Raw genomic sequence first — 62,500 nt, forward strand, 5'->3', positions numbered from 1 at the left:
TGACGGTCTGGAACGTTGTTTCTGCAAAGACAGGGATGTGGGGAGAGCTTTTTGAAAAATTGATGATTTCCTGAATTTCAGAAATTCATTAAAAATATTCCTTAAGAGTTTTTCAAATATTTTCAACAGATCCCTGTTCAGGGTGATGTCGACTATTATGATGGTGAATTTCAAGTCATTCTGAGATACTTTTTGTTTTTTTGAAGAAAGTCAGCTCACTGTCAAAGTGCATCAGGGCAAATGGATCATTTCCTGAATTTCAAAAATTCATGTAAATTATTCCTTAAGAGTTTTGCAAATATTTTTTACAGATCCTTGTTCAGGGTGATGCAGACTATTATGATTGTAAATTTCAAGTCATTCTGAGATACTTTTTGTTTTTGAGATTAAAGTCAACTCACTGTCAAAGTGCATCAGGGCTAATGGATAATTTCCTGAAATGTAAAAATTCATTAAAATTATTCCTTAAGAGATATTCAAATATTTTCAACAGATCCTTGTTCAATCCCTCGATTGAAAATACTTGCAAATCTCCTAAGGAATAATTTTCATGAATTTTTGAATTTCAGGAAATGAGACATTTGCTCTGATGCAATTTGACAGTGAGCTGACTTTAAAAAAAAAAAAAAAAAGTATCTCGGAATGACTTGAAATTCACAATCATAATAGTCGGCATCGCCCTGAACAAGGATCTGTCGAAAATATTTGCAAATCTCTTAAGGAAATTTTTTTATGAATTTTTGAATTTCAGGAAATGATTCATTTGCCTTGATGCACTTTGACTGAGCTTTTAGTCTCAAAAACAAAAAGTATCTCGGAATGACTTGAAATTCACCATCATAATAGTCGGCATCGCCCTGAACAAGGATCTGTTGAAAATATTTGAAAAACTCTTAAGGAATAATTTTAACAAATTTTTGAATTTCAGGAAATGATCCATTTTCCCTGATGCACTTTGACTGTGAGCTGAGTTTCTTCTCAAAAATAAAAAGTATCTCGGAATGACTTGAAATTCACCATCATAATAGTCGGCATCACCCTGAACAAGGATCTGTTGAAAATATTTGCAAAACTCTTAAGAAATAATTTTCATGAATTTTTGAAATTCATGAAATGATCCATTTGCCCTGATGCACTTTGACAGTGAGCTGACTTTAGTCTCAAAAATAAAAAGTATCTCGAAATGACTTGAAATTCACCATCATAATAGTCGGCATCACATTGAACAAGGATCTGTTGAAAAAATTTGCAAATCTCTTAAGGAATAATTTTAATGAATTTTTGAAATTCAGGAAATGATCCATTTGCCCAAAAGTGCATCAGGGCAAATGGATAATTTCCTGAATTAACATAACGTAACATAACCTAACTCTTTGTCTCCGTGTGCAGACTCACCTGAAGAACAGGTAATCACAGGATCTTTCCCACTCGCAGTCGTCAAACATCAGCACCCTGAAGTCACAGGATACACACCTCAACTGATCACATGACCTGTACACACACACACACACACACACACATGGAGAAGAATGTCCTGATGCTTCTGAAATCAGTTATAAAATAACTTGTGTACACTGAGACATCTTTAAACACGACGTCCTGGTGAAATCAAAGCTTAGTCAGGTTGTGTTTTCACACCTCTTGGTTGTGGCTGTTCCGACGCCGTTGGTGAGGGAACTCCCGCCGATGAAGACAGGACAGCACCTGACAGCAGAAGACAAACCCAGTGATGTTCAGGAGTTGTTATTGATCCACTGCTGCGTCCATCACTCAGCTCAAATGTATTCATCGGTCGTCTCAGTGTTTGAAACCCTTTGAATTAATGGACGTACCTTCTCCCTCCAGACTGAGACGACGGCTTCTTCTCCACTGGAATCTGTTCCCTCTGAAAACAAGAGTCAGAGGAGCAGGTGTCGACATGTAACTTAACGTAGTAACATAACGTAACCTTGGGTTAGCTGAGAGCTTAGTAACGTAACATAATGTAGTAACTTAACGTAGTAACATAATATAGTAACATAACATAGTAACATAACGTAACGTAACCTTGGGTTAGCTGAGAGCTTAGTAACGTAACGTAATGTAGTAACTTAATGTAGTAACATAACATAGTAACCTAGCGTAGTAAAATAAGGTAGTAACATAAATAAGTAACATAACGTAGTAACATAACGTAGTAACATAACGTAACCTTGGGTTAGCTGAGAGCTGGGTAACGTAACGTAACGTAACGTAAAGTAATATAGTAGCGTAAAGTAGTAACATAAAATAAAAGAGTCGGAGGAGCAGGCGTCGACATTTTGAGGAAGAAATCATAAACAGTAGCATGTTTTAAGATGATTTGCTCATCTGAAATAAACTTTTATTTTCTTAAACCAAACCACTGTGTGTGTCTGTTGTTTACCTTCAGTTGATCCGTGTCCCCGCGCTGATGCTCGTCGTCCAGCAGCTCGTCCAGCAGAGCGTCCATGTCCTCACTGAGGCTGCTTTTCTGGACTGTGGCTTTGGTAACACTGAAACACCAGGTCATACATATATATATATATACATATATCATCATATATCACCATAAACATCAGTCATAAATAACAAAGGACTGTAAACTGTTTGGACAAACATTCATCAACTCAAATCTTACATATGCTGTGTTTTTCAGCTTCTTAAATGTGAATATTTTCACTTTTCGGTCATTTTTCAGCTTCTTAAATGTGAATATTTTCACGTTTCTGTCATTTTTCAGCTTCTTAAATGTGAATATTTTCACGTTTCTGTCATTTTTCAGCTTCTTAAATGTGAATATTTTCACGTTTCTGTCATTTTTCAGCTTCTTAAATGTGAATATTTTCACGTTTCTGGCATTTTTCAGCTTCTTAAATGTGAATATTTTCTGCTTTCTTTGCTCAATAAAACAAAGAAATCGTTCAAATTGAATCATTTTAAGTTTGTGGTCAATAATCAATATTTTATTTTGTATTTTAATATATTTTTCGATTATTAAAGTAATCGTAAGGAGGACATTTACACTTATTTTTGTTTTTAATTTCTATGTTTATTCATTGTATTCGACGACAGCTCTGTAAATAAATAAATAAATAAAGTACTAAACGAATAAATACATTATCATTGAACTACTTTGTTTATAAAACACTTAAATGTCATAAAACTTCATCAATGATGATAAATGCTAATGCTAACGCTGACATTTGCCTGAAGCTAGCTTTGTTTACCTGCGCGTGTGCCTCTTCTGCCCCGCCTCCTCGCGCGTGTCCGCGTGTCCTCGAGCTGACGACGCCACGGAAACATGGCGACAGAACTTTTCTTCCACTTCGTCCAGAAGTTCGTCCAGGTCCAGGTCGTCAGCGTCCATGTTTGTGTCCAGTAGCCTAGCATAGCCTAGCCTAGCCTAGCCTAGCCCACGTACAACACAAGCTAGCCATGAGCAGGAAGGAGCTCGCCTCGCGCACAGCGTTCGCCGTTGCTAAGTGACACGAAGCGACGAAGCGGAAACGGAGCAGCGAGCCCTGCCTTCAGAATAAAAGCGCCGAGTCACATTGTTTTGTGGCTCAACAGCGCCCTCTGTCAGTGACAGTTGGTGAGTGGTGCGATCAACACCGGGGTTGAATTTTAATTTGAAAATCAATTGGAAACGAGACCGGAAGTGTGTCCTCAGCTCGCTCGCTCGCCGAAGCAAACCGGAAAAACTAACGAAAAGATAAAAGTCACGATTTAAACGTGCGGTTTTTTTCATTTTCTTCTACTCGCGTGGATTAAAGAAAGACATTTAGTAAATATATAATAAATAAATAAATATTTTAAAAATGATAAAGGAAACGGGGTCGGCAGGATTCGAACCTGCGCGGGGAGACACCAATGGATTTCTAAAATATTGCCCAAATAAGGGTGGTCAGGACATACTTATAGCCGGCCAATCAGAAGGGGTCAGCGTGTGAAAGTTTTTGCGCACGTTCTCCACCAGATGGCAGCGATGGACTTCAGTACAGCAGCACTCACCTTTTTGACTGTGTTGTTTTTAACCAACAAAGTGAGGTCATTGTTACGAAACCAGGACATTTTGGCCGGTCCTAACTTTGTTTACATTCAAATCACTTCCTCAAGTTCTTCCTTAAGTTGGAGAATTTTAATTTAACTTTAAATATTCATTGTTAAAGGGAGAAGCTGAAAGAATAATAATAATGAAACCTATCAAAAGTTACAAAAAAAAAAAAAAATTGTATTTGTATTTTGTCTTATTGTCTCACACACGACCTTTTGCCACTTCCTGTTTGACCGGAAGATTATTTTGAAAGGGTGTTGTCTCTAAAAATGACTTTATATCTTTATTTTTTTTAAAAATTGTAAATAAAGTAGAATATTATGTGTGTTTGTGAACGTTTGATAAAAAGCTCCCTCTTGTGGCACGTTAAATAAATGTCTGGGACTGTATGTTGGCGAGTGGATTTTATTGATCACTGTTTAGAACAACAACAAACTTTGCACCAAACATATAAATTAAATAACTTTCTGTATTTTTTCGGTGTCACATTCACAAACTTCCAAGGATTTCCAGGACAGTGAGTTTCATCCTGTGACGAGAACTTCACACGGTTATAATTTAACGATAAAAAAACACACGAGATGAACAAATAAACACGACGATCCTGTTAGACAACACTCACAAACACATAGTGTTGTTGTTTTCCTTTGAGTGTTCTGGGATTTTTCAGCTTCTTAAATGTGAATCTTTTCAGTTTTCTTTGCTCAGTAAATCAAAAAAAAAGTTATTTCGAAGAATCATTTTCTTTTTTGAAACCGAAAACTCAGAGTTTCCTTTATCAGAGTAAATCAACTCAGAGTTCAGGGTTAGACTCAGAGTTTGTTGAACCTGCTTTGTGTGAAACAGGCCCCTGATCCACCTGTGTGAAGATCCGTCCTCCGGGTTTTTGTTCCCACATGTTTTCCTCCAGTGGATCAGTCAATAATGAGCATGTTCTCTGATGTTTAGTGTTAGCTACATGCTAACGCTAAAACACTATCTTAGCGTAATGTTCACAATATAAGCTGACAACACAGGGCTGTGTTAGCGTCGTGCTAACAAGAGCCCACAACGTGACATTTTTTTTTAGCTTAATGCTAAAAATACAAGCCAACAACACCGAGGTCGCTAAATGCTAACACTAAAACACTATCTTAGCGTAATGTTCGCAAAAAAAGCAGACAACACAGGTCTGTGTTAGCCTCAAGCTAACAAGAGCCCACAACATTACTTTTGTTTAGCTCAATGCTAAAAACACAAGCCGACAACACTGAGTTAGCTAAATGCTAACACTAAAACACTATCTAAGCGTAATGTTCGCAATAAAAGCAGACAACACATGTCTGTGTTAGCGTCATGCTAAAAACACAAGACGAAAACACAGAGTTAGCTAAATGCTAACACTAAAACACAATCTTAGCGTAATGTTAGCAATAAAAGCAGACAACACAGGTCTGTGTTAGCGTCATGCTAACAAGAGCCCACAACATTACTTTTTTTTAGCTCAATGCTAAAAACACAAGCCGAAAACACTGAGTTCGCTAAATGCTAACAATGAAACACTATCTTAGCATAATGTTCACAATATAAGCTGACAACACATGTCTGTGTTAGCGTCATGCTAAAAACACAAGACGAAAACACAGAGTTCGCTAAATGCTAACGCCAAAACACTATCTTAGCATAATGTTAGCAATATAAGCTGAAAACACGTCTGTGTTAGCTTCGTGCTAACAAGGGCCCGCAACATTACTTTTTTTTTTAGCTTAATGCTAAAAACACAAGCTGACAACACAGAGTTAGCTAAATGCTAATACTAAAACAGTAGCTTAGCTTAATGTTAGCCACATAAGCTGACAAAACATGCCTGTGTTAGCGTCCTGCTAACAACCCTGTGTTAGCGTCATGCTAACAATCATATCACGTGATCGTGAGTCTGATGATGACGAGGAAGAGGAGGACGAGGACGAGGACGGCGTCTTCCATGTTTTCTTTCTTTCTTCGTCTCTTTAAACGATCACATGCTTCTTGGCCGATGGTTTTGGACCCAGAGTGTAGATCAACATCAGATCCTTCTGGTCCAGAGGTTTGAGCGCTGAGTCCTTCACAGAGTCTTTGTGGGTCGTGATCTGGTTTCTGTCTCTGATCAAGTTCCTCAGGCTTCTCTGTGGAGAAGAAACAACGCAGACATTTATTATTGGACAACGTTAGCGACGGACGTGGAAACAAATGAACAAACAAAGACGTTTCCTGTTCCTCTGAAAGTCAGACAACTTTTTCTCACGAGACGATATTATCACGATATAGAAGTCACGAGACGATATTATCACCATATGTCGGGATACCATATTATCACAATATCTGTGACGATAAAATTTCATCATGACAGATAAGTCACGATACGATATGATCGAGATATTAAAGTCACGGTATGTCGGGATATCATCTCATCACGAAATCTGTGATGAGATGATATTATCACGAAATAGAGTCACAATATATCACGATATTTTAGCCGCAATACGATATTATCACGACATGGAAGTCACGAGACGATATTATCATATGTCAGGATATCATCTTATGACGATATGTGATGATAAAATATTATCACAATATCGAAGCCGCAATACGATATTATCAGGATATGTCGAGATACCATATTATAACGATATATCTGATGATAAAATATTATCACAATATAGAAGTCACAAAACGATATTATCACGATATTTTAGCCGCAATACGATATTATCACGATATAGAAGTCACAAGACGATATTATCGCGGTATTTAAGCAGCGATACGATATTATCACGATATTTCACAATATATACATCTCAATAACGATATTATCATGATATTCGCCACATACGATATTTTCACGCTAACGATATGATCGCGATATATATACGTCGCGATATGATATTGTCACTATACAATATCGCGATATCGTGAGTATTTGTGAAATCAGGGCTCCAGCGAAGTATTTGTTTGTGTATAAATACGACTTACGTAGCTGATGAGGAACGTCAACAGTGCGACGATCAACACGACTGTGGCCAAGATGACGGAGGAATGATCCGTGTTTTTATCTGAGGAACAATCTGAACAAGAAGATAAAGTTAGTCACACGATCACAACTTAGCTAAGCTAAGCTAAGCTAAGCAGGTGTTAAGTGCTTTGTTTATTTTTGTTTTCACCTGTCAGAGTGAGGTGGACACGCCCCTCTGTGATTTGCTCTCCCACAGGTGAAGCCAGTTGACAAAGGTAAACGCCGCCGTCGCCGCACGTCACGTTGGGCAGGAAGAGGCTGTGCGTCTCGTCCAGAAGCTCCGCCTCCCGATCCGCCTCGGCGCCGTATCGCGCCACGCCGTCGGGAAGATCTCGTGTCGCGAGGCCCACGACGCCGGGCGACGGAGACTCTGTGACCTGCGGCGTCAGAGCGAGGGGTCAGGGCGACCGCGACGACAACAACAACAACAACAACAACAACAACAACAACGACCACAGCAACACAAAGCTTCAGGCTAACAACATAAGACTATTTTAGCTTAATGCTAACAAAAGGGGCCCACAACATGACTATCTTCGTTTAATGATAACAATATAAGCTGACAACAAATGTCTGTGTTAGCTTCATGCTAACAACACTGTTGTGTTAGCTTCAGGCTAACAAGAGCTAACAAGAGCCCACAACATGAATTTGTTAGCTCAATGCTCACAACACAAGCTGACGACACGGAGTTAGCTAAATGAAAACACTAAAACACTATCTTAGCTTAATTTTAATAATAAAGGCTGACAACACAACACTGTAGTAGCTTCAGGCTAACAACACAAGCTGACAACACCGAGTAAGCTAAACACTAACACTAAAATGCTATCTTAGCTTAATGTTAAAAATATATTCTGACAATAGCGAGTTAGCTAAATGCCAACACTAAAACTATCTTAGCTTAATGTTTACAATATAGGCTGACAACACATGTCTGTGTTAGCTTCATGCTAACAACACTTTGTTAGCTAAATGCTAACACTAAAACACTATCTTAGCTTAATGTTAATAATATAAGTGGACAACACAACACTGTATTAGCTTCAGGCTAACAACACAACACTTTGTTAGCTAAATGCTAACACTAAAACACTATCTTAGCTTAATGAAACAATATAAGTGGACAACACAACACTGTATTAGCTTCAGGCTAACAACACAACACTTTGTTAGCTAAATGCTAACACTAAAACACTATCTTAGCTTAATGTTGACAATAAAAGTTGACAACACAACACTGTATTAGCTTCAGGCCAACAACACAACACTGTATTAGCTTCAGGCTAACAACACAGCACTGTTTTAGCTTTAGGCTAACAACACTGCATTAGCTTCAGGCTAACAAGAGCCCACAACATGAATGTGTTAGGTTTATGCTAACAACACTGTGTTTGCTACACGCTAACACTAAAACACTATCTTAGCTTAATGTTAACAATATAGGCTGACAACACGTCTGTGTTCGCGTCACCCTGTGTTAGCTACATGCTAGCAATCAGGACATGTGATGAAACGCGCGTAGACGTGTAAGAACAGAGAAACAAAGCTAGCTCTGCACTGATTGGCTCTCACCTTGTACCACCTGACCGCTCGGTAACGGACTCCAGGTTTGTGAGCAGCCAAGCAGCGAAGGACGCAGTCTGTCCCCGACACCGTCCTCGTGTCCTCGCGTCTGTCCTGCAGGGCGGCGCTGACGGTGTCCTCGCGTCCGTCCACCGGGGCGGCGCTGACGGTGTCCTCGCGTCCGTCCACCGGGGCGGCGGCGCTGACGGTGTCCTCGCGTCTGTCCACCAGGGCGGCGCTGTCCACGCACAGCAGAGACAAACCTGAGGACGAAACCACGACAAAGTGTTTTTAGACTAAAAAAAATTAAAGAAAATTAAAATGTTTATATTTATGTAAAGTTAACGTAACATACTTGTACTTTTACTCTCTGTGTATCACGTTAAAGTACTTTATACACAACATAATACGTCATCATTATCATAAATATTATTATTATTATTATTATTATTAATTATAGTAAATACTCACTCAGTAAAAGCAGCGCGTGAAAGCAGCTCACGTGACCAGCAGACATGATGAAGATGATGAAGATGATGATGTTTCGATGACCCTGGCGCGCGCTGACTCTGACTGACACACGCGACAATTTGTGTCCACTTTTTAAACCAAGCGCGAGACAAGGGGCGTGGTCTAGGTTGAAGCGTGTGTGTGTGTGTGTGTGTGTGTGTGTGTGTGTGTGAGGGGGCGTGTTTGTTTTTAAAATGAAAGAAGAAGAATAAAAAAAAAAAGTCCCAGCAGGGAAAGTTCTCTCTTCCTCTTTGTGAAATAATAAACTTATTGTTAGGATTTTTTTTATGAATAATTAACGTTAAAGACTTCAAAGCAGCGGCGCCGACTCTTTGTTTACCACATCAAGGGAATTTCACCGCGTCTCGCACCAAACCTCTTTAGAAAAACGGACAATTTAGTGCGTATTTGCGCGTAACTTGACTCTGTGAGCGCGCACAGCTCGCGCTCGTGCGTCTCCGACGATGCTCGGTTATTCGGCGGACTTCGGCGTCACTGACGTGGTCTCAGCGCGAACCTCATCGTCTTTATTTGACAAAAAAAAAGTTAACCGCTTGACAGAAAGTCGGTTTCTGTGAACGCCGAATTAAAGGATTATTGACGCAGATTCGGAAAATGTGTCAAACATCATCCGTGACCGAACACGAGCACGAGGAAGCGACATCTATTTTTAAAGTGACTCATATTCGGGTGGAGTTCTGTGTGAAAACATCTGAAAAACAAAAAAAAAATTCCCCTGAGCGCCACGAGGGATTATTGTGTATTATTAAGGTTAAAATCATCACCTGATGATAATAATCGTGTGTAATTCTGATCTCACAATAATCCGTGATTGAGTTTCACGTGGGGGGGGAAAGTGAAAGTCTCGCGGGAAAGTCCCGTGTTTCCCTCAAACAGCTGTTTTACAGGAAGCAGAAGAGAAACTGATGTGCGCGCGGAAACTCCTGTGACGTCACGTGACATTATCACGGTTTTTCTTTTCAATTCAAAGTGACCTTTCAGGATTTAGGATTAAATCTCTAACCATCTCACTGTGAGGCAAACTCACTCACTCTCCCACACCAAAGCCCATAGAGAAAACCAGTGATTTTCAGCTCACAGTGGACACAGGAGCTGCTGGTCCTCTGCTGCCTCGTGTGGTCACTTTGTGTCACTGAGTTAAGCCAAAATTAAATATTATAAAAGCTGAATTCACTAAAATCAGACATTGTAACTTAGTGATGGAGGCAGCAGTGTTGTTAGCATGAAGCTAACACATAGGTTTTTTAGTGTTAGCATTTAGCTAACTCAGTGTTGCCTTTATTGTTAACATTAAGCTAAGAAAGTGTTTCAGTGTTAGCATTCCTCTGTGTTGTTAGCATTAAGCTAACAAATTCATGTTGTGGGCTCTTGTTAGCCTGAAGCTAACACACTGTTTTTAGCCTAAAACTAAAACAGTGCTGTGCTGTTAGCCTGAAGCTAACACAGTGTTGTGTTGTCAGCCTATATTGTTAACATTAAGCTAAGGTAGTGTTTTACTGTTAGCATATAGCTAACACGGTGTTGTTAGCATGAAGCTAACTCGGATGTGTTTTCAGCCTATATTGTTAACATTAAGCTAAGATAGTTTCAGTGTTTGCATTTAGCTAACGCTGTGTTGTTAGCATTAAGCTAACAAATTCACGTTGTGGGCTCTTGTTAGCCTGAAGCTAAGTGTGCTGTGATGTTAAAATCACTGGTTTACTCTATGAGGTTTGGTATTAAAATACATTTTAATACATTTGTAGTATTTTTAAAAATACACACATATTATCCTGTTATTGTTTAAGTCTTAAATGATGAGGATTTATGTAAAAAAAAAGAAAACATCACACAGTTTATTAGAATAAGAACATGTTTACAACATATTTACACGGTATTCAGTTTTTCTTTTTTGTCATTTGAGCTTTTAGATTCAAAATCAACATCCTCAACCTCCTCTCCAGCAGGTGGCGCTGTGACGGCGCTCAGATGGTGGAAGCGAGCGGCCCTTTCACCAGACCCTGCTCTTTACGCGTCACCGCCGCGTAAATGCCGCAGTCACGCGCCTCGCAGAACCCCGGAACGCCGGCGTTCCCGACGGCGCCGCGCTGACCCGACGCTCCGGGGAAGCCGCGAGGACCGCGGGGGCCGGGAACGCCGTTACTGGGTTCTGCGGCGTGACCCGGTAAACCTGAGGAGAGAGGAAGTAATTAGCATTATACATGATGACGAGAAGGAAATGAACCACTCACTCTCCCACACCAAAGTGGGTTAGGGTCCCACTTTGGTGTGGGAGAGTGAGTGGTTTACACCTGTTTACCTGTGAGGCCTTGTGGTCCATCAGGTCCTGACAGTCCTAGACCTGGATCACCTGAGGAGCCTTTAGGTCCTTTTTCACCTGTTCATTAAAAAAATAAAATAAAAATAAGGGAAACGACGACTGTGTGTGTGTGTGTGTGTGTGTGTGTGTGTGTGTGTGTGTGTGTGTGTGTGTGTGTGTGTGTGTGACCTCTGACCTCTCTCTCCCTCAGCTCCGCTCTGTCCCTGCAGTCCTCGATCGCCCTGAACTCCTCTGGATCCTCTCACTCCAGATTTTCCTGTTTTTCCCTGAAGATGAAGATGATGATGATGATGATGATGAAGATGATGAAGATGATGATGATGATGATGAAGATGATGAAGATGAAGAACAGTCATCATTAGTTCATCAGCTCAGATCATTAACTAATGATTAGTTAACACTAACTCATTATTTACTCATTTTACTCAATCTAAACTCAAACTAATAAAAAACTAAACCTAAACCAAACTAAAACTTAAACTAAACATTAAACTTAAACTAAGACTAAAACTTAAACTAAACCTTAAACTATTCCTTAAACTAAGATTAAAACTTAAACTAACCCTTAAACTAAAACTTAAACTAAACCATAAACTATTCCTTAAACTAAGACTAAAACTTAAACTTAAACTAAACCTTAAACTAAAACTTAAACTAAGGCTAAAACTTAAACTAACCCTTAAACTAAAACTTAAACTAAACCATAAACTATTCCTTAAACTAAGACTAAAACTTAAACTAAAACTTAAACTAAGGCTAAAACTTGAACTAAACCTTAAACTAAAACTCAACTAATCCTTAAACTAAAACTTAAACTAAGGCTAAAAGTAAACTAAAACTTAAACTAATCCTTAAACTTGAACTAAGACAAAAACTAAACTAAACTGAACTAAAACTTAATCTTAAACTAATACTTAAACTAAACCTGAATCTTAAATTAAGGCTAAACCTTAAACTTAACCTGAAACTTAAACAAAAGCTTAACCATTAACTTAAACTAAGACTAAAACTAAACCTAAACCTGAAACTTAAACTGAAGCTAAATCTTAAACTTAAACTTAAACTAAGACGAAAACTAAACTAAACTGAACTCAACCTTAATCTTAATCTAAACCTTAAACTTAAACTAAGACTAAAACAAAACCTGAAACTTAAACTAAAGCTTAACCATTAACTTAAACTAAGATTAAAACTAAACCTTAAACTAAACTAAAAGTAAAAGTAAAACTTTAACTAAACTAAAACAAATAAAAACTAAACTAAACTAAAACTTTAAACTAAAACAAATAAAAATGAAACTAAAACTAAAACTTAAACTAAAACATAAAACTAAACTTAACTTAAACTTTCAAACCCTTTCTAAAAACCAGTAAAAATGAGCTCATTTGCATAAACCACAGTTGTTGTTGTTTACTCACATGTTTCCCCGGTGACCCTGGTTGACCTCTGACCCCTGGTGGTCCGATGAGTGTACTGTTGTTGACAGGACATCCTTGAGAACACTTAGCTCTGATAGATGAGGCGTATTGAGAGATCTGAGCTGAGACGACACCACGACACAACTGAAGAACCTGATCATCACTGAGACCAGAACCCTGAACCAGGACCAGAACCACAGATCAGCTTTGACTCTGACATGAGCGCAACTCACTCTCCCTCACCAAAGTCCAGAGTTCATTTAGACTTAACTCAGTGACACAAAGTGACCACACGAGGCAGCAGAGGACCAGCAGCTCCTGTGTCCCTGTGAGCTAAAATCACTGGTTTTCTCTGTGGACTTTGGTGTGGGAGAGTGAAGAAAAGCAGTAAAACAGATTTGTTGTGTTGTGTGTGTGTTGTTGTGTGTGTTGTGTGTTGTGTGTGTTGTTGTATTGTGTGGTTGTGTGTTGTTGTTGTTGTGTGGTTGTGTGTTAGTGTGCGTTGTTGTTGTGTTGTTGTTGTGCTCTTGTTGTGTTGTGTGTGTTGTTGATGTGTTGTGTTGTTGATGTGTTGTGTGTAGTGTGTTTTGTGTGTTGTGTTATGTTGTTGTGTTGTGTAATGTTGTTGTTGTTGTGTGTGTGTTATGTTGTTGTTGTGTTGTGTGGTTGTGTGTTGTGTTATGTTGTTGTTGTGTTGTTGTGTTATGTTGTTGTTGTGTGTTGTTGTTGTGTGTTGTGTTGTGTTATGTTGTTGTGTTGTAATTGTGATGTTGTGTTATGTTGTGTTGTTGTTGTGTGAGCAGTAAAACAGATCTTTTTAAAGCTGAAGAACACAGACTCACTGAAGAACCTTGGACTCCTTTAGTTCATTGTGTTGTTGTGTTATGTTGTTGTGTGTGTTGTTGTTGTGTTGTTGTGTGAGCAGAACACAGACTCACTGAAGAACCTTGGACTCCTTTGGTTCCGGCTCGTCCTCTAACACCAGCGTCACCAGGTGGACCTAGGTCTCCTCTGGATCCGGGGAGTCCTGGAGGACCCACAGGTCCAGAGACTCCATCAGGACCCAGCGCCCCCTTCAGGCCACGCTGTCAGGAAAACATCAAACATAGAAGAGATTAATGTAAAAATTCAGCCCAGATGAGTACATATACATATACATATACATACATAAATATGTATGTATATGTAAATATATATATACATATACACATATATATACATACATATATATACATACATATACACATATATACACATATATACATACATACACATATACATACATATACACACATGTATATACATACATACACATATACACATATACATACACACACATATACATATACATATATACACATATACACATACACACACACATATACACATATACACACACACTGTGACTTGTTTAAACTCACCTGTCCTTTATCTCCTCGCTCGCCTTCGTTTCCCTGAAACAGAATAAAAACAAAGCGTTCATCACTTCCTGCAGACGTTCAACAAACAACAACAACAACAAGGTTAAACTTTACCTGTTGACCTTTGACCCCTTTAATCCCTCTCCTGCCTGACGACCCCTGCAGCAGGAAAACAATCAAAGTTCATATTTGTAGACTTTGAGTCGTAGATGATTAGTTTTTCTTCTTCAAATAAAACCTCACCTGATCTCCAGCTGCTCCTGACTCTCCTTTAGATCCCTGTTAGAAAAACAAGTCAATAACAACAACAACAACAACAACAACATTTATTCTTATTAACCAAAGATTTTACACTTTTTAAAACCTAAATAGTTTCTGAAGTTTTGAAAGTTTCACACTTAACTGTAAAAATAGACTTTTTGAAATAGAACCATTGCTTTATAGTGTGTGTGGAAACCCTGTAGGACACATGAGGACACATGAGGACACATGAGGACACTGTGAGGACACATGAGGACACTGAGGACACTGTGAGGACACATGAGGACACTGAGGACACATGAGGACACTGTGAGGACATGTGAGGACATGTGAGGACACGTGAGGACACATCAGGACACATGAGGACACTGTGAGGACACTGAGGACACATGAGGACACATGAGGACACATGAGGACACTGAGAACACATGAGGACACTGTGAGGACATGTGAGGACATGTGAGGACACATGAGGACACTGAGGACACGTGAGGACATGTGAGGACATGTGAGGACACATCAGGACACTGTGAGGACACATGAGGACACATGAGGACACTGTGAGGACACATGAGGACACATGAGGACACTGTGGACACTGTGAGGACACATGAGGACATGTGAGGACACTGTGAGGACACACGAGGACACAGTGAGGACATGAGGACATTGTGAGGACACATGAGGACACTGTGAGGACACATGAGGACATGTGAGGACACTGTGAGGACATGAGGACACTGTGAGGACACACAAGGACACATGAGGACACTGTGAGGAAAAATGAGGACACTGTGAGGACACACACACACACACACACACACACACACACACACACACACACACACACACACACACACACACACACACACACACACACGGGACTGTCCCTTGATTCTTCCTCTTTTTAATGTCACATTAAAGTCAGAACAAACCCGGAAGTGAGAAGTGGTTTCTTTGTTGTGTGTTGTTGTGTCGTTATGTTGTGTGTTCTTGTGTATTGTTGTGTTGTTGTGTATTGTTGTGTTGTTGTGTATTGTTGTGTTGTTGTTGTTGTGTATTGTTGTGTTGTTGTGTTGTTGTTGTGTATTGTTGTGTTGTTGTTGTGGTGTGTTGTTGTTGTGTGCTGTTATGTTATGTTGTTGTGGTGTGTTGTTGTTGTTGTGGTGTGTTGTTGTTGTTGTTGTGCTGTTGTTATGTTATGTTGTGGTGTGCTGTTGTTGTATTGTTATGTTATGTTGTTGTTGTGGTGTGTTGTTGTGCTGTTGTTTTGTTATGTTGTGGTATTGTTGTTGTGTGTTGTTGTTATGTTATGTTGATGTTGTTGTTGTTGTTGTGCTGTTGTGTGTTATGTTATGTTGTTGTTGTGGTGCTGTTGTTGTGTGTTGTTATGTTATGTTGTTGTTGCTGTGTTGTGTTGTTGTGTGTTGTTATGTTATGTTGTTGTTGTGGTGTGTGGTTGTTGTTGTACTGTTATGTTATGTTGATGTTGTTGTGGTGTGTTGTTGTTGTTGTTGTTGTTGTGTACACACCAGCTGGCCCTGCAGACCCTTTGGTCCAGGTTTTCCTGGTACTCCTGCGTCTCCTTGTTCTCCTGCTCCTCCCTGTTTGAGACAGACAGACATTTTTATTCCTGGTTTTGTTCTTCTTTTATGTAAATTTGTTTTTAAACAAACATTTTAATTTGCAGAGTCAGAGTGATGTCAATAAGTGCCATGCTAACGTTAGCCTCTTAGCCCGTTAGCCTGATAACAATCCACCATTGTCATTTTCCAGTGAAGACATGAGTTTGAGTTTGTACATGTTGTTTGGTCTCGACCCCACGACTACATATGTGAACAGTGCCGTTTCCTGCCACAGGGGGTGCTATCCTTGGTGGACTCGGCCTGGTTCAGGGTGATTAATATCATTCATTCATGTGTCAGTGCTGTATTGTCCTGACGCTCACTCACCACAGCGCCCCCTCTGCCTCGTGGACCTCTGACGCCACCGTCGCCTTTGTTCCCCTGAAACAAAAGAAGAAGACATTTTGTCAGGTCACAACAAAACCAGGACCTGGACCTGGACCAGGACTCTGACATAGAGTTTAGCTTCCTGTGCTGTTAGCATGTTTTGATGTTAGCATGTTTCTACGTTATCATGTTTCTAAGTTAGCATGTTTCTATGTTAGCATGTTTCTATCTATCCATGTTTTTATGTTAGCATGTTTCTACGTTATCATGTTTCTAAGTTAGCATGTTTCTATGTTAGCATGTTTCTATCTATCCATGTTTTTGTTAGCCTGTTTCTTTGTTAGCATGTTTCCTTGTTAGCATGTTTCTGTGTTACCATGTTTCTATGTTAGCATGCTTCTATATATCCATGTTTCAATGTTATCATGTTTCTATGTTAGCATGTATCAACGTTAGGATGTTTCTATGTTATCATGTTTCTACGTTATCATGTTTCTACGTATCCATGTTTCTACGTATCCATGTTTCTATGTTAACATGTTTCTATGCTAGCATGTTTCTACGTTACCATGATTCTATGTTAGCATGTTTCTATGTTAGCATGCTTCTATATATCCATGTTTCAACGTTACCATGTTTCTATGTTAGCATGTCTCTATGTTAACATGTTTCTATGCTAGCATGTTTCTACGTTACCATGTTTCCTTGTTAGCATGTTTCTATGTTAGCATGTTGCTATGTTACCTTAGCACCAAATGGTCCAGGCTCTCCCATGAGGCCCGGGACTCCAATCAGACCCTGAGGAGAAAATCACAGAGTGAATAAAACTGATTGTTTTGTAGATTTAATGTTTAATTATTGTTATTATTATAATAATAACAATAATAAATGTGAACTCATCTGAACTCACGTCTTCTCCAGGATCACCGTCACTTCCTCGCGCTCCGTCCACTCCCCTCCCTCCCTGAGAGAAATCAGGATTAAAAACACATCAGTCCCTCTGGGGCCCCCCAGTGGCCGCCCAGGTCATTTCAGGTTGAATCATTATTTATACGTTAATCTCATCACGTTACAGCAGCGCGAGTAGAACTTTAATTCTCTCAGGCTCCTCCCACCTCATTTGCCAGTGTGTGTATTTGAATAAAGAGGCGGAGTCACCGGGACCAGGACTGGGCGTGGCCTGAATGATGAATCATGTGACCCCGAGTGAGTGTCCGTACCTTTGGTCCACTGGGTCCGACGCCCCCTAGCTGTCCGCGGTAACCCTGCAGACGGAAAACGGGATTATTAGATACACGGGAATATAAATAATCTCTGTAATCTGAGTCTGTCATATCCTGATATATTCTTAATTTGGCTGGATTACAGAATTAAATCAGATTATTAGAGTTTATGTAATCCCATTATATTAGTGTACATAATCAGATTATTAGAGTTTATTTTATCCAATTATATTAGTGTACATAATCAGATTATTAGAGTTTATTTAATCCCATTATAAACGTGTATATAATCAGATTATTAGAGTTGATGTAATCCCATTATAAACGTGTATATAATCAGATTATTAGAGTTTATGTAATCCCATTATATTAGTGGTGATAATCAGATTATTAGAGTTCATGTAATCCGATTATATTAGTGTACATAATCAGATTATTAGAATTGAATTAATCCAGTTATATACGTGTATATAATCGGATTATTAGAGTTTATGTAATCCCATTATATTAGTGGTGATAATCAGATTATTTCAGTGGAGATATTCAGATTAGACTCAGATTACAGATTACAGATCCTCACAGTGTAGCCTTTGTCGCCGACGTCTCCTGGAAACCCTGGAGCTCCGATCTGACCCTGGACACAAAGAATACTAATATATAATAATAATAATAATAATAAGAGTATTATTGATACAGTTTAACTTTGATGTAAATGAAGTTAAACTTGTGTTTCCTTCCTGCAGAACAAACAACAACAACAACAACTATTGACAGTCTGATGTTTTACCTTCTGTCCGTCTCGTCCCTGTGGACCATGTTTACCTTCATCACCACGAGAACCCTGAGACACACACACACACACACACACACACACACACACACACACACACAATAGAATGTATATATATCATATATCATATATATTTATAACATTTAAAAACATATAGATTAACATTGAACTTTTCTTCTTTACCTCGATACCTTTACCTCCCTTTGGTCCTGGAGGTCCAGCGTCACCACGACGACCCTGGAATAACACACACACACACAAGAATATCAACATAAAGTCAAAGTTATATGACACACACACACACACACACACACACACACACACACACACACACACACACACACACACACACAGGTGTTTCCTTACAGTGTCACCTTGAGCTCCACCCCCTCCTCGAGGTCCCTCCATGCCGCCATCACCCTGTGGACAGAGAAGAGACTCAGTCACATGACTTCCTCCATGACCTCATCTTAATGTGTGTGTGTGTGTGTGTGTGTGTGTGTGTGTGTGTGTGTGTGTGTGTGTGTGTGTGTGTGTGTGTGTGTGTGTACCTTCAGACCCAGCTCTCCGCGCTCACCTGGATCACCTGGAAGTCCTGTTTCTCCCTGTTGTTCACAAAACAAAATCTACGTCAGTTTAAGTCTACGACGTCTTTAAGAACACGATCACGTCTTTGTCTTTAACTGTTAGATAGACGTTTGTAAACCACTCACTCTGCCACACCAAAGTCCACAGAGAAAACCAGTGATTTTAGCTCACAGGGACACAGGAGTGACTTTGGTGTGGGAGAGTGAGTGACTTTGGTGTGAGAGAGTGAGTGACTGTGGTGTGGGAGAGTGAGTGACTTTGGTGTGGGAGAGTGAGTGACTTTGGTGTGGGAGAGTGAGTGACTTTGGTGTGAGGGAGTGAGTGACTTTGGTGTGAGGGAGTGAGTGACTTTGGTGTGGGAGAGTGAGTGAGTGACTTTGGTGTGGGAGAGTGAGTGACTTTGGTGTGGGAGAGTGAGTGACTTTGGTGTGGGAGAGTGAGTGACTTTGGTGTGGGAGAGTGAGTGACTTTGGTGTGGGAGAGTGAATGACTTTGGTGTGGGAGAGTGAGTGACTTTGGTGTGAGAGAGTGAGTGACTATGGTGTGGGAGAGTGAGTGACTTTGGTGTGGGAGAGTGAGTGACTTTGGTGTGGGAGAGTGAGTGACTTTGGTGTGGGAGAGTGAGTGACTTTGGTGTGAGAGAGTGAGTGACTTTGGTGTGGGAGAGTGAGTGACTTTGGTGTGGGAGAGTGAGTGACTTTGGTGTGAGAGAGTGAGTGACTTTGGTGTGGGAGAGTGAGTGACTTTGGTGTGGGAGAGTGAGTGACTTTGGTGTGGGAGAGTGAGTGACTTTGGTGTGAGAGAGTGAGTGACTTTGGTGTGGGAGAGTGAGTGACTTTGGTGTGAGAGAGTGAGTGACTTTGGTGTGGGAGAGTGAGTGACTATGGTGTGGGAGAGTGAGTGACTTTGGTGTGGGAGAGTGAGTGACTTTGGTGTGGGAGAGTGAGTGACTTTGGTGTGGGAGAGTGAGTGACTTTGGTGTGAGAGAGTGAGTGACTTTGGTGTGGGAGAGTGAGTGACTTTGGTGTGGGAGAGTGAGTGACTTTGGTGTGAGAGAGTGAGTGACTTTGGTGTGAGAGAGTGAGTGACTTTGGTGTGAGAGAGTGAGTGACTTTGGTGTGAGTGACTTTGGTGGGGGAGAGTGAGTGAGTGACTTTGGTGTGTGAGAGTGAGTGAGTATAACGTCACCATCGCTCCAGAGAAACCTGAAGCTCCATCGTCTCCATCAGGCCCAGCGTCGCCCTGAGGGACAAGAGGTCAAAGGTGAAGGTGTTTTAGTAGAGCTGATGATGCTGATGATGATGATGATGATGCTGATGATGATGATGATGTTTCCTCACCACTGCTCCAGTGTCTCCTCCTCTTCCCTGAACTCCTTTGGTTCCTTTATAACCCTGAACAATAACAAAAGACTCAAACACTGAACATGAAACTCAGTTTTGTGACGATGATGAAGTAAAAACACTCAGACTCACGTCTCTGCCTTGACTTCCTGGTTGACCGGCTTTACCCTGCAGACCTGTGGATCCCTGACAGGAAGAGGAGCAAACGCTGTTTAACAAAATAAAGCCACATAAAAACAACAGAGCTGTGCTTTTATATTTCATTTTATTATTTTCTTCCTAACCACAAACCTTTGGTCCAGCGAAACCAGCGAATCCCGGTTCTCCAGGTTCACAGTCGCACTCTGTAGGCCCCGCCTCCCCAAGCGCCGCGTCACCGCCAGACTCCTCCTCCTCCTCCGAGGACGAATCCGTGATCGGAAACTTCATTTAACACAAAGTAAAAAGTTATACAACAACACAACAAACTGATTTGTGTGAATTGAACCTTTAAAACTTAGTGAGAGACAGAGAGAGAGAGAGAGTGACTCTTTTAGCTGGTCGCCCAAGCCCCTCCCCCTCCCTGTTTGCCCCTTCCCCTTCCAAACACCTGTTTCTAACAGACATAGCATAGTATGACGTTTTTGTCAAATTTAGGACCAAACATTTTTTTAAACCAAAAGAAAGATTTTCAAAAAAAGTTGTCAAATTTTACACGAAATAGTATAATAAGACGTTTTTGTCAAATTTTGGACCAAAAAAAGTTTTCAAAAAATGTTGGACCAAAAAATTATTTTTTAAAAAATTGTCAAATTTTGGACCAAATTTTTTTTTATCAAAAAATGTTGTCAAATTTTGGACCAAAAGATCATTTTCTTAAAATTTTTCAAATTTTGGACGACATAGTATAATAAGACGTTTTTGTCAAATTTTGGACCTAAAAAGGATGTTTTTTTTAAATTGTCAAATTTTACACGAAATAGTATAATAAGACGTTTTTGTCAAATTTTGGACCAAAAATCTTTTTCAAAAAATTTTGGACCAAAAATTTTTTTTTTTTGAATTGTCAAATTTTGGACCAAATTATTATTTTTTAAAATGTTGTCAAATTTTGGACCAAAAAATGATTTTCTTAAAAAGTGTCCAATTTTGGACGACATAGTATAGCAAGTTGTTTTTGTCAAATTTTGGACCAAAAAACACATTTTAAAGAAAAATTGTCAAATTTTGGACGACAGTTGTCGTATTTGAAGAACAGTCGATGACACAGAGTAAATGTGTGGAACTTCCACATTCACATTTTTGTGAGAAACGTGTGCGAATTGACAGAGAATTGAGAGATTTAACATCTATTTTATTAAAAAAAGGCACAATACACACTCATTCTCTCTGAAACTCTGAAAATGTCCAAATAAAATACAAAACTTAAACTGCTATTGTTTGAAAACCGTAATATGTATCAACACTTTGATTTAGGTGAGAAAAGTCTTGAGTCTCGTGATTCGTTTAAAGTTTGAACCACGCCTCTACGATAAAGTTTGACGACATGGTGACGCTCCAAAGTGGGCGGGGTTTGGGTCATTTTATCCATTTGGTGTGTATGTGTGAATCCCCCCCGATGGTGGTCTCACCTGCATGACCTCCGTGTCCTCCTTGGCGTAGTGGGACTCTGCGATGGTGGCGTAAGGGACGGCGTCCTCTGTGATCATGGTGACCCGTGTGGGGGCGAGCGGGTCATAGTCGGGTCGCTGACCCCCGTCATGGCGGCGCGGCGTCTCTGGAGGACGTGGAGACGCACGGTTATGACGACACAGTTTGGACGGAAACGTCGTACAGGTGGTGAAAGGAGAGCGAGGATCGCTGATCTCACCTGGTCGACGAGGAGAGGCCATGATGACGTCGTCGTAGGGGTCGACGATGACGACGACGGAGCCTTCAATGGTTTGGTCCTCACCTGCATCACAGGTGTTTGAAAATGAAGACGTTACCACCTCCTATGAGTCTACGATATCTACGTCACACGTCCACGTCTAAACCGCTCACTCTCCCACACCAAAGCCCATAGAGAAAACCAGTGATTTTAGCTCACAGGGACAAAGGAGCTGCTGGTCCTCTGCTGCCTCGTGTGGTCACTTTGTGTCACTGAGTTAAGTCTAAAGTAAATATTTTAAAAGCTGAATTCACTCAAATCAGTCATTGTAAGTTAGTGATGGAGGCAGCAGTGGATCAACAACTTTGGTGTGGGAGAGTGAGTGACTTTGGTGTGGGAGAGTGGGTGACTTTGGTGTGGGAGAGTGAGTGACTTTGGTGTGAAAGAGTGAGTGACTTTGGTGTGGGAGAGTGAGTGACTTTGGTGTGGGAGAGTGGGTGACTTTGGTGTGGGAGAGTGAGTGACTTTGGTGTGGGAGAGTGAGTGACTTTGCTGTGGGAGAGTGAGTGACTTTGGTGTGGGAGAGTGAGTGACTTTGGTGTGAGAGAGTGAGTGGACTTTGGTGTGAGAGAGTGAGTGACTTTGGTGTGGGAGAGTGAGTGACTTTGGTGTGGGAGAGTGAGTGACTTTGGTGTGAGAGAGTGAGTGACTTTGGTGTGGGACAGTGAGTGACTTTGGTGTGGGACAGTGAGTGACTTTGGTGTGGGACAGTGAGTGACTTTGGTGTGGGACAGTGAGTGACTTTGGTGTGAGGAGAGTGAGTGACTTTGGTGTGGGAGAGTGAGTGACTTTGGTGTGGGAGAGTGATTGACTTTGGTGTGGGAGAGTGAGTGACTTTGGTGTGAGAGAGTGAGTGACTTTGGTGTGAGAGAGTGAGTGGACTTTGGTGTGGGAGAGTGTGTGACTTTGGTGTGGGAGAGTGAGTGACTTTGGTGTGGGAGAGTGAGTGACTTTGGTGTGGGAGAGTGAGTGACTTTGGTGTGAGAGAGTGAGTGGACTTTGGTGTGGGAGAGTGAGTGACTTTGGTGTGAGAGAGTGAGTTACTTTGGTGTGTGAGAGTGAGTGACTTTGGTGAAATTGAAGCTGTGTGAGTGAAGCTGTCTCAGGCTGTAAAGTAGGTCATTTATATGCTAACATGCTAATATGGCGTTAAAAAAAACAAAGCTGAATGATAGTAGCTATACGTTGTTGGGCATGGATGCTAACATTAGCAGCTAGCATCAGAGGTGACCCAGCAGAGTGAGTGGTTTACAGACGTCTGTTAAACTGACGATGATGAAGATGATGTTACGTGTTAACAGGAATGTGAAGGTTACATTGTTTCTCATCAGTGAAAAACAGACTCTGACCTGAGTGGTTTCCAGAATATTCGTCTTGGCAGAAACAGAAGACGACGCACAGCAGCAACACCACAAACCGCGTCTGTGTGACAAAACACAACGTTATTAAGAACTTTATTAAGAACGTTAGTGTCGGGCTTTGGTGTGGGAGAGTGAGTGGTTTACAAACTTAATACAAACAGTGAAGATAAAGACGTGAACGTGTTCTTAAAGACATCGTAGACTTAAACTGACTTGTTCCTTCTGGCAGCCATTTTTTGGGATTAATATTAAGATAAAATATATTTAAAGGTAAAATAATAAGATAAAATATATTTAAAGGTAAAATAATAAGATAAAATAAAGTTATAAATAAAATATTAAGTTAAAGGTAAAATCTTAAGGTAAAATAAAGTTATAAATAAAATATTAAGTTAAAGGTAAAATAAAGTTACAAATAAAATATTAAGTTAAAGGTAAAATGTGAAGATAAAGTGACAGTTTCACTCAGACTCAGAGGATTCTTTGTTCTTTGTCAGGAGGAAAAACTTTTCTCAGACTCTTCTCACATTCCTCAAGTGTTCCTGTGAAGGGGGGGGGGGGCAACAAGCTAAAGCTAACAAGCTAAAACCACGTCAGATTTATGGGTTAGACGTTCTTTCTAATGAATACATTCTTAAATTCAACCTCATCAGATTTCTCTGTCTGATCGTCAGAGTCTGAAATCAGCTGCAGATTTACAGCAAAATCAACTTAAAGCCATCGTCAGAATATTTTCCTTAAAACAAGAAACTTTTAAGTTTTTAAAACGAAAACTCTGGCTGAGACAGGAAGTGAAATGAAACATTTAAGTTTTACACACTGAACAAGAGTAAATGACCGCCAAATCTGTAATCTGGATTAGATACAGATGAAATTTAGTCTGATCATAGAGTGTACCGTCCTGCACACACATACCAAATTACGTTCAAATCTAACGAGGTTTGACTGAGATATTTTAGTTTGATTTGCAGTTTTACCCATTCAATGGGACTGAACCATGTTTAAATTGACACCAAATCTGTAATCTGATAAGGATCTGGATGAAATTTAATCTGCTGGTAGAGTGTCTGATTCTGCACACACACAGCAAATAACGTTCAAATCTGATGAGTTCTTACAGAGATATTTTAGTTTGATTTACAGTTTTACCCATTCATTGGGACTGAACCATGTTTAAATTGACACCAAATCTGTAATCTCAATCGGATCTGGATGAAATTTAATCTGCTGGTAGAGTGTCTGATTCTGCACACACACAGCAAATTACGTTCAAATCTGATGAGGTTTGACAGAGATATTTTAGTTTGTTTTACAGTTTTACCCATTGTAAGAGATTGGGATTTATTGAAAGTTTGATCCTGTTTTGTGACGTCATCTGTGAGTCGATTCCCACCAAAATTGAGTGGCAACAAACGTGCGTGATCACCTACACATCCCCCAAAATTCAGACTTATCTGTCAAACAAAAAAAAAAAGAGCGTTTAATTCAGTTCTGTATTGAGTTCAGTTCACAAAATCAACTATTTACAGACGAACGTTCTATTCCCGCTGAAAAACGTCACAATGTTAGATGCTAACATGCTAAAATGCTTCTTACCTGCTCACTGGAGGCTGCCATGATTCTGCAGAATCAGAACCTTCACCGGACGTTTTCAGGACACAGATGATGGTAAACCAAGAGCAGGACACAGTTTCCCCCTCTGCTGTCTCCTCTGTCCTCAGTCTTGTCTCCTCTGTCCTCAGTCTCCTGGAGCCCTCAGGTTCCCGGGCTCTGACGGGCGTCTCCTGTCGTCTTCTCTTCTCGTCATCACGGTGAGAAATACCAGAGTTTTTCTGCAGTACAAATACTTCGCTTCTGTGCTTCAGTATTACAGATACAGATACGTACAACATTTACGTATCTGTATCTGTGCTTTATTTGTATTTCTAGCAACTTTTACTTCACCACATTTCACCAAATAAAATCAGAAGAAGAAGAAGAGTTGCTATTATAGAGCTTTTCTAGTCTTGATGAAGCTGCTTTCCTCTACAGTTTTCACCCATTCACACGCTGCAACATGGGCTTAAGACGCCCTCTGGTGGAGAGGAGTGAGAATGATCACTGTCGACACAAAAGGCCACACAGTGTTTTAGTCTTGGTCTGAAAAACTGAAGAGAAAAAAAACATTCATCTATCGCGAATAAAGTCGTAACAGTAAGAAAATAAAGTCGTAACAGTACGAAAATTAAGTCGTAAATGTACGAAAATAAAGTCATAACAGTATGAAAATAAAGTCGTAACAGTATGAGAATGAAGTTGTAACAGTACGAGAAAAATGTCTTAAAATTACGAGAATAAAGTCTGAAAATGTTGAGAACAGGAAACACTCTGTCGCTCACCGTGAACGAATGAAAACACACGACGTTCACGACTCTGAACACAACGCCACGTCTTTATTGCGATTTCACAGGAACAGGAAATGCTTCGCGTTACAGAGACAATGGTGTTACCGTGGCAACGTGGCAGCTTGAAGCACAGTGACCTTTGACCCCACGTGGTTCAAACGTGCCACGACATTCCATGTCGTTGTGTCGTCGGAAATCACTCTCAGCCAATCAGGCAGCAGGGGGCGGAGTCTGTCTGAGAGTGACACTGTAAAACCCAGCACTTTATTTAAAAAAAAAAAAAAGACTTAAATAAATGTTCATGTTTTTTCTTTCATCATCATCATCATCATCATCAGTCTTTCTCCCGCTCCTCTCTCTTCTTCTTCTTCTTCCTCTTTCGCTCACAGGGAGAACGAGAATCCCTGTGTTTTTAAAAATAAATAAATATGAGACTATATTTCACTGCAGGTGACAAAACATGGAGCATGGAGTTAGCGTAGCGTCAGTTTGGAGTTAGCATGGACTGAGTGAGAGTTAGCATGAAGTTGTCAGGAGATAGTATGGAGTGAGCATGAAACTAGCATTGAGTTAGCGTAACAAGTTATCATAGAGTTACGGGGAGTCATCATGAAGTTAGTGTGGCGTTATTGTGGAGTTAGCACGAAATTAGCATGGATTGAGTGGGAGTTAGCATGAATTAGAATGGAGTTAGCATGAAGTTAGCATGGAGTTATCAGGGAGTCATCATGGAGTTAGCGTGGAGTTATCATGAAATTAGTAGGATTGCGTGGGAGTTAGCATGAAGTTGTCAGGAGTTAGCATGAAATTAGCACAACAAGGTATCATACAGTTATCGGGAGTTATCATGGAGTTAGCATGAAATTAGCATGGATTGAGTGGGAGTTAGCATGGAGTAAGTAAGAATTTAGCATTGAGTTAGTGTAACAAGTTATCATAGATTTATAGGGAGTCATCATGGAGTTAGCGTGGGGTTAGCATGAAATTAGCATGGAGTTAGCCAAACAACAGACGAAGAAGACATTGATAAAAACAAATTAACTTTCCACATAAAGATCTTCAGAATCGTTTGGTTTTTTTAACTACGAAAAACAAACTATCAAAATGTTTTATTTCTCTTGATTTTTCATATGATACATAAAACATTATATCATGTGATAAATCATAGATTATAATCCAATAAAAATATGGTTCATAATCCACTAAAGTAAGTGATAGATTATAATCCATTTCCAATGTTTATTTGCACTTAAGCACTCAGTGCAGCTCTTTGGTCGCGGCTCAGCTGCTTGTAAATGTGATTTATAAATAAATTTGACTCTGAATAATCCAGTAAAACGATTGTACCTCTCCTTCTTCTTCTCTCTTTTCTTCTTCTTGATCTCAGACTCTTGACTTCGTTCACGTCGGCGTCGGCTGCGAGAGACGAGAGACTCTGACGACGGAGATCTGCGACGTCTGACAGATTAAAAACAACAACAACAACAACAAACATCAGAGGGAGATCGCAGAACATGGTTTATGGTGAATCTTTTATTTTCTACCTGTGTGAGGAATGTTCAGAGCGCATAGACTCCTCCTCCTTCACCTTCTCCTCTTCGTCCTCCTTCTTCTTCTTCAACTCCTCCTCCTCCTCCTCGTCTGCTCTCCACTGCCTGGTGAGCTCCTCTGAGTGGACGTTGATGACATCTCTGATCACCTGCAACAGCGACCATTTAAACTTTCATTCAACAGGAAGTGAGCTGCGCCGTGGACTGGGCTTACAGACGTAAAGAACGTTTTCCTCAATGACACAAAGTGACCACACGAGGGCAGCAGCAGTAGAGCAGCAGCAGCTGTGGACGTTCCCGTACCTCAGTGTAGGACTTCTTGGTGATGTGGACGTTCTTGGCTCTGTAGGACTGACGCCGCCTCTTGTAGTCCCTCATCTCTGCCATCAGCTCCAGGTGAGTCTTGGGTTCGTTCTGACCGTCGTCTGCGACACAAAACAACAGCTTTAGCACGATCGCTCGTTTGTGTCGCGCAAGAAAACCCACGTCACCACAGTTTCACGCAAAACTGTCCCGAGTGAACCATCACCTCTCTGAAGTTTGGACACCAAGTCTACGTAGAGGTCCTCGGAGGTGACATGAGTTAGCATGGAGTTAGCGTGAGTTAGCATAGAGCTATCATGAACTGGGTGAGCATTAAATTAGCATGGATTGGTTGGGAGTTAGCATGAAGTTAGCATGAAATTAGCATTGAGTTAGCATAACAAGTTATCATAGTAATCGGGAGTCATCATGGAGATGGCTTGAAATGAGCATGGACTGGGTGAGAGTTAGCATGAAATTAGGATTGAGTGGGAGTTAGCATGAAATTAGGATTGAAATAACATAAGTTATCAGAGTTATCGGGAGTCGTCATGGCGTTAGCATGGACTGAGTGAGAGTTAGCGCGAAATTAGCATGATTGGGTGGGAGTTAGCATGAAATTAGGATTGAAATAACATAAGTTATCAGAGCTATCGGGAGTCGTCATGGAGTTGGCTTGAAATTAGCATGGCGTTAACATATAACTATCATGGAGTTAGCATGGACTGAGTGAGTTAGCATGAAATGAGCTATAATAGTTATCATAGACTTATCGGGAGTCATCATGGAGTTAGCGTGGAGTTGGAATGAAATTAGCATGGAGTTAGCATAGAGCTATCATGGAGTTAGCATAGAGCTATCATGGAGTTAGCATGGACTGAGTGAGCGTTAGCATGAAATTAGCATAATTGGGCGGGAGTTAGCATAACAAGTTATTAGAGTTATTGGGAGTCATCATGGAGTCAGCATGGAGTTGGCTTGAAATTAGCATGGCGTTAACATATAACTATCATGGAGTTAGCATGGACTGAGTGAGTTAGCATGAAATGAGCTATAATAGTTATCATAGACTTATCGGGAGTCATCATGGAGTAAGCGTGGAGTTGGCATGAAATTAGCATGGAGTTAGCATAGAGCTATCATGGAGTTAGCATGGACTGAGTGAGCGTTAGCATGAAATTAGCATAATTGGGCGGGAGTTAGCATAACAAGTTATTAGAGTTATTGGGAGTCATCATGGAGTCAGCATGGAGTTGGCTTGAAATTAGCATGGCGTTAACATATAACTATCATGGAGTTAGCATGGACTGAGTGAGTTAGCATGAAATGAGCTATAATAGTTATCATAGACTTATCGGGAGTCATCATGGAGTAAGCGTGGAGTTGGCATGAAATTAGCATGGAGTTAGCATAGAGCTATCATGGAGTTAGCATGGACTGAGTGAGCGTTAGCATGAAATTAGCATGATTGGGCAGGAGTTAGCATGAAATTAGGATTGAGTTAGCATAACAAGTAATCATAGAGTTAGAGTCAGCATGGAGTTAGCATAGAGTTATCATGGAGTTAGCCAAACAACACAGGAAGAATGTAGAATGAGTGAACCATCACCTCTCTGAAGTTTGGACACCAAGTCCACGTAGAGGTCCTCGTTGTTGGACGCCGCGTCTTCCTTCTCTCGGACGCCGGCCACGTGATCGTACAGAGCCAGGCGGTCGGCGACGGTGAGGTCACACACGGCGCGTTTGTGGTTCTGCGGCACGTCGACGGGCTGACCCGAGTACTGACCTGGTGGAGAACAGGGTGCGTTTTATTTAAAAAAAAACACAAGAAGAGTTAAGGTTGAAGACGAGACACGATTCAGTAAAACCTCGTCCTTTAGATCTAGATTTCAGAGATCTATTTATCGCCTTGACCTCTAAATAAGGGGTGAAATGTTAATGATAATGAAATAACAAAAGATAAACCACCATTTTAAGTCCCAAAAAGTCTTGTTTCCGCCCGGTCTCGAACCGGGGACCTTTCGCGTGTTAGGCGAACGTGATAACCACTACACTACGGAAACTGATGATCTGCTTACACGACCGTGAACAGTTAGATCTACACATATAACATGTTTATAACACATAATAAATCATTACAATGTGTAATTGCAGACAAAAGGACAGTATCTGTGTCACGTGGTGTTAAAATACACTTTCATTTCAGATAAAACCTGCTTTATTTCACGACGAACAGTGACTTTACTGGGTGTGATCTCGATTATTTCACACCTTGCCAGAAGACTCCCTCCATCCTCATGAGCGGCGCAGCAGCTCGAGCCTGGAGAATCACCTGGTGCTGCGTGGATTTGTCTGCACGAAAGATTCAAGACGGGATAAAGCGAGACGTTTGAGAAGATTGGCGGCATTTCAACGTTTTCCATTGACCCCAAACTCACCCATGTGGAAGCTCCTGACGCTGCTGCTGTTCTCGTAACACACGGAGGGATCGTACAAGTCCTCCTGCGAAACACAAACATCACGTTAGCAATATTTTTGCAATCGAGTATTCTACCGATTATTCCTCGATTAATCGAGTAATTGTGTTTCTACCTGCTCTTGTGCGGAGTAACCCATCTTTGTGAGGCGGCAGGAACCTTTGTGTTTGTCCATGTTTCTGACTGGGACCCTGTGAGCGGGGTCGTACGGACACTGCTCCATCACTTCCTGAGAAACACACACGCACACACAATAATAAACAACATTGACCTGCACTGGTTCATTTTAACACACAAATCAATTCAACACCATAAATGTGAATGTTTTCTGGTTTCTAAGATTGCAAACTTAAGTGTGAGTTTTTTATTAATAATAATAATTATCTAATTAACAATAATTATATGGAGGACGAGACCTGACATATCAATAAATAAATACATAAATAAATAAATAAATGTAAAGCTTGTATTTATTTATTCCTGTATTCATTTATTAATGTATGTATTCCTGTATTTATTTTATGATATGTCATGATATGTATAAAAACAAAACATAATAGAAGTCCATATATTTATTAATGTATTATTTTACTACACATATGTTTACTGCAGTTTTCCCAGGCCTGAATTTAAACTATTGACTGCAGCATTTGTGCTGGATCTGTGTGTATTGTTCAGACTTTTAAATACAGTTATTAAAAAACAAAAACAAAAACGTTTTAATACATGAAACGATGGCGTTTTGTTGTTACTAGCTTCTGAAGCTAACGGCTAGCTCACCTGCTCGTAGTCCGCCGACCATCCGAGCGTCTCATAAATGTCGTTTATCTGTTTCCGGCAGTTTCCGGTGAACTCCGTCAGCTCCCGGAGACGCTGCTGACGCTCGTGAAGCGCAAACGTGTCCGCAGCGTGCGACATGTTCGCGTTTTCACGCAAAAAAATTAACGAAACGTTAGCACCGACACTGATGTGCGTTTGTTGACGAGTGGAGATGTGTGTATGTGTGTGTGTGTGTGTCGCCGCTTCCGGATTTTCCCCGGAAGTGGTACGGCAACACCGCTTAGACAAACCACGTTTGGCCTGGAAATAACCATGGCGCTAACAAAAGTACATTAAACACACTAGCGCCATATTCTGGTCTGTTTTTATTAGCTCAGCTGGTAAAGAATAACGTTTACGTTTTAAATCGCAGGTTCGAGTCCTGTCTGTGATATTTTGACAAACGTTATTTATTTCTGTTAATTTTCGGTTTCTCATTATATTACCACTTTATTCTCACTATATTACCTCTTTATTCTCATTATATTACCACTTTATTCTCATTATATTACCACTTTATTCTCACTATATTACCACTTTATTCTCATTATATTACCACTTTATTCTCATTATATTACCACTTTATTCTCACTATATTACCTCTTTATTCTCACTATTACCTCTTCATTCTCATTATATTACCACTTTATTCTAATTATATTACATCTTTATTCTCACTATATTACCACTTTATTCTCACTATATTACCACTTTATTCTAATTATATTACATCTTTATTCTCACTATATTACCACTTTATTCTCACTATATTACCTCTTTATTCTCATTACCACTTTATTCTCACTTTATTCTCTTTATTCTGACTGTATCACCACTTTGTCTAAAAGTAAATGACACGTTGCACTGACAGTAACTCATTTGAATATCTCTGTCCGACTCGTCTTGTTGAGCTTGTACAGATTTAATATGCGTGTGTTTTTTATTTAAAACTTCGTTAAAACCAGTTTGACAGAAACCCCTGAACTCCGCAGCAGGAGCGTTTGTTTGTCTAGCTGCGTGAAAATTAAGTGTTTAAACTCACTTGGACCAGACACGACCGTAGTCGAGCAGTTCGTCAGCAGTCGTCATGGAGATATTTTACGTTGCCATCTTTTGGACTCTATGGATTTGTCGTGTCCAAGGCCAAAGCAACCAGCCGGTAAGGACATACTCCCGGGAATGTTTGATACGATGGGACGATCCGAGCCTGGGAAATATATATATATATATATATATATATATACATGCATTGGCCCGCAGAAACATTTCTGGCAGCCCCGCAAAGTACCCCGCAGGAGGTACTAAGCTTATTAAATGTTTATTGGACATTACTGGATACAGACCAATAAGTGTAAACTGTACAACTGTATTCACTATGTCATGTGACACAGTATAGTATGACTTTTTTGTCAAATTTTGGCATTTAAATTTTCCCCCAAAAACTGTAAAATTTTGGACGACATAGTATAGTATGAATTTTTGTCAAATTCTGGACCAAATTTTTTTTTGAAAAAAAAGGCAAATTTGGGACGACTTAGTATTGTACAACGTTTTTGTCAAATTTTGGACCATAGACTTTTTCCCAAAATTGTTTTTAAATTTTGAACGACATAGTATAGTATAAAGTTTTTGTCAAATTTTGGACCAAATTTTTTTTGGAAAAAAATTGTCAAATTTGTGATTGCATATATGTCATTTTTGTAAAATTTGGACCAAACTTTTTTTTTTTTTAAATGTCAAATTTGGGAAGACGTATTGTACAACGTTTTTGTCAAATTTTGGACCAAAAACTTTTATCCCCAAAAATTGTAAAATTTTGAACGACATAGTATGACGTTTTTGTCAAATTTGGGACAACATATGTGATTTTTGTCAAATTTTGGACCAAATTTTTTTTTGAAAAAAATTGTCAAATTTGGGACGACGTACAACGTTTTGGTAAAATTTTGGACCAAAAACTTTTTCCCCAAATTTTTTTTAAATTTTGAACGACATAGTATAGTATGACGTTTTTGTCAAATTTCGGACCAAATTTTTTTTTGATTGTCAAATTTGGGACGACATATGTCATTTTTGTCAAATTTTGGACCAAATTTTTTTTGAAAAAAATTGTCAAATTTGGGACGACGTAGTATTGTATGTCGGTTTTGTCAAATTTTGGACGCCATAGTTATTACAAATGGGATTTCTTTCAGTTTTTTCCCTTTGGCGGCCCTCAGTCCAATGTTGGGTTCCTTAATTGGCCCTCAGGTATCAAAACTTTGAGAACCCCTGTATATATGAATCCGCTGGTAACTGAAGACATTCTATTAGCAACACCAGTCGCTAACGACGCTCAAACGATGATGTATACAAACTGCAGGACCGATGGTGGACGTCATACGGCGGCGACCGCCTCACGTTCACCTCACTGTCTCTTAGTCAGACTACGACCTTAGTCTGACTAAGAGACATAAACCTGTGTTTCTTCTCGGTCTCTGCAGCAGGATCCTCTCTACAGATATTTCATTGCTGTGGCAGGACAGGTAAATGTTTTAAAGGAGCATTTCCACCAATATAATCAGCTGTATAATGTAGCTTAGCTTAGCATCTGTGTGTGTGTGTGTGTATGTGTGTGTGTCGTCGTTGTCTACTGTGATAGGACGGACAGATCTCAGCAGACGAGCTGCAGCGCTCTCTCACAGAGTCTGGCATCTCTGGCTCATATCAGTGTAAGAACTTCAGGATTCTTTTATAACGTTATGTATATATATATATATATATATATATATATATATATATATATATATAAAAATACATATATCTGTATATATATATATATATATATATATATATTGTTAAATGTGTAATTTGTGTGTTTGTATTTTACAGCGTTCAACCTGGATACCTGCCGACTGCTGATCACCATGCTGGACGTATCCAAAAATGTTTGTCACGACAGGAAACTGAAGTTTGTAAACCACTCACTCTCCTTCACCAAAGTCACTCACTCTCCCACACCAAAGTCACTCACTCTCCCACACCAAAGTCACTGACTCTCTCACACCAAAGTCACTGACTCTCCCACACCAAAGTCACTCACTCTCACACACCAAAGTCACTCACTCTCACACACCAAAGTCACTCACTCTCCCACATCAAAGTCCATAGAGTAAACCAGTGATTTTAACATCACAGCACACAGGAGTTCACAGGAGTTGTTGATTTTAGTGAATTCACCTTTTAAAATATTTCATTTAGACTTAACTCAGTGACACAAAGTGACCACACGAGGCAGCAGAGGACCAGCAGCTCCTGCGTCCCTGTGAGCTAAAATCACTGGTTTTCTCTATGGGCTTTGGTGTGGGAGAGTGAGTGGACGTCAGGCTGAACATTATATTATAATATATTATATATATTTATGTGTTATGATGCTGTGGAGACCTTGACTGACCTCAGAGGGACATGTCCGGCTCCATGAGTTTCCCTGAGTTCCAGCAGCTTTGGTCGGTTCTGAACCAGTGGATGAGCATATTTTCGACCTACGACCGCGACCGCAGTGGAACCGTGGAGGCTCAGGAGCTGCAGCAGGCCCTGGTTGCCATGGGTACGGGAAACACACACACACACACACACACAGTAGATGAGTTATTTATTAGCATTTGTCGCCGTGTGTCAAAGTTCAACATTCACTTGGGGCAAAAAAAAATAAAGCAGTGTTTCCGCCCGGTCTCGAACCGGGGACCTTTCGCGTGTGAGGCGAACGTGATAACCACTACACTACGGAAACTGATTAGCCTTCCTTTAATAACATGTATGTAGAATAATATGTAATCCACTGTTTCTAATCTGTATTAGATGATCTTAAAATACACTTTTTATGAATACCTTTTCATTTCAGATAAACTGCTTCATTTCTTTCTTTTACGTGTTTTAAAATCATAAATTCAAATATTTCTCTGACTGACTCCAGGATTATTTGTGATGTGTGTGTGTGTATGTGCAGGTTTTAATCTGAGCCCTAACGCTCTGAGCATCATCGTCAGACGTTACAGCATCAGTGGCAGAATCCCCTTTGACGAGTTTATCGGCTGCTTTGTTCGACTGCGCTCTCTCACCGGTCAGTTTAACACACACACACACTTCTTCTCAAGGTCCTTGAAAGTTTTTGAAAATCTCCCTGAATTGAAACTAAACTAAAGACAAATAAAGAATTTACTTTTTCTCTCTTTTGTTTCAGATCAATTCCAAAGGAGAGACACCAGCCGCACTGGCCACGCCTCCTTTCAGTATGACGACGTAAGTGCTTTTATTTACTTTGAGCTTTAATATGGGAATAAAGTGGGAATATGACGGGAATATAATGAGAATAAAGTGGGAATATTGTGGGATAAAGTGGTAATATTATGGGAATAAATTGGGAATATTATGGGAGTAAACAATCGTTTCTGGAAGCACTTTGCTGCCATCTAGGGGAGTGTTGCAGAAGAAACAGATTTTAGCTCTGAATGTTGGGAAATGTTGTGTTCAGAAAAAACAACTAATCTGCTGAAATATAAATAAAATATATATAATATATACAAATATATTTACTCCGTGTCTGTGCAGTTCATCCAGGTGACGATGAGCGTGTGAAGGAGTGAAGGAGTGAAGGAGTGAAGGAGTGAACCAGGACCAGATTGTGTGTGTTAAGCAACCACTAGAGGGCGCCTGTGCTCCTGTGTTCTGCAGTCATTTAAGACCTTTAACCTGAACATTGACGAAATAAAGAAAATGAAACAAACTTTGACTCTGGATTTGGTTGCTTAAAAAACTTTTAATCAAATAAATTCTACGTCAGTTCAAAACACACACACACACACACACACACACACACACACACACACACACACACAATCATGAAATAAATGACATTCACCTGCACTGGTTCATTTTAACACACAAATCAATTCAACTCCATAAATGTTTTCTGGTTTCTTGGCTCCAACTAACAAAGAAATCACTAAACCTGACATATCAATAAATAAATCCAGGAATAAATAAATGTAAAGCATTTATTTATTTCTGTATTTATTTATGCATTTATTCCTGTATTTGTTTATTGATATGTCAGGTTTCGTCATCCATAAATTTACACATGTATAAAAACAAAACAGAAAAATAAGAATAATTTATTCTCTAATAGTCCATTACATTTCTTATTAATTTATTATTATTGTTACTAGCTTCTGAAGCTAACGGCTAGCTCACCTGCTCGTAGTCCGCCGACCATCCGAGCGTCTCATAAATGTCGTTTATCTGTTTCCGGCAGTTTCCGGTGAACTCCGTCAGCTCCCGGAGACGCTGCTGACGCTCGTGAAGCGCAAACGTGTCCGCAGCGTGCGACATGTTCGCGTTTTCACGCAAAAAAATTAACGAAACGTTAGCACCGACACTGATGTGCGCTTGTTGACGAGTGGAGAGTTTGTGTGTGTCGCCGCTTCCGGATATTCGCCGGAAGTGGTACGGCAATACCGCTGAGACAAACCGCGTTTGGCCTGGAGCGAACAGAAAACACCAAGAGACACTAAAAGACACTAGCGCCATCTTCTGGTCTGTTTCTATTAGCTCAGCTGGTAAAGAATAACATTTACGTTTTAAATCGCGGCCTCGAGTCCTGTCTGTGACATTTTGACAAACGTTATTTATTTTCGTTAATTTTATTAACTTATTATTAATATTACGACTTTATTCTCATAATATTACAACTTTATTGTCATTATATTACCACTTTATTCTCACTATATTACCACTTTATTCTCACTATATAACCACTTTATTCTCACTATATTACCACTTTATTGTCATTATATTACCACTTTATTCTCACTATATTACCACTTTATTCTCATAATATTACAACTTTATTCTCATAATATTACAACTTTATTCTCATAATTTTACCACTTTATTCTCATAATTTTACCACTTTATTGTCATAATATTACCACTTTATTCTCATAATATTACCACTTTATTGTCATTATATTACCACTTTATTCTCATAATATTACCACTTTATTCTCATTATATTACCACTTTATTCTCACTATATAACCACTTTATTCTCATAATATTACAACTTTATTGTCATTATATTACCACTTTATTCTCATAATATTACCACTTTATTCTCATAATATTACACTTTATTCTCACTATATTACCACTTTAGTGTCATTATATTACCACTTTATTCTCATTATATTACAACTTTATTCTCATAATATTACCACTTTATTCTCATTAAATTACAACTTTATTCTCATTATATTACCACTTTATTCTCATTATATTACCACTTTATTCTCATAATATTACAACTTTATTGTCATAATATTACCACTTTATTCTCACTATATTACCACTTTATTCTCATAATATTAACACTTTATTCTCATAATATTACAACTTTATTCTCACTATATTACCACTTTATTCTCATTATATTGCCACTTTATTCTCATTATATTACAACTTTATTCTCACTATATTACCACTTTATTCTCATTATATTACCACTTTATTCTCATTATATTACCACTTTATTCTCATTATATTACCACTTTATTCTCATAATATTAACACTTTATTCTCATAATATTAACACTTTATTCTCATTATATTAACACTTTATTCTCATAATATTAACACTTTATTCTCATAAAATTACCACATTATTCTCATTATATTAACACTTTATTCTCATAATATTAACACTTTATTCTCATTAAATTACCACATTATTCTCATTATATTAACACTTTATTCTCATAATATTACCACTTTATTCTCATTAAATTAACACTTTATTCTCATTAAATTACCACATTATTCTCATTATATTACCATGTCTGCCCTCCTTCACATGACCACTGTTTCGAGGGCGTGTCGTGAGCGCCACAGGCTGCAGCCAGACGCTTCCGTTCGTGGGCGTGTCTCGCCTCCGCCCTGTTGTCACGGACTTCCCTGTCAACACTTTTTCTCCGCGTCCTCTCTCCGCTTTTGTCTCCTCGAGCTTTGTCTTCCGTTTGTCTCGCGCTTTGTCTTCCGATTGTCTCGCGCCTGTCTTCCGTTTGTCTCGCGCCTGTCTCTTCGCACGAGATCCGAGTCCGGGAATCGACGCAGGAATCTCCGGAGTCTAAATGGCGGTAAGAGTCCAACCACGGCCGACTGTGCCGGGACAGACTAGTCCCGGTCCGGGTCCTGGTTCTGTCGGAGTCGGTGGAGATGAAACCATAGAAATGTTTAATGTTTTTATTCCGTTTATGTTTATTTATTCAGTTTAATTCCCTTTGTCCTGAAACACGAGCAGCTGTAACAGGATATTATCATCTCTGCCTGGTCCTCAAACACTGGGGCGCGGCCCACGCGTGGGGCGGGGCTCGGCTGTCGGTTGTAAAAACATTGATAATAACTTAGTCGTAATCTCACGAGGAATTTAACCTCTTCTTCACGGTTGCCCCCGGGATCGGGGGCAGCGTCAAGCGCAGCGACAAAAGCGTCATAAAACCATGTCTAACTTTAACAAACACAGATATGCTGCATATCCACAGAAAGGTCAGAAACTCAACTAGAAGCTCATATAAACCATTCTTATGTTCACGAAACACAGTTAAAACAACGATTGATCAAACAGCAGGAGCGGAAAAAACCCGTCACAGCGCACACATTGAAAAGCGGCACCGGAGCGTCAGCGTGATTATGTAAACAAAAAAAACATGTGTAGAATCTACAGATTCCAGATTCTACCATTTTTATCACTCTACGACCAAGATTCACAGATCCAGCCCCAAAATAAGAGCAAAACAACAACTGACTTTCAAGAAATACAAGCAGAAATGTCGTCTTACCTTTGCTGTTTATCAAAACAAGTTATTTCCACAGGAACAAAACCACTTCTAATGAAGAACTACACTTCCCAGCATGCTTTGGGAACAAATCCCGGTCTGATTGATCATTACAGAGCGACATTAGATCGTTCTGATTAAAGAAGGGCGAATGTCCGCACAAATGCGTCATATGCATTTATGTCCTTTTGACTCGCTGATGAAGTGATTCACACACATTTGGAGACCGAGGTCTGATTCTACCGGTTTAGACGTTTAAAACGAGCTGTCAATCACCCTAATTGACCAAGGTAAGCCAGAGCTATGGTGCTGAGTAACTGAAGACGCTGCAGAGTCACAGAGTTGTTATTACGCACCGCACAGAGAGCATCCATTTTGAGCGAGTTATCATACTTTTTTTTTTTTTTTTTCCAAAACAAGTTCTTTTTAGACAAATATTGACATATAAATAAAATTCAATTGGTTTTTAATAATTTTGTACCTAAGAAATCTCAAATGGCACAGATGGTGCCAAGCTGAGCCAAAAGTGAGAACGCCCAGACATCTCTTTACTAAAACCTCTGTAATTTCACTCTGCTTCATTTCAGCAGCATCAGACTTTGCACAGCTCATGTCCACATGTTGTTACATGACCTCCATGTGTTTTTAAGCTCCTACTGCATTTATTAAAGGTGATATTTGCTTTAAAATGCAATATTTTTTTAGGCGAGAGAAAAAAATCCTTCAGTTATCCTGTGTTCCATGTACATTTACTCTGACACAGTGGCATCTACAGTGAAACTTACACCTCTGGTGGAATCTCACAAGTGTTATCTTTATTTTGATACCAATATAATCCACATAGAGCTTGTAACTGCAGAGGTTTACTCTATTTAGTTTGGGCATGTCATTTTCGAGCAGGGACTCCAAAAGGAGGGTAAGAAGAGGTTAAGCTAACGAGTTTTGCGTGAATGGATCTGGTGCGAACCGCTAGCTGCAAAGCTTCGCTAAGGGCTATGGTGGTTTCGGTTTAGCGCAGACTATAAATCCTGAACGACGTTTCACCGTTTGCAGCCACGCCCAGGTCATGGTTTTATGTAAATGTAAACGTTTTTGAACCGACGAGGATTTCTTAAACGCGGAAACTGGATTTTCAGGATCCGAACTGTGGGGAACGGAATGTGTCTAATTGCAGGTTTTGGTTCCTCCAGTTTATGAACCAGCGTCAGGTCATGAGGTTCTTTAGAGGGGTCGTGGCCTGTCAATCACAGTCTGCCACTCCCATGCTAACCGTTGTTAGCGACACCGGTCGCTAACGACGCTCAAACGATGATGTATACAAACTGCAGGACTGACGGTGGACGTCATACGGTGGCGTCCACCTCACGTTCACCTGTGAGTGTGGTGGGTGTGGCTCCTCCCCCTGTGAGTGTGGCTCCTCCCCCCTGTGAGTGTGGCTCCTCCCCCCTCTCTAAACCTGTGTTTCTTCTCTGTCTCTGCAGCAGGATCCTCTCTACGGATATTTCCGTGCTGTGGCAGGACAGGTAAATGATTTAAAGGAGCATTTCTAACCAATATAATCATCTGTATAATGTAGCTTAGCTTAGCTTAGCATCTGTGTGTGTGTGTGTGTGTGTGTGTTGTCATTTCTGTGATAGGATGGACAGATCTCAGCAGACGAGCTGCAGCGCTGTCTCACACAGTCTGGCATCTCTGGCTCATATCAGCGTAAGAACTTCAGGATTCGTTTATAACATCATACTGTGTGTGTATATATATAAATATATGTATATATATATATATTGTTACAGGTGTAATTTACATGTGTGTGTTTTCCAGCGTTCAACCTGGATACCTGCCGACTGATGATCACCATGCTGGACGTATCCGAAAATGTGTTTGTCACGACAGGAAACTGAAGTCTGTAAACCACTCACTCTCCCACACCAAAGTCACTCACTCTCCCACACCAAAGTCCATAGAGTAAACCAGTGATTTTAACATCACAGCACACAGGAGTTCACAGGAGTTGTTGATCCACTGCTGCCTCCATCACTAAGTCAATTTTATTTAGACTTAACTCAGTGACACAAAGTGACCACACGAGGCAGCAGAGGACCAGCAGCTCCTGTGTCGCTGTGAGCTAAAATCACTGCTTTTCTCTATGAGGTTTGGTGTGGGAGAGTGAGTGGACGTCAGGCTGAACATTATATTATATTATACTATATATATTCATGTGTCATGATGCTGTGGAGACCTTGACTGACCTCAGAGGGACATGTCCGGCTCCATGGGTTTCCCCGAGTTCCAGCAGCTTTCTCAGGTTCTGAACGGGTGGAAGAGCACGTTCGCTTCATACGACCGCGACCGCAGTGGAACCGTGGAGGCTCAGGAGCTGCAGCAGGCCCTGGTTACCATGGGTACGGGAAACACACACACACACACACACACACACACACAGTAGATGAGTTAATTATTAGCATTTGTCGCCGTGTGTCAAAGTTCAACATGTGCAAATGAGTCGTTAATCTGAACAGGAAACAACCGATCACTTAATCTGGGGAAGACGAGGAAAAAAAAAAAAAACAATCAAGTACAGAAAAAATTAAGTGTTTCCGCCCGGTTTCGAACCGGGGACCTTTCGCGTGTGAGGCGAACGTGATAACCACTACATTACGGAAACTGGTGGCAAAGTTGACTATACTTGAGCAACAAACCCCTGCTATAGTAAGATAATCCATCATTTAAAATCCCATATCAATTTTTCAATTAATCTGGAGAATAAGTGCGAAAAAATAAATAACATTTTTTTAAAAAATGAAGAAAAAACACATGTTTCCGCCCGGTCTCGAACCGGGGACCTTTCGCGTGTTAGGCGAACGTGATAACCACTACACTACGGAAACTGGTGGCATCTAGGTTTCCTGTTTACGTATAGATCCATACCACGATATGGTAGACATAACATGTTTATAACATGACGTAAATATGTAATTACACAATACAATGAAGCGGAAATTACACTCACACTATTATTATTTAATGTTTTACTATTTTAAATCCGTCCTCCGTGATCGTAGCACACCCTCCGTGTCTGTGTCACAGTCTCTTCACTAAAATGCAGCGACAGCGTGATGCCAGTCGCGGACCAGACTAGTGTGTTTAATATTGAGATTTTAGACATTTCCCTGGTAATTGTCGGTGATTAACCCACGTTTTTATGGACCGTTTAAATATTTTTTAATGATCTACAGTTCGGCACCGTTCGGCTCGATCGTTATGTCGGGGAACAAGGCTCTTGCACTCGTTTTCGGTCGCCATATTGTCGCTGTGTGTGTATCCGTGTGCATTGTCCGGAGGGGAAACAAGTCGGGGGGGAGGGGGTTCCGCATGGAAGCTCCCGAGGGCAAAAGGTGCTTCGTAGTAAGAGGAGAAAATAAACGATGTTTTTGTATTTTTATATTTATCATTTATTTATCAATTATATTTACTTAATAATAATAAAACTACTGCTAACTTAATCTGAGAAAAGTAAACACATGTTTCCGCCCGGTCTCGAACCGGGGACCTTTCGCGTGTTAGGCGAACGTGATAACCACTACACTACGGAAACTGGTGGCCTTTCATAACGTCGGTTCCGCTTAGAACAGGTATGTTATATATGATATATAACATAATCTACCGTTTTTAATCTGTATTACATGATCTTAAAATACACTTTTTTTTTATACCTTTTCACTTCAGATAAAGCATTTTATTTATTTATTTATTTTACATGTGTTTAAACATATTTTTAAAATCATACATTCAAATATTTCTCTGACTGACTTCAGGATAATTTGTGATGTGTGTGTGTGTGTGTGTGTGTGTGTGTGTGTGTGTGTGTGTGTGTGTGTGTGTGTGTGTGTGTGTGTGTGTGCAGGTTTTAATCTGAGCCCTAACGCTCTGAACATCATCGTCAGACGTTACAGCGTCAGTGGCAGAATCCCCTTTGACGAGTTTATCGGCTGCTGTGTTCGACTGCGCTCTCTCACCGGTCAGTTTAACACACACACTTCTTCTCAAGGTCCGTGAAACTAAACTAAAGACAAATAAAGAATGAACTTTTTCTCTCTTTTCTTTCAGATCAATTCCAAAGGAGAGACACCAGCCGCACTGGCCACGCCTCCTTTCAGTATGACGACGTAAGTGGTTTTTATTAACTTATCTTTGTTTTTAAAATGAACTTAAAATGGGAATAAAGTGGGAATATGATGGGAATTCAGTGGTAATATTATGGGAATAAAGTAGGAAAATTATGATAATATGATGGGAATATAGTGGTAATATGGGAATAATGTAATAAAATTAGGAGAATAAAGTGGGAATATTATGGGAATAAAGTGGGAATATTATGGGAATAAAGTGGGAATGTTATGGGAATATTATGTGAATAAAGTGGTAATATTATGGGAATAAAGTGGGAATATTATGGGAATAAAGTGATAATATGGGAATAATGTAATAAAATTAGGAGAATAAAGTGGGAATATTATGGGAATAAAGTGGGAATATTATGGGAATAAAGTGGGAATGTTATGGGAATAAAGTGATAATATGGGAATAATGTAATAAAATTATGGGAATAAAGTGGGAATATTATGGGAATAAAGTGATAATATGGGAATAATGTAATAAAATTATGGGAATAAAGTGGGAATATTATGGGAATAAAGTGATAATATGGGAATAATGTAATAAAATTATGGGAATAAAGTGGGAATATTATGGGAATAAAGTGATAATATGGGAATAATGTAATAAAATTATGGGAATAAAGTGGGAATATTATGGGAATAAACACTCTGCTGGGTTAAATTTCAGGAATGTTGAGTTCAGAGAAAAACTAAACTGCTGAAATATAAGAATAAATATATTTACTCTGCGTCTGCAGTTCATCCAGGTGACGATGAGCGTGTGAAGGAGTGAAGGAGTGAAGGAGTGAAGGAGTGAAGGAGTGAAGGAGTGAACCAGGACCAGATTATTTCTGTTTGTCATCGTCTCGGACACATTCCATTTTGTTTGTTTTTTAAATGTTATGTACCAATAAGCAACCACTAGAGGGCGCCTGTGTTCTTCAGTCATTTATGACCTTTAACCTCAACATTAACGAAATAAAGAAAATTTAACTCTGTTTCTGCGTCTGAAACTCTTTGTTTTTACGTCTGTGATGAAGGTGGATCTTCATCAGGAACGTCTTCATCAGGAACGTCTTCATCAATAAACAATAATATTCATTTTTAAATCAGTGTGTGTGTGACTTTATTCATGTTTAAAGACAACATTTGTGTGTGTGTGTGTGTGTGTGTTCAGATTATGGCTGATTTCAGGAACTGAAAAGAGAGAAAATGAGAGAAAAGAATTAGAATCAAACTGAAACTTTAATGTTTTAAATCATGAGACATGAGGGACATGAAGAACGTGAAGTATGTGAAGGACGTGAAGTATGTGAAGGACATGAAGGACATGAGAGACATGAAGTATGTGAAGGACGTGAAGGACATGAAGGATGTGAAGGACATGAAGGATGTGAAGGACATGAAGGATGTGAAGGACATGAAGGATGTGAAGGACATGAAGTATGTGAGAGACATGAAGTATGTGAAGGACATGAAGGATGTGAAGGACATGAGAGACGTGAAGGATATGAAGGATATGAAGGATATGAGGAACATGAAGGACATGAGGAACACGAAGGACATGAGGAACATGAAGGACATGAAGGATGTGAAGGATATGAGGAACATGAAGGACATGAGGGACATGAAGAACATGAAGGACATGAAGGACGTGAAGGATATGAGGAACATGAAGGACATGAGGGACATGAAGAACATGAAGGACATGAAGGACGTGAAGGATATGACGACATGAAGGACATGAAGGATATGAGGAACATGAAGGACATGAGGAACACGAAGGACATGAAGAACATGAAGGACATGAAGAACATGAAGGACATGAAGAACATGAAGGACGTGAAGGATATGAGGAACATGAAGGACATGAGGAACATGAAGGACATGAAGAACATGAAGGACATGAAGGACGTGAAGGATATGAGGAACATGAAGGACATGAGGACATGAAGGACATGAGGGACATGAAGGACATGAAGGATATCAGGAACATGAAGGACATGAGGAACACGAAGGACATGAAGAACATGAAGGACATGAAGAACATGAAGGACATGAAGGACGTGAAGGATATGAGGAACATGAAGGACATGAGGGACATGAAGGACATGAGGGACATGAAGGACATGAAGAACATGAAGGACATGAAGGACGTGAAGGATATGAGGAACATGAAGGACATGAAGAACATGAAGGACATGAAGAACATGAAGGACATGAAGAACATGAAGGACGTGAAGGATATGAGGAACATGAAGGACATGAGGACATGAAGGACATGAGGGACATGAAGGACATGAAGGATATCAGGAACATGAAGGACATGAGGAACACGAAGGACATGAAGAACATGAAGGACATGAAGAACATGAAGGACATGAAGGACGTGAAGGATATGAGGAACATGAAGGACATGAGGGACATGAAGGACATGAAGGACATGAAGAACATGAAGGACATGAAGGACATGAAGGACATGAAGGACATGAAGGACGTGAAGGATATGAGGAACATGAAGGACATGAGGACATGAAGGACATGAGGGACATGAAGGACATGAAGGATATCAGGAACATGAAGGACATGAGGAACACGAAGGACATGAAGAACATGAAGGACATGAAGAACATGAAGGACATGAAGGACGTGAAGGATATGAGGAACATGAAGGACATGAGGGACATGAAGGACATGAAGGACATGAAGAACATGAAGGACATGAAGGACATGAAGGACATGAAGGACATGAAGAACATGAAGGACATGAAGAACATGAAGGACATGAAGGACATGAAGAACATGAAGGACATGAAGAACATGAAGGACATGAAGGACATGAAGGACATGAAGGATGTGAAGGACATGAGGAACATGAAGGACATGAAGGACATGAAGGACATGAAGGACATGAAGGACATGAGGAACATGAAGAACATGAAGAACATGAAGGACATGAGGGACATGTTAAGGTGAAGACGTGTCAGTATTAGTCCTTAAGTTAAGGGTAAACATAAAGACTGACCTGTTTGAGGGAGAAGCTGCTGACCTCACAGTCACATGGTAAACTGAGCAGACGAGCGCTGAAACGATCTGGAACAAAGATTGTTTTTAACGTTAAAGAACGTTAAAGAACGTTAATGAGCGTGAACACGCTGACTCTTAATCACAAACACAAACATAAACATCACGTTTACCTTTGAGGACGCTCAGCTTCGTGACCACAGCAGTGAACTCATCATAGTCGATGCCTCCTGCAGATCCGTGCTGCTGCCACAGAGTCATGAAGGTGTTGTGGTCCACGCTGAAGCCTGAGTGATGACATCACATCACACATCAGGTCAGCTGACTTCCTGTGGGCGGAGCTAACCTCAGAGTGGAGTTCGTTTTTTTTTTACCTCGGTCAAACAGAGCCTTTTTCATCTGAGTTTGAGTGACAGACGGTGGACTCCGCCCCTCGTAGATCTCCACGTACTCCCTCCTCAGAGCAGCCATGTAATGTTCTAGTTTGAAGAACTCCACCACGTCCAGGTCTGCACTCACATCAGTCTGAAGAAGCTGTTAAAGACCTCACACTTCTGCTCGTCGCCCCCTGGTGGTCAGGTCAACTCAGTACAATTTGGAACTTTAAGTAGATTTTGAAATTGTAAGTAGAATTTGGAATTAAATACAATATGAGTTAAAGTAAATCTTGGAATCCATGTTAGTGAGGTTTCTCCGACTTTACAAATTGGGAATTGCAATTTCCGACTCTGACTGGATTATAGTAGATTATAGTATATCAGTATTCCAGTGTCAGATTATAGTATATAAGTATTCCAGTGTCAGATTATAGTATATAAATATTCCAGTGTCAGATTATATGTCAGTATTCCAGTGTCAGATTATCGTATATCAGTAATCCAGTGTCAGATTATATGTCAGTAATCCAGTGTCAGATTATATATCAGTAATCTAGTGTCAGATTATGTCAGTATTCCAGTGTCAGATTATCGTATATCAGTAATCCAGTGTCAGATTATATGTCAGTAATCCAGTGTCAGATTATATATCAGTAATCTAGTGTCAGATTATATGTCAGTATTCCAGTGTCAGATTATCGTATATCAGTAATCCAGTGTCAGATTATATGTCAGTAATCCAGTGTCAGATTATATGTCAGTAATCTAGTGTCAGATTATATGTCAGTGTTCCAGTGTCAGATTATATGTTAGTATTCCAGTGTCAGATTATCGTATATCAGTTTTCCAGTGTCAGATTATATGTCAGTATTCCAGTGTCAGATTATATGTCAGTATTCCAGTGTCAGATTATCGTATATCAGTTTTCCAGTGTCAGATTATATGTCAGTAATCCAGTGTCAGATTATATGTCAGTAATCTAGTGTCAGATTATATGTCAGTGTTCCAGTGTCAGATTATCGTATATCAGTAATCCAGAGTCAGATTATATGTCAGTAATCCAGTGTCAGATTATATATCAGTAATCTAGTGTCAGATTATATGTCAGTATTCCAGTGTCAGATTATATGTCAGTTTTCCAGTGTCAGATTATATGTCAGTAATCCAGTGTCAGATTATATGTCAGTAATCTAGTGTCAGATTATATGTCAGTGTTCCAGTGTCAGATTATATATCAGTAATCTAGTGTCAGATTATATGTCAGTATTCCAGTGTCAGATTATTGTATATCAGTAATCCAGTGTCAGATTATATGTCAGTAATCCAGTGTCAGATTATATATCAGTAATCTAGTGTCAGATTATATGTCAGTATTCCAGTGTCAGATTATCGTATATCAGTAATCCAGTGTCAGATTATATGTCAGTAATCCAGTGTCAGATTATATATCAGTAATCTAGTGTCAGATTATATGTCAGTATTCCAGTGTCAGATTATCGTATATCAGTAATCCAGTGTCAGATTATATATCAGTAATCCAGTGTCAGATTATATGTCAGTATTCCAGTGTCAGATTATCGTATATCAGTAATCCAGTGTCAGATTATATGTCAGTAATCCAGTGTCAGATTATATGTCAGTAATCTAGTGTCAGATTATATGTCAGTATTCCAGTGTCAGATTATATGTCAGTAATCTGGTGTCAGATTATCGTATATCAGTAATCCAGTGTCAGATTATATGTCAGATCAGTGTTGACACAGATTATCGTACAGAGGATACGTCCATGAGCGTCAGCAGCAGTCGAGCCGTCCTCAGACTCAAAGCTGTAAAGAGGAAGTAAAGTGTGAGGAAGTGAACGTCAGAATAACGCGTTAAATCAACACGGACAAAAACAAACGTACGTTTTCCACGAACAGAGAATCCTCCAGCGTTGAGTTTGGCGAGGACGTCTTCAGCGTTCAGCATCTGTGAGAAAAAAAACACCACAAACAGCGTTTAACGTTTCCTGTTTGAAGGGAAGAAGAAAAACAAAATGGCCACTGTAAAGAAACAACAGTCGGCCATTTTGCGCTTCTTCTTTCAGGAAACAAGAACAACAAAATGGCTGCTGTGAAACAACAAAAGTTGGCCATTTTGCTTTGATGGTGATGGTGAGAAAAATAACTCAAATACCTCAGTCCTGCTGTCTTCCTGTTGGAGAAGAGACAAATAAAAAAACAGTCAGAGGAAGACCAGGGATTTGGGAATTATAAACACATTTTGGAATTTTTAAGTAGATTTTGGAATTTTTAATTGGATTTTGGAATTTTTAAGTAGATTTTGGAATTATAGTCAGATTTTGGAACTTAAAGTAGATTTTGGAATTTTAAGTAGATTCTGGAATTACAGTCAGATTTTGGAATTTTAAGTATATTTTGGAATTTTAAGTATATTTTGGAATTTTAAGTAGATTTTGGAACTTAAAGTAGATTTTGGAATTTTAAGTAGATTCTGGAATTACAGTCAGATTTTGGAATTTTAAGTATATTTTGGAATTTTAAGTAGATTTTGGAACTTAAAGTAGATTTTGGAATTTTAAGTAGATTCTGGAATTACAGTCAGATTTTGGAATTTTAAGTATATTTTGGGATTTTAAGTAGATCTTGGGATTTTAAGTAGATTTTGGAATTTTAAGTAGATTTTGGAACGTAAAGTACATCTTGGAATTATAGTCAGATTTTGGAACTTTAAGTAGATTTAGATTTTGGAACTTAAAGTAGATTTTGGAATTTTAAGTAGACTTTGGAATTTTAAGTAGATTTTGGAACTTAAAGTAGATTTTGGAATTTTAAGTAGACTTTGGAATTTTAAGTAGATTTTGGAACTTAAAGTAGATTTTGGAATTTTAAGTAGATTTTGAAATTTTAAGTAGATTTTGGAACTTAAAGTAGATTTTGGAATTTTTACGTAGATTTTGGAATTTTAAGTAGATTTTGGAATTTTAAGTTGATTTTGGAATTATAAGTAGATTTTGGAATTTTAAGTTGATTTTGGAATAATAAGTAGACTTTGGAGATGTTTGTCATTTGCATTTAAAAATGTAACTATAATTCTAATTTAATAACTTACCGATGAACACATTTCCTCTGGGAACGAGTGACACTGCAGCTCTTGTGGCCAGGGAACGCCGAAACCTTTCATCCGATCTTCGCAGCCCTGTTTGGCTCGCTCACACAAAGACCTGCAGGGCCGCTGCACTTCCCCGGCCACACACTCGGGGGCGTACACCCTGCACAGGAAGAGGCGTATGTCCGCCGAGCACATGGTGTTGACCAAGGAGTTGAAGAAGGACATCCTCACCATGGCCTCTCTTTGGCTGGTGTGGCCCAGCAGATTCTGGCTGGTGGTGGTCTGGTTGTAGGACAAACCCTGACACAGGGGGATGGTGATGGGCTCGCACATGTCCCCGCTGCTGCTAACGCCGTACTGCAACAACACACACATGCAACACACTGCAACACACTGCACTGAGGCGACACCTTTGGCCAAAGACGGTCATTACACAAATATGAGCAGGAGCGATGCTACATCTGCCTGATAGCAACTAGCTGCTAGTCCCATACCGTATTTATAGCTAGTAGCATGTCTCTGAGCAACTAGCAGCTAGCTTATTAGATTCTCAGCAACTAATTTATGTAGTTTAAGTCTAAAATAATTAAGACTAATATAATGTATTAGTCCAAGATAGGGGATCAAGGTGGAGACCCAGGATCAAGGAAGTGGAGACCCAAGATCAAGATGGAGACCCAAGATCAAGTAGGTGGAGACCCAAGATTAAGGCGGAGGCCCAAGATCAAGTAGGTCAAGACCCAAGATTAAGGTGGAGACTCAAGATCAAGGAGGTGGAGACCCAAGATCAAGGAGGTGGAGACCCGAGATCAAGGAGGTGGAGACCCAAGATCAAGGAGGTGAAGACCCAAGATCAAGGAGGTGGAGACCCGAGATCAAGTTGGAGACCCAAGATCAAGTAGGTGGGGGCCCAAGATCAAGGAGGTGGAGACCCGAGATCAAGTTAGAGACCCAAGATCAAGTAGGTGGGGGCCCAAGATCAAGGAGGTGGAGACCCGAGATCAAGTTGGAGAACCAAGATCAAGGAGGTGGAGACCCACGATCAAGGAGGTGGAGACCCACAATCAAGGTGGAGATCCACCTTGATCGTGGGCACTCCACCTTCACCAGAGCACCGAACTGGCTTATCTCCAGGTTGGCCAGCTCCTGGGATGTGGAGGCCCAAGATCAAGGTGGAGGCCCAAGATCAAGGAGGTGGAGATCCAAGATCAAGGAGGTGGAGACCCAAGATCAAGTAGGTGGAGACCCAAGATCAAGGAGGAGGCCCAAGATCAAGGTGAAGACCAAAGATCAAGGAGGTGGAGACCCAAGATCAAGGACCCAAACCTATCCCGGGCTATCCATTGTTAGCAATACAAACTACAAAACAAGATACAAACAAGAACACTTTGTCCCTTTTGGCAGCCATGTTTTCGTGTTACTCGCAGCTCTCAGGAAAAGCCAAAGCTGGATTTGTGTCTTCAGTGATGGTCACTCTGTCCTCACGCAGACTCACCTGTTGACACGAGTCTGTGGTAAAAGCTTCACACCTGAAAGCTTCAGGCCACGTGAAGCCGAACTTCTTCATCATCCACATGCAGTCGTTGCGAGTTTGCTCACAGAGCGTCCTGCAGGGCGGGCGGGCCTGTCCTGCCACACAGGGCGGAGTGTAGAGGGAGCAGAGGAAGGACTTCAGGTGAGGGGAGCACTCCACCTTCACCAGAGCACCGAACTGGCTGATCTCCAGGTTGGCCAGCTCCTGGGATGTGTGGCCCAGATGGTTGGGCATCACGGTCTCGGTGTAGGACAGGTCTTTGCAGAGAGGGACGGTGATCGCCTGACACGTCGAGGACGGTTGGTTAAGGAGATGGTCCTGGAGATGACAGAGGAACACTCACGTTAACCCTCTGACGAGCACCATGGTTGGTGTCTTCAGTAACGGTCTCACCTGTTCACATGACTCTGTGGTAAAAGCTTCACACCTGAAGGATTCAGGCCACTCAAAGCCAAACCTGCTCATCAGCGACTGGCAGCCGGACCGAGCCTGTTCACAGAGCGTCCTGCAGGGCGGACGAGCTGTTCCTGCAACGCACCGTGGAGTGAAGAGCGAGCAGAGGAAGGGCTTCAGGTGAGGGGAGCACTCCACCTTCACCAGAGGGTAGTACGGGTGGATGTCCAGGTTGGCCTCCTCCTGGGTTTTGTGGCCCAGATGGTTGGGCATCACGGTCTCGGTGTAGAGCAGGTCTTTGCAGAGAGGGACGGCGATCGTCTGACACGTCGCTGTCGGGGGAGTCGGAGTCATTCTGGTGACTTTACCCTGTAAAGGAAAGGAAAAGAACACAAACGGACGTCATTCACTCATTCACTGGAATCGCAGGGCGGCTGGAGCCATGAGAAGGTCAGAGGTCATCAGTCCACTACAGGGCATTCACCCTCTCATTCACCCCTACAGATGTAACCCTCTCACGACTGTCCAGTTCCATTCAAAGGTAACGTTCACTCTCGATATGAGGCAGTTAGGCCCTGTCCCAATACCTCCCCTAACCCTACATTTTTACCCTAACCCTACATTTACCCCCTAACCCTTCATTTTTGCATCCTCCACACGAGGCACCAGGGGGCAGTATAAAGGTCAGATATACTCAGTCTGTCAGGTTCTGCGATACATTAGCTCGATCTCTGTGGATGTAAAGTGACAGCGACCTCTCACGGTGGTTTGCTTCGTTGTGGTTCGCTTTTCCTGCCAACATGGCGGCGTAAACAAGCCCCTGAAGCTCTACGTCGGGGATCGTTTCACGGTTACCTGTGCACAGTCGGACGCCGGCAGAGCGTCGCAGCGTAGCCTCGACGGCCAGGACAGTCGCTTGGCTTTGATCGCAGACTCGCAGTCCGTCTTGACTTTCTCGCAGAGCGATCGGCACGGCTTGGCCCGGCTGTTGTCGTCCGAGCCGCATTCGGGCACGACGACGCGGCACATCAGCGTGGCCACCTCCGCCGAACAGGCCGTCTCCACGATCTGGACCTGCTGCAGGCTGTACCCTAAAACGCCGCTGGGGTGGGAGGTGGAGGCGTAGCCCAGGCCTTGGCAGAAGCCAGTCGTTAGCGGCTTACAGTTTGAGCGGTCGTCTCGGGCGCCGTCAGCCGGGCGGGGACACAGCAGCGACCCCAGAGAGACCAGGGTGATGATGATGATCGTCATGGCGTTGGATTCTGATCTGCACTGAGACCAGAAACCAGAGCGTCTCTGCTCTACCCTGAGGAGGCGGAGTCTCTGCACGACAAGCCGCTGGTCCAGGATCAGAGCTCCAGACTCACAACAGCAGGAGACACCAGAGCCAAACTGGTCTCAGAGCAGCAGGATTTCAGCTTCAGCTCCACATCTGCTCGTCATTATGGGGGGGGACGGGGGGGACGGGGGGGGGGGTTACGGGAACAACAACAGCCCTGGAGAGGGATTGGGTAACCCTGTTTTAATCTTGTTTGTTGTTCTGTGGAATTCAGCACATGGTACAAACATCAGTGTTCATCAGAGCTGCGTTTGCTCTGGGAGACGTCACTGAAAACATGACAAAGACAAAGACTTCACTGTGAGACAGACGTCTGTAAAACACTCACTCTCCCACACCAAAGTCCAGAGAAAATCTGTGATTATAGCTCACAGGGACACAAGAGCTGCTGCTCTACTGAGGTACAGTTGTAGTAGAGTTGCAGTGAAGTTGTAGTAGAGTTGTGATACAGTTGTAGTAGAGTTGCAGTAGAGTTTTTTGACTTTCACTGAGACAGAGAGACAAAGACAGAGAAAATAAAACAAGTGACTGTTGTTTTAATGTCATATAAAAACAATTTCACCCAACTTTTTTTCAGATTTGAGTTTTAATGTGGATTAACTGTAATGGGGACTTTTATTTTGAAAAGTGAGGGACTGTATTTTAATGTGGATTAAATATGGAGACTTTTATTTTGAAAAGTGAGAGACTGTATTTTAATGTGGATTAAATGATATGGGGACTTTTATTTTGATAAGTGAGGGATTGTATTTTAATGTGGTTTAAATGATATGGAGACTTTTATTTTGAAAAGTGAGGGATAGTGTTTAAACGTGGATTAAATGATATGGAGACTTTTATTTTGAAAAGTGAGGGACTATATTTTAATGTGGATTAAATGATATGGAGACTTTTATTTTGAAAAGTGAGGGATTGTATTTTAATGTGGATTAAATGATATGTGGACTTTTATTTTGAAAAGTGGGGGATTGTATTTTAATGTGGATTAAAAGATATGGAGACTTATTTTGAAAAGTGAGGGATTGTATTTTAACGTGGATTAACAGAAATCTTTTAAATAAAATATATCATAAAATATAAAAAAACAATTATTTTAAAGGTTTTCTGTTTGAAAATACAAACAATGATAAAACATAAAACAGCAGCCTCTGGTGTTTAGAAATGGTTACTGCAATCCCAGTTTGTCAGATTTACTACTTAAAAATATAAATAACTTCACTGTTAAATAAAATAAAATTGGCTCCAAAGTCACAAAGTAACATGAAAGCACTTTTTATTTAAAATGACCACCACAGTGTAATTCTCAGGTTGACCAGCAGAGGGTGCAGCATCTATCAGACACCAGCGATGTATGTAGCGAAAAACCATTAAAAAACACGTTTTTGTGTCATTTTAAAAGCAGTTTATGTAAAATAACAGCGCCCCCTAGTGTTAAAAAAAGTCACAGTTAAAAAAATAGTGAGTTAAGTTTCCCCTCAACTGTTGTCAATCTGGATGCAAACGCAAATTATTGAGTCAACGTTCTCTGGAGTAGAATGTGGGCTCTGGCTGCTCGCATACTTGTGAAAACCAGCAGGGGGCAGTATAAGGATAAGATATATCCATCCTGTCAGCTGATATATTACTTATGGATTTAAAGCCACAGTTTAGTATTTATACGTTTAGATCAAAGTGACATGATGCAGGAGGAAAGTCCATTATAGTCCAGTGTCAAGTCATAGAGCGTCCACTCAATCGTCCAATAAAGAGTCCACATCGTGCACTCCAGAGCGTCCGCTCTCAAGAGTCCAGAGTGTCAAGCGTCCACTCTCAAGAGCGCAGAGTATCCATTCATAGATTCCAGAGTGTCCACTCTCAAGAGTCCAGAGCGTCCACTCATATATCCCAGAGTGTCCACTCAAAGATTCCAGAGTGTCCACTCTCAGAGTCCAGAGTGTCCACTCTCAGATTCCAGAGCGTCCACTCTCAGATTCCAGAGCGTCCACTCTCAAGAGTCCAGAGCGTCCACTCTCAAGAGTCCAGAGCGTCCACTCTCAAGAGCCCAGAGCGTCCACTCATATATTCCAGAGCGTCCACTCTCAGAGTCCAGAGCGTCCACTCATATATTCCACTCTCAGATTCCAGAGCGTCCACTCTCAGAGCCCAGAGCGTCCACTCTCAAGAGCCCAGAGCGTCCACTCATATATTCCAGAGCGTCCACTCTCAGAGTCCAGAGCGTCCACTCATATATTCCACTCTCAGAGTCCAGAGCGTCCACTCATATATTCCACTCTCAGATTCCAGAGCGTCCACTCTCAGAGCCCAGAGCGTCCACTCTCAGAGCCCAGAGCGTCCACTCTCATATTCTAGAGTGTCCACTCTCAGATTCCAGAGCGTCCACTCTCAGATTCCAGAGCGTCCACTCTCAGAGTGAAGGACTCCTTCTTCCTCTTCATTCTCGGGGCTTCAGAGCGACCAGCACAAAGTTTCTGGGGGAGAAGTTTGGATCGAACAGAGCGACCAGGCGACTGTCCAGACCTGTGGAGGCCACCAGGATTTCATTAGAGCGGAGAAAACATGGACATACGGCATCAACGGCTCTATCCTGTGTCCTCGTAAACAACATCAATTAGAACTGGATACAATCATTAAAGATCGAGTAAAACTGGTGTGTGTGAGCTCCCCCTAGTGGAAAATTAGAAATACTGTTCTACTGTATAAACCATGGTATGTGGGACAACCGTCAAACTGCAAAATTAACCGCAATACGACCAAAAATAAACATTGGGATTATGTGCTCAAGGTAACATACTGATAACATAACGCTGCCCCCTACAGGTGCGTACAGTAGACACACATTGGAGCGTGTGACCTTTTCGTGACCCCGCCCCTCTCACCGTTCTCCTGCAGGTAGATGATCCGGTCCAGCAGCACCAGGGTCTCCACCACAGGAGCCAGCAGCAGGCTCAGACTGAAGTACGCCACCACCCTGACCTGCTGCCGCAACATGGTCTGCACCCGCTCCGGGTCCAGATCCATCTCTGGAGGCAGGCCGACCCGGGCCAGACCCAGGCGGGCGTACCTGAGAGCACACCAATGTTAGGTTTATCCAAGTCTATGAGTGAAGTTTGGGTTAAGGTTAGATTAAAGTTTAGGGATAAGATTTAAGTTAAGGCCTAAATTAGAGATAGAGGCTCAAGTTAAATTTAGAAGGTAGGACTAGCAAGAGGGGCCAAGTCTGGTTTAGGGTTAGATTAAAGTTTCGAGTTGGATGTAATCTTGGAGGCCTAAGATTTGAGGCAGTACCTTAAATTAAATTGGTGGTTGCATTGATTAGAGGTAGGGCCTAAAATTAGATGTCAGGGCTAAAATTAGGGGTATAGGCTAGAGGTGATAATTCGGGGCTAAGATTAGAGGTAAGGCCTGTAACTTAAGTTTGGGACTAAGATTAGAGGTAAGGCCTGTATCTTAAATTCGGGGCTAAGATTAGAGGTAAGGCCTGTAACTTAAGTTTGGGACTAAGATTAGAGGTAAGGCCTGTAACTTAAGTTTGGGCTAAGATTAGAGATAAAGTCTGTAACTAAAGTTCGGGGCTAAGATTAGAGGTAAGGCCTGTAACTTAAATTTGGGGCTAAGATTAGAGGTAAATCCTGTAACTTAAGTTTGGGACTAAGATTAGAGGTAAGGCCTGTATCTTAAATTCGGGGCTAAGATTAGAGGTAAGGCCTGTAACTTAAGTTTGGGACTAAGATTAGAGGTAAGGCCTGTAACTTAAGTTTGGGCTAAGATTAGAGATAAAGTCTGTAACTAAAGTTCGGGGCTAAGATTAGAGGTAAGGCCTGTAATTTAAGTTTGGGACTAAGATTAGAGGTAAGGCCTGTAACTTAAGTTTGGGACTAAGATTAGAGGTAAATCCTGTAACTTAAGTTTGGGACTAAGATTAGAGGTAAGGCCTGTAACTTAAGTTTGGGACTAAGATTAGAGGTAAGGCCTGTAACTTAAGTTTGGGCTAAGATTAGAGGTAAATCCTGTAACTTAAGTTTGGGACTAAGATTAGAGGTAAGGCCTGTATCTTAAATTCGGGGCTAAGATTAGAGGTAAGGCCTGTAACTTAAGTTTGGGACTAAGATTAGAGGTAAGGCCTGTAACTTAAGTTTGGGCTAAGATTAGAGATAAAGTCTGTAACTAAAGTTCGGGGCTAAGATTAGAGGTAAGGCCTGTAACTTAAGTTTGGGACTAAGATTAGAGGTAAGGCCTGTAACTTAAGTTTGGGACTAAGATTAGAGGGTTAGTTAGCTGCAGTTTCACTCACTCGGTGAATGGTAACATGTGAGCTTTCTTTATGGTCTGGATTCCTGCTCGACGTAGCTCTGGCCTCGTCTCCCTGATGAAAGTCTCCAGCGTCGCCCGGTAACAGTGCGTCCTCAGGAGGGCGCTCTCCTCCCGCAGCCTCCGCACGTAATCCTCCACGGCGTGACACGCCCCCTCCCGTGCCTTGTAAGACAGCCGATGTCCCGACAGTCCACGCACCCAGGAGCTCATTGGGTAGCCGAACTCCGGCAGATCCGAATCCCGAATCCCGGGTGGTGTCGAGGGAGCGGGAGGTTCCACCAGTCCTGGAGGGGTGGGGTTTTCTCTGGTGGTGATCTTCATGTAGCAGCACGCCACGGAGGTGATGCCGCGAACGTGCGGACAGCTGACGAAGTGGCGGAGGAGGGTGGCGCTGAGGTCGCCGCAGGCGTGGAGACCGGTCAGGACAAAGTCCCGGTGGGCCTGCAGGCCAGTGAGGTCAGGACCAACCGTGTGACCGCAGACAGGCCGGACAGGGACGGACGGACAGCAGGTCCACGACCGTTCCTCGGACTCATTTATGCTTGGACGCCGCCGCCGTGTCGACGATTCAGAGTCCAGTGGACGAGGATCAGAGTCCTTGGAGCTGTGGGGAGGTGAGGCCTGGACCTCGCGGGAACGACCCCGATGGCGCTCGGAGCCTCTGGGTTTTTTGTTGCTGGGTCCAGATGGAGCAGGAAGAGGAGGAGGAGGATCTTGGATGGAACAATCCGCTGTGGTCAGCTGCTCGATGAAAGCCTCCCATGATGCCTTGGGGTTCACCCAAGCAGCCACATGGCGGGGACAGGACTGCGGTCCCGGGAGTAGAGACGCACCGTTCTAGGAAGAAGAAAGAGGTTGATGTTGTTCTTATGTCCGTACCAGTGTTGACCACACCTTCACTGATCGTAAACATGGCTAAACACACTGCTAAAGAAACACGCACACAATTAAATTTACGTTAGCGTAACAAAAGCTAACTTTAGCCACTACTACTAACTACTGTGTCCAGTTATTGTCGTGTCCTGCTTTCTTTCTGCTGCTAAATAATCCGTCTGTTTGTTGTTTGCTAACACGTTAGCATAAAGATCGCTAGCTTAAAATGCTAACGAGTCCACTCACCGAGCGGAAGTGTCTGTCTTTCTTAAGAAGCACAGCCACAGTTTAGTCCTTCTGCGGGTTTCCTTGTCCATCTTTATTCAACACACACACACACACACACACACACACTGCAGAAGCAGCAGCTGGGTACGTGCATATTAATTAGCCGTGCGCTTTCTCCGTGACCGTCAGGTGATTGGCCGAAAAAAAACAACAAAAGCTCTGGAACGTGAGATGACCACACCCTAACTAGGAAATTGACGCGCACAATAAGCAGAAATGTCATGCGTTTTAAACGTCTGACAGACCACACCCACTAACATTTTCGTCCATTCTCGTCTCGTCAACGAAAACTCACTCTCAAGTCTCGTCATGTTTTAGTCACCAAAGAGCTGCGTTTATCTCGTCACCGTCTCGTTGTCGTCGTGAAAAAAAGTGGCGTCAAAGAAATGATTTCGTCATTAGAAATAATTCAGTAAGAGTCACTACGTTAGAAATACACCAGTAAAAGAGTCACTACGTTAGAAATACTCCAGTAAAAGAGTCACTACGTTAGAAATACACCAGTAAAAGAGTCACTACGTTAGAAATATACCAGTAAAAGAGTCACTACGTTAGAAATACACCAGTAAAAGAGTCACTATGTTAGAAATACACCAGTAAAAGAGTCACTACGTTAGAAATATACCAGTAAAAGAGTCACTACGTTAGAAATACACCAGTAAAAAGAGTCATTATGTTAGAAATACTTCAGTAAAAGTGTCACTACATTAGAAATACTTCAGTAAGAGTCACTACGTTAGAAATATGCCAGTAAAAGAGTCACTACGTTAGAAATACTTCAGTAAAAGTGTCACTACATTAGAAATACTTCAGTAAAAGAGTCATTACGTTAGAAATACACCAGTAAAAGAGTCACTACCTTAGAAATACTTCAGTAAACGAGTCACTAAGTTAGAAATACTTCAGTAAAAGAGTCACTCAGTTGGAAATATGCCAGTCAAAGAGTCACTACGTTAGAAATACTTCAGTAAAAGAGTCACTACGTTAGAAATACTTCAGTAAAAGAGTCACTACGTTAGAAATACTTCAGTAAAAGAGTCATTATGTTAGAAATACTTCAGGAAGAGTCACTACGTTAGAAATAGGTCAGTAAAAGAGTCACTACGTTAGAAATAGGTCAGTAAAAGAGTCACTACGTTAGAAATACTTCAGTAAAAGAGTCACTACGTTAGAAATACGCCAGTAAAAGAGTCACTACGTTACAAATAGGTCAGTAAAAGAGTCACTACGTCAGAAATACTTCAGTAAAAGAGTCACTACGTTAGAAATACTTCAGTAAAAAGTCACTACGTTAGAAATAGGCCAGTAAAAGAGTCACTACATTAGAAATACTTCAGTAAAAGAGTCATTACGTTAGAAATAGGCCAGTAAAAGAGTCACTACGTTAGAAATACTTCAGTAAAAGAGTCACTACGTTAGAAATACTTCAGTAAAAGAGTCACTACGTTAGAAATACTTCAGTAAAAGAGTCACTACGTTAGAAATACTTCAGTAAAAGAGTCACTACGTTAGAAATACTTCAGTAAAAGAGTCACTACGTTAGAAATACTTCAGTAAAAGAGTCATTATGTTAGAAATACTTCAGGAAGAGTCACTACGTTAGAAATAGGTCAGTAAAAGAGTCACTACGTTAGAAATACTTCAGTAAAAGAGTCACTACGTTAGAAATACGCCAGTAAAAGAGTCACTACGTTACAAATAGGTCAGTAAAAGAGTCACTACGTCAGAAATACTTCAGTAAAAGAGTCACTACGTTAGAAATACTTCAGTAAAAAGTCACTACGTTAGAAATAGGCCAGTAAAAGAGTCACTACGTTAGAAATACTTCAGTAAAAGAGTCACTACGTTAGAAATACTTCAGTAAAAGAGTCACTACGTTAGAAATACTTCAGTAAAAGAGTCACTACGTTAGAAATACTTCAGTAAAAGAGTCACTACGTTAGAAATACTTCAGTAAAAGAGTCATTATGTTAGAAATACTTCAGGAAGAGTCACTACGTTAGAAATAGGTCAGTAAAAGAGTCACTACGTTAGAAATAGGTCAGTAAAAGAGTCACTACGTTAGAAATACTTCAGTAAAAGAGTCACTACGTTAGAAATACGCCAGTAAAAGAGTCACTACGTTACAAATAGGTCAGTAAAAGAGTCACTACGTCAGAAATACTTCAGTAAAAGAGTCACTACGTTAGAAATACTTCAGTAAAAAGTCACTACGTTAGAAATAGGCCAGTAAAAGAGTCACTACGTTAGAAATACTTCAGTAAAAGAGTCATTACGTTAGAAATAGGCCAGTAAAAGAGTCACTACGTTAGAAATACTTCAGTAAAAGAGTCAAAAAGTTGGCCCTCTTATAAAGTTTGTATGTAAGTACGGATGACGTATGGATGGATGGTTCTGGAACAGTGTCGTCGTAGTCGTGACAACGACTGAATGAGGAAAATGAGACTTGAGAACGCAAACGTCGCACCACGTCCACTGGACCATCCACAAGCTAGCTCGATGTCCCGTTTTATAGTCGGAACTCACCTTACATGGCAACGCCTGCTGAACCCGAGTTAGGAGTCCGGATGATACGTTAACTTCTCAATGACAGGTCATTTAAAAAAATCAGAGAAATGATTCATCACTCACTTTCTTCTGCTTCTCCTTCTCCAGGGCCCACAGCAACTGTCCATCAAACCTGGACGCCATGGCCACCAGGGTGCGATCCGCCTCCATGGCGGTGACAGACAGTCCCAGGCCGAAGGACAGGAAGCGGGTCAGGTGACCCTGTTTGGAGCAGAGAAGTCGTGTTTAGCCTCGACCTCAGTTTTGCGATCGCGTGACGTCACCCGTGAGGAGCGTACCTGTCCAGAGCCGACGTCCACCACGCTGCTGCAGTGCGTCTGCTCACACAGCCGTTTCACCAGCTGCAGAAGGAAACACAAAGCATCTTACAGACGTTGACCAGAGAAGGTACGCGGCAACAAAATGGCGGACAGGTGGCGGCGTACCGCGCCCAGCCTGCGGATCTCGTGCTGTTTCTTGGGTTTGACGTGTTTCCTGAAGATGTGGCCGAGCAGAGAACTCTGACTCTGGTTCTCCTGGAACTCTTGGGGAATCGCAGAGACGCCATCGCCGCCATCGCCGCCGCCTCCTCGCTCCCGCCTGCAATCTCTGGGAAACGCCAGGGCGTGAGCGGTGGCACGGAACGCCAACAGTGACAGCGGCCACACGGTGGGATATCTGTAACAACAGAGACTCACTCCGTCAACTTTTAGAGATCAAGAAAACCTGCAAAATACAAACCGATTCAACTATGAGACGGTTTTACGTAATGTTCATATGCTACAGCTCATTATTTGGCAGTCAGTCTGTCGGCAGATATATATGGATGACTCATTATTTGGCAACCAGTCTCTTGGTGGATGTATAGAATAGCTCATTATTTGGCATCCAGTCCCTTAGAGGATATATAGAACAGCTCATTATTTGGCAATCAGTCTCTTGGTGGATATATAGAATAGCTCATTATTTGGCATCAAGTCTCTTAGTGGATATATAAAATGGCTCATTATTTGGCAACCAGTCTCTTGGTGGATGTATAGAATAGCTCATTATTTGGCATCACGTCTCTTAGAGGGTATATAAGATATATAGAACAGCTCATTATTTTACAACCCGTCTCTTGATGGGTGTTTTTTAAATGAATGGCTCATTATTTGGCCACCAGTCTCTTGGAGGATGTATAGAATAGCTCATTATTTGGCAGTCAGTCTGTTGGTGGAAGTATTGAATTGAGCTGGTTAATATATCTATTTATAATATATCAATAGATATATTCAAATATACATGGAATTGACAGAATTCTATTCATTTTTTAAAAAGTTTTTTTTGTGATTGTAACACAAATATCCTTCATTTCAAGAAATAAAGCGAGTTTAC

General features: G+C 40.9%; 8 protein-coding genes across 9 annotated transcripts in view; 2 read left to right on the plus strand and 6 right to left on the minus strand.

Annotated features, from left to right (window-relative positions):
• Positions 1–3,463, minus strand: part of cfap418 (cilia and flagella associated protein 418) — a 3,988-nt gene extending 525 nt beyond the window's left edge. Inside the window, exons 1-6 of one of the 2 annotated variants that reach the window (XM_083910666.1) lie at positions 3,228–3,463; positions 2,405–2,513; positions 1,833–1,885; positions 1,639–1,704; positions 1,396–1,491; positions 1–21 (exon numbers count right to left, since the gene is read on the minus strand). The exon at positions 1–21 is cut by the window's left edge and continues 525 nt beyond it. In XM_083910666.1, the coding sequence (XP_083766792.1) occupies positions 1–21; positions 1,396–1,491; positions 1,639–1,704; positions 1,833–1,885; positions 2,405–2,513; positions 3,228–3,367 (485 nt within the window). In that variant the 5' untranslated portion in view covers positions 3,368–3,463. Of the gene's footprint in view, positions 48–1,395; positions 1,492–1,638; positions 1,705–1,832; positions 1,886–2,404; positions 2,514–3,227 lie in introns of both variants that reach the window. The other variant, XM_083910667.1, reaches the window with a different exon arrangement.
• Positions 3,464–6,042: 2,579 nt separating this feature from the next.
• On the minus strand, positions 6,043–9,232 carry cd83 (CD83 molecule; the record flags this gene model as incomplete). The annotated part of the gene is made up of 5 exons (XM_083910353.1): positions 9,126–9,232; positions 8,664–8,917; positions 7,237–7,465; positions 7,049–7,140; positions 6,043–6,198 (listed from the first exon to the last, which is right to left on the minus strand). The coding sequence occupies exons 1-5, from the start codon at positions 9,169–9,171 to the stop codon at positions 6,043–6,045; spliced, it is 777 nt and encodes a 258-aa protein (XP_083766479.1). The 5' UTR covers positions 9,172–9,232.
• A 1,917-nt stretch (positions 9,233–11,149) lies between these two features.
• LOC310944555 (uncharacterized protein) lies at positions 11,150–25,388 on the minus strand (the record flags this gene model as incomplete). Its single annotated transcript, XM_083910355.1, has 26 exons — positions 11,150–11,355; positions 11,485–11,562; positions 11,681–11,771; positions 12,924–13,100; positions 13,862–14,008; positions 14,345–14,377; positions 14,459–14,503; positions 14,588–14,623; positions 16,138–16,209; positions 16,558–16,611; positions 17,302–17,355; positions 17,468–17,521; positions 17,778–17,822; positions 18,361–18,414; positions 18,568–18,621; positions 18,754–18,807; positions 18,937–18,990; positions 19,122–19,175; positions 20,347–20,400; positions 20,499–20,552; positions 20,634–20,687; positions 20,793–20,924; positions 22,112–22,257; positions 22,351–22,434; positions 23,760–23,832; positions 25,368–25,388. The coding sequence occupies 26 exons, from the start codon at positions 25,386–25,388 to the stop codon at positions 11,150–11,152; spliced, it is 1,980 nt and encodes a 659-aa protein (XP_083766481.1).
• Positions 25,389–26,349: 961 nt separating this feature from the next.
• On the minus strand, positions 26,350–31,467 carry snrnp48 (small nuclear ribonucleoprotein 48 (U11/U12)). Its single transcript, XM_083910539.1, has 9 exons — positions 31,266–31,467; positions 30,601–30,714; positions 30,447–30,510; positions 30,280–30,360; positions 29,618–29,794; positions 28,009–28,130; positions 27,700–27,854; positions 27,503–27,613; positions 26,350–26,559 (listed from the first exon to the last, which is right to left on the minus strand). Exons 1-9 carry the CDS (start codon positions 31,401–31,403, stop codon positions 26,490–26,492), a joined length of 1,032 nt encoding a protein of 343 aa, XP_083766665.1. The 5' UTR covers positions 31,404–31,467; the 3' UTR covers positions 26,350–26,489.
• A 2,204-nt stretch (positions 31,468–33,671) lies between these two features.
• On the plus strand, positions 33,672–35,918 carry LOC310944556 (sorcin-like; the record flags this gene model as incomplete). Its single annotated transcript, XM_083910356.1, has 8 exons — positions 33,672–33,704; positions 33,788–33,829; positions 33,946–34,015; positions 34,176–34,231; positions 34,743–34,890; positions 35,290–35,403; positions 35,524–35,582; positions 35,892–35,918. 8 exons carry the CDS (start codon positions 33,672–33,674, stop codon positions 35,916–35,918), a joined length of 549 nt encoding a protein of 182 aa, XP_083766482.1.
• A 2,386-nt stretch (positions 35,919–38,304) lies between these two features.
• On the plus strand, positions 38,305–44,207 carry LOC310939889 (sorcin-like). Its single transcript, XM_083904745.1, has 8 exons — positions 38,305–38,473; positions 40,654–40,695; positions 40,810–40,879; positions 40,991–41,034; positions 41,424–41,571; positions 43,074–43,187; positions 43,277–43,335; positions 44,085–44,207. The coding sequence occupies exons 1-8, from the start codon at positions 38,468–38,470 to the stop codon at positions 44,109–44,111; spliced, it is 510 nt and encodes a 169-aa protein (XP_083760871.1). The 5' UTR covers positions 38,305–38,467; the 3' UTR covers positions 44,112–44,207.
• Positions 44,208–44,445: 238 nt separating this feature from the next.
• On the minus strand, positions 44,446–53,020 carry LOC310939880 (uncharacterized protein). The gene is made up of 11 exons (XM_083904734.1): positions 52,621–53,020; positions 51,766–52,134; positions 51,334–51,690; positions 49,839–50,195; positions 48,903–48,920; positions 48,632–48,695; positions 48,510–48,553; positions 46,725–46,875; positions 46,524–46,637; positions 46,352–46,419; positions 44,446–44,523 (listed from the first exon to the last, which is right to left on the minus strand). The coding sequence occupies exons 1-11, from the start codon at positions 53,014–53,016 to the stop codon at positions 44,500–44,502; spliced, it is 1,962 nt and encodes a 653-aa protein (XP_083760860.1). The 5' UTR covers positions 53,017–53,020; the 3' UTR covers positions 44,446–44,499.
• A 2,431-nt stretch (positions 53,021–55,451) lies between these two features.
• mettl25b (methyltransferase like 25B) overlaps positions 55,452–62,500 on the minus strand; it is a gene marked incomplete at its 5' end in the record, with an annotated part of 7,640 nt that continues 591 nt past the window's right edge. The window contains 6 exons of the mRNA XM_083910357.1: positions 55,452–55,621; positions 55,981–56,165; positions 57,396–58,252; positions 61,208–61,345; positions 61,423–61,485; positions 61,570–61,801. Coding sequence (XP_083766483.1) covers positions 55,536–55,621; positions 55,981–56,165; positions 57,396–58,252; positions 61,208–61,345; positions 61,423–61,485; positions 61,570–61,801 — 1,561 coding nt within the window. The 3' untranslated portion in view covers positions 55,452–55,535. The remainder of the gene's footprint in view (positions 55,622–55,980; positions 56,166–57,395; positions 58,253–61,207; positions 61,346–61,422; positions 61,486–61,569; positions 61,802–62,500) is intronic.

This window comes from Microchirus variegatus, assembly GCF_963457635.1.
Source record: "Microchirus variegatus genome assembly, chromosome: 2".
In the NCBI taxonomy this organism is placed as follows: domain Eukaryota; kingdom Metazoa; phylum Chordata; class Actinopteri; order Pleuronectiformes; family Soleidae; genus Microchirus; species Microchirus variegatus.

What these genes read in the sequence shown, in the direction of transcription:
- LOC310939889 (XM_083904745.1), top strand. An exon ending in CATCTCTGGCTCATATCAGC is followed by an intron (nt 40,880 to 40,990) that starts GTAAGAACTTCA and finishes TGTGTTTTCCAG; the next exon opens with CGTTCAACCTGGATACCTGC. An exon ending in TCGACTGCGCTCTCTCACCG is followed by an intron (nt 43,188 to 43,276) that starts GTCAGTTTAACA and finishes CTTTTCTTTCAG; the next exon opens with ATCAATTCCAAAGGAGAGAC.
- snrnp48 (XM_083910539.1), bottom strand. Translation starts at nt 31,403, where the DNA reads ATGTCGCACGCTGCGGACACGTTTGCGCTTCACGAGCGTCAGCAGCGT. An exon ending in GTTACTCCGCACAAGAGCAG is followed by an intron (nt 30,511 to 30,600) that starts GTAGAAACACAA and finishes TGTGTTTCGCAG; the next exon opens with GAGGACTTGTACGATCCCTC. An exon ending in CCAAGAAGTCCTACACTGAG is followed by an intron (nt 27,855 to 28,008) that starts GTACGGGAACGT and finishes TCGCTGTTGCAG; the next exon opens with GTGATCAGAGATGTCATCAA.
- LOC310939880 (XM_083904734.1), bottom strand. Translation starts at nt 53,016, where the DNA reads ATGACGATCATCATCATCACCCTGGTCTCTCTGGGGTCGCTGCTGTGT. An exon ending in CCACAGACTCGTGTCAACAG is followed by an intron (nt 50,196 to 51,333) that starts GTGAGTCTGCGT and finishes GTGTTGTTGCAG; the next exon opens with TACGGCGTTAGCAGCAGCGG. An exon ending in GAAGCTGAGCGTCCTCAAAG is followed by an intron (nt 46,420 to 46,523) that starts GTAAACGTGATG and finishes TCTTTGTTCCAG; the next exon opens with ATCGTTTCAGCGCTCGTCTG.